The sequence below is a fragment of the Panthera tigris genome, chromosome B4 (assembly GCF_018350195.1).
Source record: "Panthera tigris isolate Pti1 chromosome B4, P.tigris_Pti1_mat1.1, whole genome shotgun sequence".
In the NCBI taxonomy this organism is placed as follows: domain Eukaryota; kingdom Metazoa; phylum Chordata; class Mammalia; order Carnivora; family Felidae; genus Panthera; species Panthera tigris.
In genome coordinates, this window is record NC_056666.1 from 91,788,939 (window position 1) to 91,861,027 (window position 72,089).

Below are 72,089 nucleotides of genomic sequence, written 5' to 3' on the forward strand. Positions count from 1 at the left end.
GCCCCAATCTACCTGCAGGGACCTGGGCCAGAAATATTCCTTCTTGGCCTTTAGATTTTATGGGACAACCTTTTTTTTTTCTTTTTTTCCCCCTTCTTAGTAACACAATGTGTTGGTGAGAATTATGGCAGTAAATGGCTGAGCTCTGTTTGGATATGACAGACTGGATCCCCCCATTAGACTGTGTATGATCCTTGCAGTTCTTAGATTTGAAAGGGAAGGAATAGCCTCAAAAGTAACAGACCAAACTTCCAATGTATCTGGCATTTGGGTGCTCAAGCTTATTTTAAAACTTAGAACATAAAACAAACGTGTGTATCCTTGCAGTAGACGAGATTGATTGGCTACCAGGCATGCCCTTAGCAGTGTGTGCAGATTAATTATAAGGAGATGCTCTTGGGGAAGCTTGAGGCCAAGTGGATGGTGGTCAGAAAGAGTCATGGTCTGTATATTACTTTTCAAAGGAATTGATGAAGAATTTCTTTCCCAAATGTGTAGCATACTGTTGAATATACAACTGAGATTGAAAATTGCAAACTCATTTCTGTATTTGATCTTTTGGGCAATGTTCTTTTAATTCGTCTCTCCAACTACCTTCACAGGTAAAATAAATGGGGGCGGGGGGACATGTTAAGATCTAGCTCTGCAAAGGAATAGAGCCTTAATTTGATTCTCTATTTGTGAATTTCTGGGACAAGGAAATAGCTGATGAGCACAAATGTAGACAAGACAGGTTGATGACCCAGCAGGTATAAAATCTAGATATTAATGGACCATATTAATGTACTTAATTACACTTTTAAAAATGAATATCAATTATGTTTTTTGGTATTAAATGATTTGAACTAGAATTAAATTTTTTCTCACTTTTATGAACACAGTAACACTTTCAGATTCTACATTTTCAAATGAAAAAGAGATTGGGTTTTAATCACAACTTCTATTAAGCTATCTTAGCATCTCTTTACTTTCCCTCATTCTACCTAAAAATCTCATCCCCACTCCCAACAATATAAAAAAGTTTTCCTATGGAATGCATCAGCATTCTGGTAATGTTCTTAAAAATTCAGTTAAAGAAAAGCATATATATTTGAATTATTATACTGTGAATGGATATTATTACACTATCCATGTATTATGCAAAACAAAGCCTAATTATATGGAAATCAATATTTAGGGAAACAGGGGCACCTGGGTGCTCAGTCGGTTAAGCGTCCGTCTTTGGCTCAGGTCATGATCTCACGGTTTGTGGGTTCGAGCCCCGCTCTGTGCTGACAGCTCAGAGCCTGGAGCCTGCTTCAGATTCTGTGTCTCCCTCTCTCTGTTCCTCCCCTGCTCTCACTCTGTCTCTCTGTCTCTGTCTCTCTCTCAAAAATAAATAAAGATTTAAAAAAATGTAAAAATATTTAGGGAAACAAAATAGTGAGTGATTGGTTGACTTTGAGATAGAAGTTTCGAGTTTCCACACTTGCAATAAAAGAAGGTGTGTAAAGAAAATATTCTCACACTTGCACCCTGAATGTTTGGCACAATCCATCTCATCCCGCAAATATGAAGGATATGTATAATTTATCTTGCCATGACAAAATCCAAAAAAAAAATTATCAAAACTATCAAGGGCTTGACTATTCACAAACATTTAAGGCATCTGTAGATCAGAAGGTTAATAATCCTCAGTCTGTCATTTCTATTCAAAAATAAACTCTGGATCTTGTCTAGGATTTATTAACTTGGCTATTTTGTCTTTTCTTGTGAAATGGTTCATGCCTACACAAAGAAATCTCAGCTCGTATCTGTGGTTTGCAAAGAAAATGGCAACACGGAGCTTGGCTGTGATAAGGTAGATGGCCTATTAAGGAATCAGCAAGGGAATCCTAAAACGATGAAACTTTATACTCGTTCTGAAATCCATATGTTTTCTAATATGATTCAGCCCTATTTTTGTGGCTGGTGATGTGTTTTGTAGTTGTAGATTTGGGCTCAATAACCGTATTTTAGTTCAGAAAGGCCAAGTGTATGTAGTTAATTGTTGGACTGTTTACGTTAGTCTCTTTTCTCACAGGAAAATGGCCCTGGAAAATGTTTTCAGCATCCAACAGAGGCAAATTTTAACGTGGAACATTTAAAATAGAACACCGCTTTCTAATCTATCAGTTGTTTTAAAATCTTTTTTATGCTGAAGTTTACTCGGTACTTCATCACTATTGATATCTTAAATCTCTCCATTAGATATTGGAAATTTCGGTGGTCCTTGATATATCATTATGTATTTTTGATAATTAGGCTGGAAGTTTACTCCAGGAGTTATATTTTGCACACATTTTGCATAGAACTGCTCTCTGATCAACTACGTTGTTACTGTTTCCTTGTCTGTCTCTCCCACCAGGTCTTGAGCCCCTTAAGACCAGAAACCGTGGCTTTTATCCTATATACTCTGCCTGAGACAATTCCATCATTACAGGCACCCATTTGCTTTTCTTTAAATGTCCATCGGATACTTGTAGGTGTGAGGCTCAGTGCCAGGCTTTTATTCTCAGAGCAACCTGATAGCATAGGCACGTGATGGCCCTCATTCTCCAGGGAGGAAAGGAAGGCATAGGGAAGATAGGCCATGACAGAGTAAGTGGCACAGCCAGGCTTCGAACCCAGGCAGCCTGATTCCAGAGCTCTGTTCTTGCTTCTAGGAGTGTTGCTCTTCAGGAATGATCTGGGATGAAGGCAGATGAGAGAGAACAGTGGTGAAGAAGGCTCTGAAAACACAGTCAGGTAAGATAATAAAATACAATTTCCCAACTCTTCAGGTCAGATCTTTCAAAGTTGTTGATTGATTGCTGAGCTCTAGTTTTCATTCCCTTAACCACTCTCTTATGTTGTCTGTCATTTACGGGAAATTCGTCTGTGTCCACATTGTGCATATAGCCAGACTTTTTAGAGGCAGTTAAATAAGATCGTAAGTGCCCCAATCAGAAATCCATACTCCAAGGGTGTTTAGTTACATTGGAAGGATCCAGATAAGGGGTCTACACTCCAGTGGCAAATACTTTAAATATTACTTTCTAAATACACCCCCAGAGGATTGATTATGTAGCTTAAAGGATATTAGAAGTTCCTTTTGATTGGTGAAATAAGTTATGGTTACGATAGATGGCTACATGGAAAGATCTGTATAGAAAACTGCCTCCGTTGCTTAAGTAGGATCCGAGAATCCAAGTAGCCCTGTAGTTGAAAGCCTTTAATACAGCGCGTTAGCTGGAACTCCAGTCGGTCCTATGCCTTGCGCCTCACAGAGGATTCTGTTGGCTGACCATCCTGGCCACAAATAGAATGTGGGTTCCATTTGTCTAAGGGAGCTACTTCTGTGCAAGGTGCCTGTCAGAACACCCAGAAGGGCAGGGAACCATGGTTTCACCAAGCTTGGTGGACCCCTAGCAGTAGAATGTTTCGTATACATGTCAGAATCTATATACAGACTTCTATACATGTCAGAATTCAAATAGACTACTGGAGAAATTGGTAATTTTTCTTTTGGTGGGGAAAGGTCTTAGGAGATATACAGGGCTGAATGTATTTGATCTTCACATCTAGGAACTCAGAGCTAGACAAGACGCTGAGACTCTCCTTTGTCTCTCTCTCTTTCTGAGTTAAAGTATAAAACATTTGAGAGCAATTGTGTTTGATACTGCCCTTAAGTATCTATAAAGTGGGAGATCCCACATCATCTTTTCATACCCATAGAGACCCCATATCATATCTCTATTTCTTAGCTTCACTGTACTCCATTCAATGTAGAAGTTTAAGCTATGTCTCCATAAACCTGTTCTTACCCTCTGGCTTAAGTTAAGTTGCATCAGGTGGAGTTTTCAAAGTATCCGGAGAAATGTATTACTTAGTATTTACCAAGTAAACTTAGGCATTGTATGATTGCGATAAGCTGTTTGATCCAACATGCACTTATCAAATGCTTGGTAATTGCCACTCTGCTACACGAGGATAAATTAAACGTGTCCCTGCCCTTCAAGAGAACACTCCAGTAAGGAATTAAAGGTTAAAGCCCGAAATAAGTGAATCCCACCAAAGGAAATGGAATGACTACATTTTAGCCAAAGAAATATCAAACAGGAGGTGTTCTATATACCAATGTTGCAACATACCCATGTTTCTTTGTAACTTTTTTTCTCTCTGTTTGAGAGGAGCAGGAAGATTATAGATATAGAGGTAACTAATTGAGAGCAGAGAATTTAGAGTAAGAAGAGTCTTTCCTTAAGTTCTTAATAGGCTCCAGGATAGAACACTTTCCTGGGGGAAATAAAGTTATAGAAATGAAACTTAGTGTCAGTATGCCTTCAAAAATGTGCCACAGTGTATGTGTGTTTAATATACAAGAAAAAAAGGATTCCTGGCTCTGTGTTTCAATCATGGTGTATTATTTATGTGAAAGAACAAGGTAAGTCTTTACACCCTTGGTTTCCTATATCACAGACACTAGCCACATGTGGCCATTTGATTTTAAAGTTAAATAAAATAAAAAATTCACCTCCTCTATACCACCCCCATTTCAAGTGCTCAATAGCCACATGGGGCTCGTGGCTACCATATTGGAGAATGCAGGTAATGGTAGATCTTTCTTATCATGAAGAGAGCTCTGTTGGATGACCCTGCTTTATGTCAATCACTTCCCAGATTTCTTGATTTGAAGAACACTGACCTCCTCATTGCTCATTTGTATGTATGAGTCTTGTACATGAGTGACTGGGACTAATATTTCCTCTTATTGTGGATTCCAGGTATTATCTATGAAAAGGTAAGCAGGCAAAACATCGCTGGAAGCATTAATGCTGTCATTATTTCCCCCATGCCATAGTTATTGAGGAGAAGACAATTTTATATCACAGTGGCCCCCATTATTACCTTTGTCTCCAAGCTCCCAGCCAGCAGAAATCTAGATTCCGAAGGCCACTCTTTATGTGTTAAGGTGGCTCACAGGTCCAGTCTGACGGTTGCTAAAGGTACTACTCTCAATGTTATTCCCAGTACTGCCCACCATCTGTTTCTACAGCTCCAGGTATTAGAAGAACCATCGATGATTCCTCTTTGATGTCAAAGATTTGAGAAACTACTCAATTATTAGAACTACTTGAAGGATGAATATTAAAGATGTCCATAAACCTGGGTGACTGGAATCAAGTCTGAAGACAATTTGTGGCACCTTTTGTTCTCAGTATGATACATCCCTTTGTTCCAATTCCCCGGTGACCCTGTCCAGCATCCTAGCAATACTATGCCTTGATCTATCTATGCAGTCAAACATCAGCATTTCTTCAGCAAGATCTACAAATATTCACACCAAGTACAATAGATAAAGATTACAAGTAACCTCATGTCCATTCAGATCAGGATTTTCCACTAAATGTGTCAAGATCAGGTCACGTTTTATTACCAAATAACTTTCAAAAAAAAAAAAAAACCCCAACAACAACAACTTGGTTTTTAGAGCTTATTGGATTTTGGAATTGCAGAGAAGAGATTGCAACCAGTAGCTCATTCTTATTTCTACTTAAATGTGTCATTCTCTAAGACATCTCTGAGCACCCAGAGTAGGTTAGAACTACATTTTAAAAGCTTCTCAAGGCACCCTGCACTTTTGTGGGTTATCACGGTGTAAATTCTCGGAAGGCAGGAAATGTGTCTCTTTTTTTCCCCCCTTCTCTATCCCCAGTACCAAGTTCAATGCTGGAAAATAGTAGGTACTCACTAAATACTTGGTTTATGGATGGAATGAGGGGGTTAAGGGGGGATAGATGATTCCTGCCCAGTCTCCTAGAAGTGGCCTTTTCTTCCAGGATCTTTCCACTCGAAGTTGTCTGTGGCAAGGACTGCTACATGCTTATTGATGTCTGTTAATTCCAACTCATAGACACTCAGCTGGCCTACATTCCCCAGCCTCTCCTGAAGTTAGGTTTGGCCATGGGACTGACTTCTTGCCAATGAAATGCCAAAAGACATGCACCTCCCCTCCATGCCCTGCCCGCATGGAATTCCTATGTGGCCCTCCATCTGTCCTCCTCCTTCTTCCGCTGGACAAACACCAAGGCCCCAGTAAACAACAGCCGAGGCTCTGGAGGACAGCAGAGCCATAAGGTAGGAAAATGGCCCTATGGGACCATGTATGGTTTGCTAGTGTTGCCACAGCAAAGTACCACAAACTGGGTGGCTTAAACAACAGAAACGTATCGTCTCACAGTTCTAGAGTTCAGAAGCCTGTGATCAGGGTTTCAGTAGGGTTAATACCTTTTGAGGGCTGTGAGGGAAGGCCTTGCTCTATGACTCTCTCTTGGCTTGTAGATGGCTGTCTCCACATTCGCGTTCTCCCCACATGTGTGCCTGAGTCCAACTTGATGAAGACACCAGTCCTATTGGATTGGAGCCCCACCCAGTCATCTTAACTAATCATATTGGCAACAGTCCTATTTCCAAATAAGGCCATGTTCTCAGGTACGGGGTTAGGCTTTCAACATATGAATCTTCTCAAACCATACCAGGGTACACGGAAGGCCACCTGCCAAAGAGGACCACCTGCGTTAGACTTTGTGGAAGACACTTCTGGGTTAGGCCACTGAGATTTTAGGGTATGTTGTCATAGCAGCTAGTGTCTCTTCTCGTAACTAACAATCCCACCATCACAATACCCTTGTGCTTGAGAATAACAAAGATAATTCTCTACATATGTACGCTTTTTGGAAACGTTAAAAAAAAAAAAAAAAGCTTCCAAGTTCTCCCTCAGCCTCCACACTTGTAATTCGGTCTGGACTTGTAATATTTGATTGCTCTGCTAGATGGGTCATTGTCTGGAGAGGGTCATTGTCAGTCATGTGGTGGTGGGAGAAGGGCCCTTGACCTCAGAGGACCTGGACCTCGGTTCTGGCTCCGTTCCTAACCAGCAGCGTGACCTTAAGGTAAATAATGTGTTTAAGCCACTGTTGATTCATTTGCAGAAAGAAAGCAACACTTCCCTCCTGGAATTGTTAGCAGGATTAATCAAATTACCTTAATCTTCACAATTAGCACAGTGTCTGGCATGGCGTTAGTGCATCATGTAGCTTTAAAAAAAAAAAAAAAAAAAGTTGAGGCAGATTTCTTATCCGGGAACTAAAATCTCACCCTGCCCCACTGGTATACAATGTCTGAGGGACAAAGGATTTGGCAGCTACACTAGGAAGATAAACCTAGAGGCACATATTTGAAGGAATGGCCTGGAGAAGAGGAATTATACTTTGAGGGGCATATAAGGATTTTACTTTAGTGAAAAGCTTCTATCACTCAAACCTATCCAAAGCTCGGCTACATTTTAAAGTAGTGAGTTTTCTCTCCCTGAATCTGTTCAAGCATACGTGATAGGACCACTTGGTGGAGGTGTTGTGGGGGCATCTAGTCATAGGGTGAGAAGTTGGAGTGGATTTGCAAGATACGTATTCCATGATTATAAGAATAACATGGTCTATTAGTATAGGATTAGACATACAACAGGTGTATTCTTATGGAGTACAGAGAGACAAAAAGTGTGCATGAAAATGTGCCCAGGGGAGAAATTCTAGCAGGCCATGGCAGCATAGATGGTGGCACCAAGGGAGAGAGTAGAAAGGAAGCCACCAAGGTGGAAGAAAGAGTAGTTTGGAAACCCAACATTTCATAGACTTGGTCCTCCCCTCCACCCGGAAAGGGCAGAATACTTCTCAAAGCTATCTTAGCTGTCAGACAGCTCATGAACCGAATGTTCTCCCCAGTAACCACCTCCATGAAAACCAAGCCCACGGCCCAATATTCCAGGGGATATCCTACTCATGCATCAACCCAGGCCGTGCTCACCACTCACTAGGACCTGGTAGAACCAATCTGCGTGCCTTGGGCCAGGCTTCTGGGCATAAGATTCCCTCTCAGGAAGCATGGTTCTGAGCAACTGGAAAGCAGGGTGCTGACTGCAGACTTTCCAGACACAGGGCAGGGATTGCTGGTTCAACACTTCCTGAGGGCTTAAGAGGGGGATCTTCAAAAACCTTGTGGTCAATTAAGCCCATCGTGCTTCGAATTCTTCCCTCAAATACCAGCCGAGAGGGCAGCCCGTCTGCTTTCCATGTTCACCCCATGGTACTTGGTTCTTTCCTCCATAACCCCCACTGCTCTTTTTCCCTCAGTAATTTTTCCTCTGAACCACATGGGACTTCTCTACCTTCTTACCTTCAGCTCCATACCCTAACTGAAACCTGGCTCTCTCCCTGGACCCAGCCTGTCTCTTGCAATTGTTCACTCTCACATACAACACACCCCCCACGCTGGGGATGGCGATCAGGCACCAAGGGCTCCCCCCGCACCACTTCCAGATCTTTGTTCCTCTACCTGAGTATAGGAAACCTTGCTTCTGGGAAGGCCTCCGCCATCTGGATCTGCTTTCCATTACATCCCTTAATTGCTCCACAAATGGTAGAAAGGACTAATTTTAGCATTTCTGCCATTTACCAAGTCATAAATGTTGCAGTGGGGATGAATCCCACTTAATCTGGCTGGAAATCCTTGTGCTCCCCACCTTCCTGGCTATTTGACCTTTGGAAAGTTCTTTAACCTTTCAGAGCTTCAATATCTCCATTTAGAAAATGGGGATAAAAATGTTTACCGAAGGCAATTGTTATGAATTGTACGACACAGTAGATGGGAGATCATCATAATAAGCATAAATTTTGAATTGAATCTAAATGAAAATACCTTCAACTGTGTGAATGTAATTCACCCCGAGGTAATTAAAGGTTAGTGATAGCTATTTTCTTAATGTTAGAAACTGGTAAAACTATTCTGTATGGCATGGTAATTTGTTAATTATGTATTTGTTAAAACCATAGAAGGTACAACACAATGAGTGAGCCCTTAAGTGAATTATGGACGTTAGTTAATAATAATGCATTAACAATGGCTCATCAATTGTTACAAATATACCGCGTTAATGCAAAAAGTTAGTAATAGGGGAAACCAGAGAGGAAAGAATATATGGGGACTCTGTACTTTCCACTTAATTTGTTTGTAACCCTAAAACCGCTCAAAAGCAATCTATTAATGACAACAAAACAAAACAAAACAAAAAAACAAAAAACCCTGCTTGTATGAAGCAGGTGTGTTCATGAGTTTATAATTATCAAAGCTGGTATGGGTACATGGGTCTGTCATACATCTTCTCTCTAAATTCTCTGTAGTGATAAAGTTTTCAAAAAAAAAAAAGGAAACAGTTTTGTTGAAACGGAGGCTCTTAATCAACCAGAGAAAGATATTTGACAGTATCTCCGAATATCAGGTATTTACTTTCATTCATCTCATATTTATTGATGACCTATCGATCGCCAGACGCAGTGTAGATGCAGTGAGGGGTTCAAGAAAGGCTTCAAGACATGATGGATTCCTTCCTCGGGAAGGTGAAATCTTGCACAGTTCAGAAAGCTGCGTGCCAGACGAGTGAGCAACACCGAGAACGACTCCGATCCATGCACAAAGTGTAAGTTCCAGAAGTCCGGAGGAGACCAAATACAAGTTCTGTCGCTACATCCCAAACCTTTGAAGCATCTGAATGCCAGGAGTTCTGCCAGGAGAACACTACAGGATTTGGACTGACGTTGAAGCACAGGTTGTCACATTCTGTTCCAGCGAGGGTCTTTTTTTTAATCACAAAGGACAGCTGATGCCGAAACCACTCAGTAAGACCGCGTTCTTGAAATGGAAAGTAAGAGAAAGATGAAAAAAATATAAAAGCATGGTTTATATTGGGTGCCCCAAATTGGGTGGGATGTTATTTTCTGAGCAGGGCACAATGCCAAGCTTTCAGTTGTTGAAATGATCATTCAGGTAATTGCTGGCATTAGCCTGTCAGTGTGGGCTCTGAGAAGAGTTCAGATGAGGGAAACAGTTTTGTTTTAGACCAGTGTAAAATAAAAGTGCGTCCGTGCGCACACGTGTTTTATAGATTTATTTTGGCCTTTGAGGCCAAAGAGGCCAACCACTGAGACCTGATGGAATACTTATAGTAAATTTTGCCTTATTAGAGAATTAAATGATGGCTCTGCATGAGATTCTAATGTTCTCGGAGAATGTATATATTCAGTGATTTACAAAAAAGAAAAAAAGAAAGAAAAGATCATATATTCAGATTTTCATAAAGAAGCTTGAAATTAAACTCTTTGGGAACCAGGAACATTTGGGACTCTGTGCAGGACTATTTGTTATTCTAAAATTAGATTTCGAAATCAAATTTCCTGAAACACAAAGCCAAGGGGGTTGTAAATTTCAAATGTTGGCAGTTTGTGCTGCACACAGGTATCTTCTGATGACTTTGAATTTAGATCTTGGAAAGGAGAGTAGGGATTTGGATCTAATTAATCTTTCTCTTCTTTAACCTGTGGAGTCTTTTGAATAGTAAATAAACGCTTGAGGATACAGAAGAAGAGTATCTCTACCATGGAACCGCGTTCTCTGACTTCTGAAGGGAGCCCGTAAATCGCTTCCTGTGTTCCTCACTGCTGCTAATTCCTAGAAATTTGTCTGGTTTCAAGAAACAAAGCCAATAAATCACAGCTTTTATCGGGAGAGGAGAAAGAGAGGTATGTGTGCTGAGCACACATTAAACATAGATGGAGTAGGAGTCAGGTGTAAAGCACAAAGTGCTAAGACTGATGCTTTACCTGTACCGACTCATTTAATCCCAGCAAGCCAAGGAGCTACCTCTGTTTTCAGAGGAAAAAAACTGAGGGTCAGTTTGTGATGTACCAAAGGACACACAGCTCATAGGTGTGTGAGTATCCAATACGAGATGTGTCTGACCCCCAAAGCCTGGGCTTCCTATTGTGACACTCTCATAGTTTGGGTTTGTTGACTCGGGGTCAACAATTCAAGCAGAGGAGAAAAAGTGAGTTCTTATCTCATTCCCTGAAGGCACTGAAATTATTATTAAAAGGATAATCGGGGCGCCTGGGTGGCTCAGTCGGTTAAGCGGCCGACTTCGGCTCAGGTCATGATCTCGCGGTCTGTGAGTTCGAGCCCGGCGTCGGGCTCTGTGCTGACGGCTCAGAGCCTGGAGCCTGTTTCAGATTCTGTGTCTCCCTCTCTCTGACCCTCCCCTGTTCATGCTCTGTCTCTCCCTGTCTCAAAAACAAATAAAACATTATACAAAAAAAAAAAGGATAATCTACGCAAAGCAAAGCAATGAGCCTCATGTGGGATAATTTGGGGGGTACCCTCTCCTGGCCTGACATACCCTTCTTTCCCCCAGTCTCCCAAAGTGCCATCCATGTACGTTATTGGAAATCCACCACGACACAGTCAATCCTTTGGGTTAAATATTTCTTTTTCTTGGTTCTTTTTTTTTTAAATTGTTTAATGTTCGTTTATTTTTGAAAGACAGAGCATGGGCAGGGGAGGGGCAGAGAGGGAGGGAGACACAGAATCTAAAGCAGGCTCCAGGCTCTGAGCTGTCAGCACAGAGCCCGATGCAGGGCTCGAACCCACGAACCATGAGACCATGACCCGAGTCAAAGTTGGTCGCTTAACCAACTGAGCCACCCAAGCGCCCCTCTTGGTTCTTCTTTGTTAAAGGAAAATACACCCAAGGAAAGATGGCATATTAGTCATTAAGACCACAGTCTTCATAGTCAATTAATTCCATGCCATTTCCTTTCTCAGAAAAGACTAGAGTATTCCAAGTTAGTAGGAAAGGAAAGATATGCTGTTTGCCTTCACAGCCTGGGACTGTGAATTTCTAAGGGTACCGGGATAAGACAGCTAGGAAATTGGTAACAGAGAAGAGGTTAGTAAACTAGTTCTGATATTAGAATAAAAATTGTACGTTCGTTGGCAAAGGCCTTCACAGTTTTAGAAAAAGCCCTTAGTTATTGCTTAGCCTTATGGCAACATTACAGTGTAATGAAATTTTGTCCGGGAATCCTGCTGGGTGACCACCAGGTACCGGCTCACACAGGTAAGCATATGTGGTGACTTGAGACTGCTCAGACCCCACGCTGGGTGCTTTATAGGTCTCTCAGCATTCTACTTTCACAGTGACACTGACAGGTTATTAGACCCTCTGTACAGATGTTATTAATAATAATCACAACCATCTCCAATTATAGGAAGAGACAGAAGCCAATTATTTTGTAAGTATAGCTCATTTTACAGACAGAAATAAAACCAGTGTTAGTTTAGGCATCATTGGCATATGGAAAAGTACTGAATTTTAAGCCAAAAACCTGTTTTCAAGTTCCAAGTTTACCTTAACAAGCTGTTTACCTCAACGCTGGCCATTTTACTTGAAGCCTCAGTTTCCTTATCTATAAAAATCTTCCTCCCAGAACTTTCAGATGAATTAGTTAGTCTGGTTTATTTGGGGCAACCGTTCAGCACAGGTACCCAGAAGAAGAGGCTAGGAAGGGAAAGGAAGATTGTTGATCCTCAGTAGAAACCCCTGGCTTATCTCACAACTTGGCTCAAGGCCAGTCCTCCCCTTAATATCTTCTTTATCTCATACACTTCATTATGTTTCCTTACCCAGCTCTGTCAGATTTCTATAAAACTGTCAAATAAAGGCTTAAAGGAAACTTACATTCTCGATATTACGATCTCTCAAGTGTATGTGGCACTTATAGATAAACAATATGAAAATGACAGTATCTCAGGATTAGTTGGAGGGAACATCAGGTAAACAAAAGCAGAACATCTGTAAATAAAAATCCAACTCATTCATTTCGGTAGGCTGAATGATGTAATTGCACTGCATATCTGGATTCCTCACCAAATAAAAAATGGACAAAGGCAGAGGAAATAACCCAAAGAGGCGTGCTGTAAGATTATCCAAACAGTAGATACTTTCCCAGCAAAGCACCCAACGTTGATGAACTTTACCGGTAATACTGAGGTAGCTCCTCTGGTCCTGAACTTTGAGGTCTAAAGCTCTAGTCCTCTCCACACCTTCCCTGTGGCTAAATGGAGCAGGGAATTTTCTGGGATAGTTCCACGATGGCTACCCACGGCAAGCTGTTCTCCACGGGAGGTCAAGATGGCAACTATAACATGAAGTTGCCTCCTTGAATCTAGACCTTGCAATTCTAAGAGGCAGCTTAGAATGTAAGCATGTCAGGGGCACCTGGGTGGCTCAGTCGGTTGAGCGTGTGACTTCAACTCAGGTCACGATCTTGTGGTTTGTTGGTTCGAGCCCCGCATCGGGCTCTGTGCCCACAGCTCAGAAGCTGGAGCCTGCTTCGGATTCTTTGTCTCCCTTTCCCTCTGCCTCTCCCTTGCTCATGCTCTTTCTTTCTCTATCAAAAATAAAATAAGCATTAAAAATCTTTTTTAAAAGAAAGTAAGCATGTCAGTAAGCAGCGGCGATCCTGCTGGGGTTAGCTTGGGCTGCCCTCATCTGAGGGCTTGACGGGGGCTGTGAGATCTGCTTCCAAACTCCCTCACAGGGAAACTGGCTCATATTCTAATAAGTTCATTATTGACTGACTCTCTTAAAAGAAATCTAGAAAGGTAAGTGATCTCCAGGCTAAGGAAGGAATTCAACAGAAAAATAGCGCTCTTGGGGCACCTGGGTGGCTCAGTCGGTTAAGCGTCTGACTTCAGTTCAGGTCACAATCTCGCGGTCCGTGAGTTCGAACCCCACGTCAGGCTCTGGGCTGAAGGCTCAGAGCCTGGAGCCTGCTTCCGATTCTGTGTCTCCCTCTCTCTCTGCCCCTCCCCCGTTCATGCTCTGTCTCTCTGTCTCAAAAATAAATAAACGTTAAAAAAAAATTTTTTTTTTTAAAAGAAATTGCCTTTCCAGAGAACTAAGCACAGAAATTCCTGCAAGTGTTAATATAGCTTTATTTCAGGAGACTCTTCAGAATCCCACCATTATAATCACCAGGCTTTGAATCTGGAGGGAAAATACACTCTCTAACCAGCTATTTGAATGCCCATGGACTCAGCTTGCTTTCCAGGGAGACTTAGGACAATCTGGCCCACCGCAGTGGGAATAATAAGCAAAGTGGGGAATGAGAACGACCAAGAGAAAGACCTCTGGGGAGCACTTTGAACTTTTTGAGCACACCTCACAATGAGATGAAGCTGTAACATGCTGATTTTCCAAAGTTCCTAGAGCGAAGATGTAATGGGGGGAGGGGGAGGGCAGGGAGAGGAATCACGTGTTCTTAAACGAATCAATACACATGTTTACTAGTAACAAAATGAAACACGCTTGCCTTTGAAAGGCTAAAAAGCCTTCTTCAGATAAAAAGAGAGGGTGTTGTTTCTTTATTTGTGTCAAGCCTGATATTACCGCAGAACATCGTGGGGGGGCACCTGGGTGGCTCAGTGGGTTGAGCATCCGACTCTTGATTTCAGCCCAGGTCATGATCCCAGGATCATGGATTGAGCCCCGAGGTGGGCTCTGAGCTGAGCATGGAGCTTGTTGGGATTCTCATTCTCTCTCTCTCTCTCCCCTTCTTTCGCTGCCCCTTCCCCCCTCCAAAAAAAGCACACACGCACAAACACACACAACGGCAGAATATCATTGAAAAAAATTGCCAGGAGAGTGGAATACCAAACTGGAAAACAATGGTGTTCTTCTTCCTGTGGTGCCTATGTGGAGGATTTTGAACAATTTCATCAAGAGTTGTGAATTACATCACTTCTCCACACTCACTAATAGGTATTTAGAGATCAGCTTCTTGCACACACATTCCTTTTCCTTGTTGATTTTTATGTGAAATATTTATCCTATGTATCTATTCCTTAATAACAGCACTTTCAAGTCTTGGACTGGGTTAAGGATCTCTAAAAAGTCACTTTCATTAATAATTTGGTTAATGTCCAAATACCCTACAGTTTACACCAATAATTTATCGTAAATTCCGTGTACAAAAATATAAGGCAAAATAAAACCCCTTGTGACATCACCATTCAAAGATAACCACTGTTAATAATTTAGTGTATTTCTACTCAGTTTCTATTTCTTTTTTTTTAAGTTTATTTATTTATTTTGCGAGAGAGAGAGAATGAGCAAGGAAGAGGTAGAGAGAGAGGGAGACAGAGAATCGCAAGCAGGCTCCGCACTATCAGTGAAAAGCCAGACATCACGGGCTCAAACCCACGAACCGTGAGACCACGATCTGGGCCAAAATCCAGAGTCCAGATGGTTAATTGATTGAGCCACCCAGGTGCCCCTAGTTTCTATTTCTATCACATATTTGTATATGCTGATGCCATGTGTCTGAAACTTGTTTCATTCTGCATCAAATTATCATTATAACATAGGTATCTTCCCATATCAATTTTTCATAAAATATTTAAAGTCCTATATTTCTTTTTTAATTTTAAGACAGTTTATTTTTTTTTATTTTTCTAAGTTTATTTATTTATTTTGAGAGAGAGAGAGAGAGCGAGCAGGGGAGGGGCAGAGAGAGAAGGGAGGAGAGAATCCCAAGCAGGCTCCACACTGTCAGCACCAAGCCCCACGCGGGGCTTGAACTCATGAACCTTGAGATGGTGACCTGAACTGAAGTCAGGGTCAGATGCTTAACTGACTGAGCCACCCAAGAGCCCCAAAAGTTGAATAATATTCCTTATTATGAATTTAAAATATTTTATTTAACCCACTTTTTATTGAAAAGTATATAATTTTTATCTAAAACTTTTGTTGCTGTTGTTGTGTTTTTTGTTTTTTGGGTTTTTTTTTGGTTTTTGTTTTTTTGCTGCATCATTTCCTAAAGAAATTTTCCTGGGAGTAAAAGCACAAAGCCCAATAATGTAATCTTTCTCCAGATTTATAACCCAGTACCACTCCCTGTCATCAGCAATGTGAGAAGGTGTCTGCTCTCACGCTCAAGCACTTAGAGAGTACCCTTCGCTGAATCCCTGTATTCCTGCCAAGTATTCTAATATTCTCCCTTTTTCCTTTTCCTTTTCCTTTTCTTTTCTCCTTGAAATTCATCTTAAGTTCTGCTTTACTGCTTTGCGTTTCTTTGTTCACTAGAGCAGTTAAACATTTTTTTTTTTTTTTGGTCAGATTTATTTCTCATTTACAGTCTTCTTATGTAAAACATTTTCTCTAGCTTACTCTGGAAATAGCCTTTATGTGGCTTTGCCTTTTGGCTGGTGTCAAAACATTTTTAGAACCCGTTCCAATAAATGTATACATTCTCTTTCAAAAGAGAATTCTCTGAAATTTAGTTATTGAGATTATCAATAATCATAAGAATTGACAAAAGTCCAGAACTGATTATTTCTCTAAAGTTGGTGTTGTAACAAAGGTCCACAGAGTGCATTGATTCAATGATATTATAACATTTTGCAGGATAATTGGCAGCTGGAATTATAAATTCCTGTAGCACTTCATGAATCTTGTGCCCCTTTTTGTAAGAACTCTTACCGCTACTTATTTTGAAATAATATTTTAAAATCAGAATTAAAATGACAGTTTTTTTTCTATATTGCATCTCAGGATAGTGTCCTAAAGATCAACTTGGCTGTGAGTTTTGGGAAAAGCCTAGCCCCAGGTCATGATATTCCTGCGTGCCAAAATAACTTGGCTGAGAAATGCTGGATAAGGGGCACCTAAGTGGCTCACTTGGTTAAGAGTCTGATTTTTGATAATGGCTCAGATCATGATCCCACAGCTCCTGAGTTCAAGCCCCCCGTCATGCTCTGCGCTGACAGTGTGGAGCCTGCTCGGGATTCTCTCTCTCCCTCTCTCTCTGCTCCTCCCCCGCTCACCTTCATTCTCCTTCTCTCTCTCTCAAAATAAATAAAAACAGAACCTTAAAAAAAAAGAAGGACTGGATAAGATTCACTCATATCGGATGAAACTCTGCCTCTGGCACACATCTGGCTGCATCAGAAAATGTTCAAAGAACATGAGAGAGGAAATTATCAATTAAGAAAGACCATTTTCGCGTTTACTAAAATAGAGCTTCTTCCCCAAATAGGGATCAGATCTTCAGAATGTAAGCCAGAACGTGCCGCTCCTCTCCCGGGCTCCTGCACTGGCTTTCCATTTCACTTGGAGTAGAACTGAGGCCCTACACCCGTTCCCTCCCTCAGCGTGTCTACCTCTGCGATCTCCTCCCTGCCTCCACCTCCCCTCTGTCCCCTGCGTTCACTCTGCTCCAACCACTCTGGCCTCTGGGCTGCTCCTGGAAGAAGCTAAGCAAACACTCACCTCAGACTGAGAACTGGTGTCACCTGTTCTCTGCCCGAACCTGCTTCCCCTGGACATTCCATGGGGCCAATGCTTGCCTACTCTTTCTGATACTTGCTCCAATGTCACTCTCTCGGTGAGTCCCACCTGGTTCCCTATTTAAAATTGCAACGTACCCTGTCCTCCCATTCTTCTGATTCCCCTTACCCTACTCTACTTTTTCCCCCCATAACAATTATCGTCTCACATCATATATAATTCTTTGTAGTGTTTATGGTCAGTCTTCTTCTTAGAATGGAAGTTCCAATCAGGCAGGATCTTTGTTTGGTTCGCCAGTAGGTATCTCAAAGACTTAGGATAGTGCCTGGTGAACAGTAGACACTCAATTTTTGTGGAATGAAAAGAAAACGTGTTGAAAGAGAAATACAAATAAAGAGCACGCTATGGATGGCATTTGACTGGGTAACTAGAGGAAGTATATGACCTGGTCTTACATCACCCTTTTGATAATACAAATGATATCGTTTATTCATTGATTGGATGACCATTTGCCAGTCATAGACTACGCATTGGCACTGTGCTAGACATCAGGGATACGAGAGAGAAAATATAATCCGTATCTTCAATGGATGTGTAGCCTAGCAGCACATAGGAGGACATCCAACCAAGTCTCGCTGTGGGGGGGGGGGGGCGTCAGGAAGGGCTGAGAGGGCCAACTTGAGAGCTGAGTGGAAGAGGCCAGAGGCAGGGTGCAGGGAGAGTGTGCAGAAGGCATTCCAGATGGAGTTAGCATATCCACAGTGCCATGTGCCACGATGTGGCTCCTGTTTAACCTTAAATTCTATGCTAAGAAAGTTGGACCTTATCCTAGAGCAGTAGGGAGCCATGGAAATTGAAGTAGAGTATAACACGGCCAGATGTACATCTTAGATCATTATGTCTTCTGATTCTCCAGGTGTGTTAGGCATTTAACGAGTACTTACTATAATCAAAATGTTCTTCCTTTGTGCTTTGGGGAAAATTACAATGATAGATCTAGGGGAAAAAAAATTAACTATGTTGATAAACTACGTGTTAAGCGTTAGAATGAGGGGTATTGAAAGGGTTTTATTTTTCCAAAGTCAATTGCAATGTGTTGATGCTGGGGAAGGCACAAAACTCTTTTAAAATTTAATTATTTCTTTTTTCTAAATTATTAAATTAAATAATTTAAAGAAATCCAATTTTCTTTAGTTCTTAAAGTTACAAGCTAAAAAACATGTTCAAAAAGCTGACCGAGAAGGTAAAGGAATACGGTTACAACTTTAACCATGTCAGGAGACCCGGCTGTTGCTTCAGAAACGTGCAGCAGAAGCAAGTCGATATGGATTCTGAAAGTACGTTTGATACGCGTGACTAGAATTTATAAAGAGGCAAGGCTGCGTTCCTTGCCAACTCCTGGCCTTTTCTGCCTGGGAAGGACAGCCATCCTGTCATCGGTGTCATATCGTGCCATGGGTGTAGCTGACGCGTGGAGAAGCTCCCGCATGTCCAAAGGCGTCATGAGAGTGCTGGTACCTGCCCCGATGAAAAAATCCTGCTCTGCCCTTACACCACCTTTCTGATGCTGCATGATATTTAGTCCCTTCTGGGATTTCCGATCAGAGTGTGGGGGTTTGTGGTGAGATGAAAGGCATTTCCACAAGTTTTTGTTGCTCGAGGTGAAATCTTTACATTCCTGGTTGGTTCTACCTGTTCAAAGATTGCCAAATTCAAAACAGCGCGACTGATTCCGCAAGAGAGAGATTTTTATCGGGTACCTACCCCAGAACTTCCTATCTTTGAAAAAGACTCTATAAATAACTTTATTATTTGAGCACTGTTTTTGTATCTCTGGCATGTTTCCCCAGCACCATCAAGTAAGTCATTGTCCAATTCTCAGCAGACACTTCCTGGAGGTCCTATGAATTTAACTTAATTCTTTCTAACAGTATCTACCTGGAGACTGTTGTCAGCTCCCGCAGGCTGAGAGCTTAATCTCCAGAACCTCCCACCCCCCAACACACACACTCCAGAGATTGGTAGGTGGGGCTGCAAGTTCCAGCCTTCTAATCACATAGTCTTTTGGGTGATCAGCCCCTTTTTGAGGCAATCCAGGAGCTTCCCCCCTCCACTCAAGTCACCTCAGGTGTGCTCTAAAGAAGAGCCTTATGAATAACGCAAGACACTCCTGCCTCTCAGGAAATTCCAAGGATTTTAGAAACTCTGCCAGGATCACAGGATAAAAATCAAATACATTTTTCATAGTAATCTCTCTTTTTTTTTTTTTTTTTATAGCACTGATTAGGAACTTGGACTCTAGAGCCAGGCTACCCGGGTCCAAATCAGGCACTGCAACTAACTAGATCTGTTACCTCAGGTCAATTACTGAACCTCCTTTGTCTTGGTTTCCTCATCAAAAATAGAGATAATAACCTCCGTGACCTTCGCCGCAGCAACTTCTCCCTCAACACGTCTCCGGAGGCAAGGGAAACAACAGCAAAAATGAACTACTGGGACCTCATCAAAATAAAAAGGTTCTGCACAGCAAAGAAAACAATCAGCAAAACTAAAAGGCAACTGATGGAATGGGAAAAGATAATTGCAAATGACATATCGGATAAAGGGTTAGTATCCAAAATCTATAAAGAACTTATCAAACTCAACACCCTAAAAATAAATAATCCAGTGAAGAAATGGACAAAAGATATGAATAGACGCTTCTCCAAAGAAGACATCCAAATGGCCAACCGACGCATGAAAAAATGCTCCACATCACTCATCATCAGGAAAATACAAATCAAAACCACAGTGAGATACCACCTCACACCTGTCAGAATAGCTAATATTAGCAACTCAGGCAACAACAGATGTTGGCGAGGATGCGGAGAAAGAGGATCTCTTTTGCACTGCTGGTGGGAATGCAAACTGGTGCAGCCACTCTGAAAAACTGTATGGAGGTTCCTCAAGAAATTAAAAATAGAACTACCCTACGACCCAGCAATTGCACGACTAGGTATTTACCCAAGGGATACAGGTATGCTGTTTTGAAGGGACACATGCACCCCAAGTCTACAGCAGCACTATTGACAATAGCCAAAGTATGGAAAGAGCCCAAGCGTCCATCGACGGATGAATGGATAAAGAAGATGTGGTATATATACATAATGGATTATTGCTGGGCAATCAAAAAGAATGAAATCTTGCCATTTGCAACTACCTGGATAGAACTAGAGGGTATCGTGCTATGCAAAATTAGTCAGAGAAAGATAAACTTCATATGACTTCACTCACATGAGGACTTTAAGATACAAAACAGATGAACAAAAGGGAAGGGAAGCAGAAATCATATAAAAACAGAGTGGGGGACAAAACATAAGAGACTCTTAAATATGGAGACCAAACAGAGGGTTACTGGAGGGGTTGTGGGAGGGGGGATGGGCTAAATGGGTAAGGGGCATTAAGGAATCTACTCCTGAAATCGTTGTTGCACTATATGATAACGAACTTGAATGTAAATTTTAAAAAATAAATTAAAAAAAATAGAAATAATAACAATGATGAGGTTCATTGATGGCACCTTGGTGTATTAAATATTGTAAACTGAAGTAATTCTTTTTTAATGACAGAAGTAGGAAGGTCACTCTGACCTCTTTTTGTCCTTCTTTGAAACAAGTGGTAAAACTCCCATGTAAAAGGTGCGTCCATGTACCAAGAGAAAGGAAGATATTGTTATCACCAGAGATGGGGATTTGGGACCAAGAAGTCTACACAAACTTTGTTAAACTCTCTCTTACCTTCCTGCTTACTTCTTCCCCCATTTACTACCCCTAGTCCAAACCCCTCTGTCTTATCAATTCTTCACAAATGTATTGTTTCTTTGTCTAAAAGGTATGAACGCTCTGGTCACTTCTTTGAGTCTTGATTTTCTTGTGAAGGCTCCCATGGACAAGTGAAAATTTAATCAGATGTGTATGTTTTTCTCCTGTTAGTCTGTCTTTGTCAGTTAAATTTTCTGACCCAGCCAGGGACTCTAAGACGGTTGAGGGAAACTTCCTCCCCTAAATAGCCTCCACATCATAGCATTGTAGTTAGTTAATATATATAAAGCCTTGGAACAGTTCCTGTACAGTGTGAGAGCTTTGTAAATATTAGCTATTATTATCTACCTAGTGCTTTGAATAAAAGTCTGCATTAAAAACTTCCCTGAAATAGGTGAATACCAACTCCAGAATTAATAATCACATTGGACAATTGACTGCATTCCACGAATTTACCTGACTTATTTGATGGCATGTACAGTGAACAATGATCACCCCCATGTCTAAATGAACCCTAACAAATGAACAGTTAGCAAAAACTTTAAGATGGTCAACATAGGGGCACTTGGGTAGTTCAGCTGGTTAAGCATCTGACTCTTGGTTTTGGCTCAAGTCATGATCTAACGGTTTTGTGAGTTTGAGCCCCTTGTTGGGCTCTCACTGACAATGCGGAGCCTGCTTGGGATTCTCTCTCTCTCTCTCTCTCTCTCTCTTTCTGCCCCTCCCCCACTCATGCTGTCTCTCTCTCTCAAAATAAATACACTTAAAAAACAACATTATCCTTGGAAAAAAAAAAAAAGATGGTCAGTGTAGTGTCCATTTTGTTATATTTTGTGATTGTTTCTACTAAAGTAGGAGACTTGTCTATTGTGTTTTGTTTTTTGCCTTTTTTCCTGCAGTTCTATTTTTTCAAGTTCGGAAGAAGCATGCCACATTGAAATAATAACACGTCTAGGCGTTGTAACGTCTTAACCCACATCAAGGTGTTAGAACTGTTAAAACAGTTCTAACTGTTTTAGTGAACTGAGGAATGTTAAACATTTTAAGAGTTTGAGCAAAAATCGATCTGAATCAGGCAATGCCAAAGAGAAATGGCTAGGAGCCCTCCACCGACAGGTGCCAGGGGAAAGATTTGCATAGAGGAGATTCAGAAGCAAAGCAAGGAAATTACTTGAAATTACTTGATTGGTTGATAGCTGAAACGTTTGCCTCATTTGGAAAACCCTAGTCGGCTGTTTCTGATTAGTTGTTCTTAGGTTTCGATTTCCTAAACCGGAGGGATTTACAGGCTAAGGATTTGGTTTACTTATGTATGCAGGCTACCAAGGCATTAGAGCCACCTCGGTCTAATGGCCTCCTTGTTTAATTAATTTAACACAACAAATGTAGCAGTCAACGATGACGAATTAATAGAGCGGAGCTCAGACCCAGAAACATGCCCCACAGACCGATGGCCTAAACATGCCTCCCCAAAGGGCCTTATTTAAGATACATTAGCATCCTCTGTGCGGTCAACAAATGCAAGGAGAGTCTCCATAATATCCACACTGAATCCTTTACCCCTCATTATTACAACTTGAAATGGCAAATTTTCCTTTATTTAGAAATTAGGGTTCCACCTGGTTGGAATTCAACAGTAGGGATTAGCTTTGAGAAACCAGGAATTTTGCTGGTCACGTCCAGAAAACCGAAGAAGTAAATCTTTTTAGTTGGGCTTCTATCCTTTTAAAGATAATACACATACGCTCATGATCGGAAGCATGATTCTTCCACTTTAATGTTGAAAATAGAAAAATTTAAATTGATGGCATTTCTACCCAATTCATGCATCAAAGTTTTATTGAGGACCTATTATGTCTCAGGCAATGTTCTAGGTACCGAAAAACAGCAGTGGAAAAAAGAGTGACGAGAGTCCCTGCCCTCATAGAGTATACATTGCGGAGTGTATACATTGTGGAGGGTGACGAAGCGAAAACAAGTAAGTAAAACCCACAATGGGACGAGAGAACTCTTTGAATAGAGTGGGCAGGGAAGGCCTTACCAGGAAGGCAATGTTTAGCAAAGACCTCAAGGGGATAGGGACTTTCTAGAGGAAGGACATTCCAGGCAAAGGACCCAAGAAACACAGAAGCGCCAAGGTAGGGCATGGCTGTGTCTGGGGGACAGCAACAGGACCAGTGTGGCTGGGCCAGATAGGGTGGAAGAGGACATAAGTGTATAGACCTAAAGATGAAGGGAGAGCATGGGAATCACACAGGAGCTTTTGGCGACTCTAAGGAATTTGGCTTTTACTCTGGCTAACGGAAGACTTGGGGCTTAGTGACATGATCTCACTTACCTTTTAAAGAGATCAGTACAGCTATTGTGTTCAGAAGAGACTAGAGGGGGCAACCACGGCCAAGTAAGAGACTATTTCGGTAATTCAGTTGAGAGATGACGCCCTTTGGTAACGCCGGTATCCGTGGCCGTAGTGAGAAGCGGGTGGATTCTGGACATTTGTGGATGTGGAAGCCACAGGATTTGCAGATGGATGGCACAGGCCGTGTGAGAGCCAGAGAGAAACAGAAAAATGACACTAAGGGTTTTGGCCTGAGCAACTGGGAGGCTGGAGTTGCCAGTTGCTGAGATAGGGAGCACACTGGGCTACACACAGGTTCGGGGAGGTGGAATCAGACCTGCGGTGTCTGATTTGCGTGCCAAGTTCGAGATACCTATGGATTAGCTAGCTAAGCAGCGGTGTGGAGTAAGCAGTTTGCTTCACGATTCTTCTGTGTCCTGAACATACGCCTTACAGCTTAGTGCTTCTGCGGTACTGACCCATATTTGAATTGCCCCTTGGCACAGAACATGCTTATGAACTTCTGTTAGAAGCTTAGAACCTCAACCCTGCTTTCAGAGAAAGTAACCTCCTTTCACAGGAAGACTGTAACTTGCGCGCTTACACCGGGTGGAGGGAATCCCAAAATAGAGCTGTCTACAAGCAGCTGCAACAGGTCACCAAAGGGCACCCCGGGGGCAGGCCTAACTACAGTTGGGTCTCAAGTAGGCGGTTTAGAGTCTCCGCGCTCTTTAGTACCACGGCTGAGTTAGCCGGATTCTCACGCACGCGGGAAAACCATGCGTCGTCCCGTGCCGGCTAAGTGTTTTTGCGCGAAACGAGTTTGAGAGGCCTCAGCACCAACACCTGAGTCGCAGTTGACCTCTGGCGGGCATGGCGGTGGCCCCGAGAAAGGGAAGGCAGGAGACGAGAAGGAAGAGGGAAGTGTAGGGATAAGTCTGGAACAACAGGGAAGGGCGGCGGGGGAAATTTCAGGAAATACAAAACTCAAGGTAGGGGGTGACAAACCTGAATGCCTGTTGCAGAAAGGCAGATCATGTCAATGGGTAAAGCCAGCCTGAAGCAATAAACAGGAAGTGGCAGGGCGGGACTGCGGTGACTGGCAGGGACAGGTTTCCTCTGAAAGAGAATGTTGTGGGGTGGGGTGGGGTGGGGTGGTGCGGGGGTCCTTCGGTGCCATGCAGGACCGGGAGCACCGTGCAGCCAGACCTTGCCTTATTTCCAGAAAAGCCAGAAATCGAGATCTTTTTCTGGAAGCTCCTGATTTTTAAATGTTGGTATTGAGTTCACATTTTCGAAAGGCACGGTGTGAATCCACCAAAATATATCCACAAGCTGCCTTCGTCTTTAGGCCACATGGCAACTTCTAACATGGCCGTTTGCATACAAATTGTTTTAATTATTGACTAAATTAAGCCAGTAAATTCCAACGTAGTTATAGCAGGTATTTCTTCTACATAGGAGAAACCATTTTTAATATAATATGACCTGAAGCTTCTGTTTCCATATGAAGTCCTAATAGTCAAATACGGAAGAGTGAAAACAACGTAATAATATATACAACGATCACTTGCCTTTTCAGATTTGTTCAAAAGGCAAGTTACTGATTTTTGGCACTCTTTGTGCACAAATCTTCTCAAGTGAAAGTTGTCTACTTATGATCAAGTTGTCTAAGTATGATGTTGAATAAGGCAGAGTCATGTTCCGCTACTTCCAAAATAGGTTGACATTTTACAAGATTCTCCTGGAATTTCTTTTTCAGGGTGTTCGGCTTCAGAAATTGTACAGGCTGACGGGAAAGAACTAGTTCTGGCTGGAATGAACAAGTGGAAGGAGAGATTTCCATTATGATTAAGGCTAGTCTTCACAGTTTTTCATAGTAACTCATTTTTCTCCATCATTCCATATAGACATTTTCACTGAAAAGCAAGAATACCGGATGATTGAATAGATTTGGGGGATGCTTGAACTCAAGTCGTTCGGATCCTGTGATAACCTCTAAGCCTAGGAGAGTCTAAGTAGGCTGCTGGCCCCTTGTTCAGGGGCTGTGATTTGAGCAGGGGTCTGGGAAGAGTTCTGTCTTCCCGGGAACTTTCCTAAGAGACTCTTGCCTTATAGTGGCTTCATTTCTACTCCTACAAATAGATTTGGTGGCAGGGGGTGAGGGGGTGGGCAGAGAAGGAAAGTTTCCATTTATTTCTTTTTCTTTTTTTCTTTTCTCTCTCTTTTTAACATTTCTTTATTACTGAGAGACAGAGAGACACAGAGCATGAGCAGGGAAGGGGCAGAGAGAGGGGGGAGACACAGAATCTGAAGCAGGCTCCGGGCTCCGAGCTGTCAGCACAGAGCCCGACGCGGGGCTTGAACTCACAAACCGCGAGATCGTGACCTGAGCTGAAGTCAGATGCTTAACCCACTGAGCCACCCAGGCTCCCCTCATTTTTTTTTTCTAAAATAATCAAGAGAGTGGATATCCCCAGAGTGGGGTAATATCTCAAAACACTTACCAGCTAACACCTTAGGTAGGAGAGTGTCTTCTTCCCTCCTACTCCCCTAACAGAGGCAGCGAGCTAGGAAAGCAAGACCATAAGTAATGGCAGAGCTCCAGAAGTCTTGAAGGAGGAGGACGTGGAGGCATGAGGGTATCAGTAAGTTCTGCCTGGTGTTAGCTCCTGTTCCTAGGAGAGCAAGAGTGCAGCTGGAGTCTTCAAATCACTTTTCACCAGCAACAAATCAAAATGTCCTCAGGTTTTTGTTAGGGGATTAAGATAAAATCATCTATTGCTTGAGATGAAAGGGAAAAGCGACTTAGACTTCAGACAGAGGCATGACCATTTCAGTTAATTTCACCTACGCCCCCATTTTCTACATAATCCCCTATCCTTTCAGGAAAACTTTTCGTGACCAGGGACAAGATGCGTGGAAAGCCCTGGAAACAAAAAAGAGACTGGAAGAACTGGGCTCAAGGGGAAGCTGACAGACCGACGTATCTTGGTCACTCACCCGTAAACCCAGATCCTACTTTGCGAACTGCGGAGCGATTTGCTGACATAGGTTAGGAGGGGTAAGCCCGAGGTCGGAAGCTGCTGTTGAAAAATGGGTGCCTTTGCACAAATAAGGAAGTTCTTAGTCTCGCTCTGGATCCTGGCGCAAGTGTCAGCTAGCCACGTGTCTGCTCAGTGACTTCTTTGGCACTTTGTAAGACCTTGTCGCGTGTCAGGATAGTAGTGTTCCCCCTGACTTACTCTTTGCGAACAGTCCCTTTAAGCACCCTTTGCTACCAGTTAGTTCCATACGAGACTCCTTTTACTGAAAAAAAAAAAAAAAAAAAAAAGGGTGGGAAGAGGTGTCCTTCTCCTTTCCTTTGCCTTCTCGAAGTAAAGAATATTATCTCCTTCTAGAGGGTCATTGAATCCTTTTATTCTGGCCACATTTCATTCAGTCAGTTAATGAGATCTGTGCTCACAACATACAACCCCTTGTTGCCTTCGTCAAAAAAGTATGTTGATTTTTCATTTCTCAAGGACGAAAAACTCAGCAAATACCGCGTCACAGACACTTCGGATTTTTTCAAAGATCTGAAATAGACAGGAATTTCTTGCTGTTGGATAACCTTTCTCTACCAACTTAGATGATTAGTCAACATTCCCACTTACAAATATGTTGGTACTTGACTGAATCACATCAAGAACGTGGAATCCTGTCCTGGTTCACATACTTCAGAGATCATTTCTTTGCATACATTCCCTGGATCTTGCTTTCCCCCCACCCCCTCCCCGCCCCAGATGCTGTCTTAATAGCACAGTAGTTAGAGGAAGCAATTCTGTTCAACACAGATAGGCACATACAGAAAGGCAACATACGGGCTGAGCTGGAAAACAGCACCATGGAAACAGTACAGCAAATGAGGAAGAGACCCTAGATTTTGCTTGGGTTGAGCATGCTGATGTCAGGACTTCTGTGGAGGAGATTTCCCTTCCTTTCCACTCCCCAGCCATTGAGGAGAATGCAGAAGTACCACTCTAGAAGCAGAAGACGGGGGCGCCTGGATGGTTCAGTCGATTAAGTGTCCGACTCTTGATCTCGGCTCAGGTCGCGATCTCACAGTCTGTGGGATCGAGCCCCACATCGGGCTCCGTGCTGACAGGGCAGAGCCTGCTTGAGATTCTCTCTCTCCCCCTCTCTCTGCCCATACCCCACTTGTGCTCTCACTCTCTCTCAAAAATAGATAAATAAACATTAAAAAAAGAAGAAGAAGCAGAAGATGCCACTGTCGGGTCAGATGGAATTGTGTGGGCATTCTTCATGCCCCAGAGCAGTCTGCAGATCGTTCTGGGTGGGTAAGAGTGAGCTTCGGCACCAGATTTCCCTGAATTCCCATCTGATTACGGCCCATCACTAACAAGTCACCGAACCATTTGCAGTCTCCGTCTTCTCTAAAATCAGAAAATAACATACCTGCCTCATTTGAGTGAGGTTTCAAGGACCCGGCGCAGGCAAAACAGCACAGAGCTTGACACGTAGCTCAAGGACAAAACTGTCACAAAATCGTTTTCTCTGAAGTCCGCGTTGTAGGAAATGTTTGTCAGGTTCCTCACTCGCCGTGGGTTAGGCAGAGAGGAAAGGAGAACAGAACACAAGTATGGTGTGAGAGAGGGAGAGCACACACAGGGCTCTCAGTGGAAAGAGGCTGACAAAGAAGCGGTGAGCTCACTTAGAAAGGTAAGCCATAACCATGTGTCTCCTGAGAACATCATCTGACTGAGCATTCTGGTCCTACTCCTATTTTGTTTTCTCCCCTGCACCCCACGTGCAACCTCGCCTCAAACATTTCCTCCTGGTCCTTATAAAAATGTCTTCTTTTAAATATTTACAAGTGTTTATTTATTTTTGAAAGAGAGAGAGAGAGAGAGAGTGAGCACGAGTGGGGGAGGGGCAGAGAGACAGGGAGACAGAGAATCCCAAGCAGGCTCCTTGCTGTCAGCACAGAGGCCAGCGCGGGGCTCGAACTCACGAGCCATGAGATCATGACCCGAGCCGAAATCAAGAGTTGGACACTCAACCGACTGAGCCACCCGGGCTCCCTCCTCACAAAAATTTCTGTAGAGTTCTTCCCACCTCTCTGCCTCTTGGTCTCTCCCCACCCCCATTTCCTTTCTCCTCTTTCTTACCGGTACCTCCACTATGACTGATCACTCTTCTGCTGTCGTGTTCAAGTGTTGCTGTCTGTAGCCTTTCAGCTGCTTTATTTCTGTTGTCCCTTCCCAGTCATGAGAAAACTGTTCCTTTCCCAAAAAGCGATCCTCTTTTTACCGACAACTCCTTCTTAATCTCTTCTTTATATATTTACATGTAAGTTGTTCATTACTTCCTGGGCCATTTTTATTTTTTGTGCCCTTTGGAAATGCCGATCGGGGGCCATTCACCTGCACCTGTGCTAAATGCACACCTTTGCCTATGGGCCTTTAGATTTTTTGTTTTTTGTTTTTTGTATTTCAAACCTTCACTAGAGAACATTGCTGTGTAAACAGTGGACTTGTCCAGCACCATCTGATGAGAAGTAACCAACAAGTACAATGCATTGTCTATAATGAAATTTCAAGTAGCTTTTCTTCAGTCAAAGCTATTTTTGACTACAAAAGTGTTCAAACTATCCAGGACTATTTAACAGTTACTCAGATTCATCGATCACCAAAAGTAATTTCTCTTACTTGTGCAGAGCTAATTGAAAACAAACAAACAAACAAAAAAACTGAGTTTGGGGCTTAGATTATCCAGGGAGTATTTATACTATCTTCGTGAGCAAGCACACTGTCAACCCCTTTAACCTGAATAAGAGTGTGGCTATTTGTTTTTTTTTTTTTTTTAATTTTTTTTTTTTAACGTTTATTTATTTTTGAGACAGAGAGAGCCAGAGCATGAATGGGGGAGGGTCAGAGAGAGGGAGACACAGAATCTGAAACAGGCTCCGGGCTCTGAGCTGTCAGCACAGGGGCCCGATGCGGGGCTCAAACTCAAGGACCGCGAGATCGTGACCTGAGCCGAAGTCGGCGCTCAACCGACTGAGCCACCCAGGCGCCCCAGAGCGTGGCTATTTGTAAAAGCATAATGTAACGAGCCATTCCCCCAGAGATCCGGGGTGGTCTAGATGGAGTGGCCAGCTTGGTAGAGAGGACTCCCTTCTACTGCCAAAGACTCCTTGTCTTTTCCATTTGCTCACGGCAAAGGGGCCGATTTGCTACAATGGGTTAAACAGGAAATCATTCACTCGTGTTTGGACTTCTTGTGAATCCAGTAAAGTTAATTCTTTAAGCTGGGTGTTAGTAAAGACCAGACTCAAATCATTCCTGGAAATGTCAAAACAGGAATTTGCCCCCGAAGTCCTGAGAGATCAAAACTTGTCCGTTTTGTGGTACCTGCTTTTAGGGAATCCCCGTCCCTTCATCTCTGAAATTAAGGGAATTTTATAATAATTTGGTTTGGAAAAGAGAGAAAAAATGGTTAGCAGTCAACAAACCTGGGCTCTGACCCTAATGCCTCCTCTGGCTCCACCTGTGGCTCCGGGGGTGCTACTCTGGGCTTCCTGTCTCACTGTTCCCATCTGTGAAGCACTTTGCCATGAGTAATGGGTTACTGAGAATGACCACAGCTGAAGGACCATATAAACCTCAAAGCCTTCTCTGAAAAGTTTATTTTGTGACATGAAATGTTATTGATGGTGACAATGAGATTGAGGCAATCGTGGTGGTGAGCTGGTAAAATCTCCACTTAGCGCTGAAAGCAGTCACCACACAGATTCTACAGCCAGAATATCTGCCTTGTCACGTCTTAGCTGTGTGACCTTGGGCAAGTCATTTAACCTCTCGGTGCTTCAGTCTCCTCACCTTTAAAATGGAACTAATAATAGCATCTGCCAGGCAGATGGTTGTGGAAATTATATTAGTTCACACGGGTAAAGTTCTTGGAATACTACCTGGACGTGTGAACGTCTCATACAACTATTAGCTATTATTTCGAGGCTACTTAGGTAGCTAAGGTGTTGCCAATGGCGCCATTATTCTTGGGGAAGTTCCCTTAGCCTTAGACCCAGTGCTGCATTCTTTCCAGCTAACTGAGGTCTTAGAAGCCCTCAGAACTGGAGTCAGTTTAGCATCTTTGGGTTTCTCTGATGAGCAGGAATATACTGAACCAAGCTCTTCTGAACTTACCCTATAACAAACCTACATCTGAGGGGGCCAAAAGTTGTGTCCCCAGACTTGGTCTGCGGAGGCCTGGAGCTAGAAGGTCCAAAGATGCAGGAATGGCTCATGCTTGCAAGGTGTAGGAGGCCTTCACGCTGAGGGCTACCCAGCAAACTGGAGCATGGCTGATTCCAGATCCTCTCCTCTCCTTCACCTCTTTATAATACCTCTTTAAAAGCAAGATAATGAAAGGAAGAGGGGAGCGTCTTCAGATTTTTGCATTTTCTTTTAGTGGCAGGTACCCCTTAGTCCGAATGTGTTAAACAATCTGTACCCAACGTCGGTCAGAAGCCAGTGCATCAGTCCTCACAATAGACGGGACTCCGGCCAACGAAACTGGGCTCTGGAACACACTATTTGCTCCTCATTTATGATAACTCATTCTCCCTGAGCGATCAACAAATCCTGTCTCCAGATTACTGGGGGGGGAGATGTGATGGGGGAATCTTTCTGGATTCCAGGTTTCCCTGACTTGTTACCTCCTAATTATGTCTCACTTTAGCTGATCATTTTTTTTTTTTTAACGTTTATTTATTTTTGGGACAGAGAGAGACAGAGCATGAACGGGGGAGGGGCAGAGAGAGAGAGGGAGACACAGAATCGGAAGCAGCCTCCAGGTTCCGATTCATCAGCCCAGGGCCTGACGCGGGGCTCGAACTCACAGAACGTGAGATCATGACCTGGGCCGAAGTTGGACGCCCAACCGACTGAGCCACCCAGGCGCCCCTAGCTGATCATTTCAATAGGCTTCATTGCGAAATTCCTTGATAAGCAGCTTTAAGAATTCTGTATGCTTCTGAGACCCAAAGGTAGCAAGGAAAGCATGTGGTGCTTCCATTATTTCTGGCTTCCCCTTACTTTCAAGGCCCCTCTCCTGGGCTCTGGAGAGAGCATCCAAATAACCAGTATCTGCCCCAGGCTCCTTGTGCCACCCCCCTCAGCTATTTCCAGAAACCACCTCCCAACTGGTCTCTTCTGTTTCTACTCCCTCCCCCACTCATGACTCTCTAACACACTGCAGCCAGATTGATCTACATTCCTTGCTAAGCACTTTCTCCAGGTCAACTCACTGCTCAGAAATCTCCAGTGGCCTTTGTTTCCATCCACGCCATGTGGAAACTCCTTTCTCTGGATTTTGTGGCCATCAGTGACCTGGATGTGCCCCCCACCCTACGACCCTGCTGTTCCCTAGGCCTCCTCAGCAACCCTCTCTGCTCCAGAGGCTGCCGCTGCGCACGGTTCCATCGGGCCTGGGAAGCTTTTTCTTCTGCTTAAGACAAGTCTGCTCATTTTCTGAGGCCCAGATCAAATTCTGCCTTCACCTGGAGTTCCCCTCTGATTCCTCTAAGCCCTGATTCTCCTAGCCCTCTGGGGTTCTATGGCATTTAGATTCCATAACCTATACTCTATAGGATATACAATATATGTAAGTCCGTGTAAGTCTGTATACGTCAGGATCTGGCAGAAAAAAAACATGGCACAAAGAGTTTAATTAAAGGACCACCTTAAATGGGATAAAGGGAAATAAGCGAGGGAAAAATCAAGCCCATAGAACTAGCAACAGCCGGAAACCTTTACCGCCCGTAGGTTTGAAGGGGCAAGGGGTGTGAACAGGGTCCAGAACTCTAAGGGAGTAGCTACGGCTGTAGGAAAGGGCTGCCGGACATGAGTGGAGGTCTTTGGTCACGGGCCATAGCCAATCTGTGGTGAGCTGGTGTGGGGAGAACCAGGGAGATAGTCCGACCTCACTGTCCTCAAAACATACCCAAGACACACCTTGGGTGTCTTGCCAAGACCTTCCAATGGTTAAACCGAACTAGACGCTAATGGGCAGGGAAGACCACCAATGCCTTCCGTAAAGCTTCCTGTGGCACCAAGCAGGGTGGAAGAATGGATCCAAAGAAGAAACAGGAAAATATAAAGTAGCTGCTCTTTACTGTGTTGCTGAATGTTTCCTGGAACGTGAGTCTTCTCCCAGGCTAGACTGAAAGTTCCTTGAAAAGAAGGCGTGTTTGTGTTTTGCCTTCCACAGTGCCTAGTACGGTATGAATTAGAAGAGCGGTAGAAATTCACATCCATTGAAGCAGGCTCCAAGCTCAGGGCAGAGTCCCGCCCAGGGCTCAGTCCCACGAACTGCAAGATCATGACCTGAGCCAAAATCAAGAGTCGGGTGCTCAACCGACGGAGCCACCCAGGTGCCCCGAGTCCTGACAGTATGAACAGTGGATGGTTTTCCTTATCCGTGGCTAAAATAAATTCATTTCCATTCAGTGAAGCACACCAGCGGCAATACCCAGTGTAACCCTCACGGTGCTCATGAAACGGTCTTCTCCTTCCCACTTGCCCCTTCCTAGCTACTAGACGACACTACATGTGGTTCCAGTGACACCAAAGATCCCACGACCTGGAATGTCACTGACCCTCCTGCTCTTGTCTGGGTTGCAGAATCACGCCGCTCTTTCTCTTCTCCCAGAGCCCCTCGTAGAGTTGCTGTCAGAGTTTCTGTTGCCACTTTTTTGCTGGAGCGGGGCCCAGCGTGATTCCAGGGCACCTGCTCCTGGCTGGTTGCTCCCAGCACAGCCTTCTCAGCCTGTCTCCAGAGGGCTGAGAAACACTGGCCTGCTCTGTGAGTTGTGCCAATAGCGTGGCCAGCTGGTGGGGACTCTATCTGGTCGTGGCACTCCTATCCTCTCGAAGCTCCTGGACACACTGGCCACCACTCTGCTTGCATTTGTCCTGTTGGTGCCGAAGACGGAGTTACTCCCCACTCCCAGGATGTAGCTTTCTCTTTCCTTTGCTTACTGGTTTTCACATTAACTCGGTCCTTAGGGTATAGTTGGGAAAAGCAGATGAACTATCCCCAAGAAATGCTGAGCAATATCCTCAGCCTTTCTAGATACCTAGCTTGCTTTTGGGGCTCTCTCCCCAACTTAGGGTTAAGGAAATTGGCTCTGTAAGGACACTAAACAAAACATGACCAGCCTGCCCGGACACTTTGGATCACCAACTTTCCACTGGTGTGGAAATCTCTTCTTGTTTCCACACTGGCCATGGCCACAGAGTTGAGTGGAAATACCCAGTGACCATTCGCTTATGACATCCATGCCTCCTACATCTGAGGACGTTACATCATGGACTTTGGGTGATAAAGGTCATGCTTTTCTCTGAATGGTCCTGGACCTTGGTGATGGGCATGTGGAAGGTAACCATCAGCAAAAAGCGTTCTACTGAGGGGAGTTAAGCCTGACTAACCCGCAAGCCTATCTTCTCCAAAATGAGTCAGTTCCTTGGTGATTTACCTAATTGCTTTAAAAGACCTTGTACCTTGTTTTCACATTTCCACAGCTGGTAAAACTTCAGATGATTCTTAACCTGCCTCTACCATCTATAACCCTGACCTCACGAAGGTGACGGTACCAACCCTTTCCCTGCCACTCCAGACTTCCTCTATTTTGAATTGCTGACCCTTCTCCCAGAATATGCTATGCTTTCTTATACCTTGGTACCTATGCACACCCTATTCCTTCTGCCTAGAATGTCCTAGCCCGGTTTGACTGGCAAACTCCCAAGCATCTTTAAAGCCTGGATGACGGGGCGCCTAGCTGACTCAGTCTGTTAGGCCTCTGACTCTTGGTTTTGGCTCAGGTCATGATCTCATGGTTCATGAGTTCGAGCCCCTCATTGGGCTCTGTGCTGACAGCGAGAAGCTTGCCTGGGATTCTCGCTCTCCCTCTCTCTCTGTCCCTTCCCTTCTCATGCTTTTTTTTTTTGTCTCTCTTTCTCTCTCTCAAAATAAATAAACAGCAAAAACATTTTAAGCCTTCACTGAAGCACAGACTCTTTGATTCCAGTCACCACTTAGGTACAGTTCATCATTCCCTCCATGTGCCGCCATTGTACCTCCTACCCGCCTCGATTTCTGCCCCATCACGTCATTAAATGTCTTGTCGCCTCTCCTGGGCTGGGAGCTTCTTAATAACAATGACCAGAATCAGAAACTATTTATTTAACTTTGTGACCCCAGAACTAATAGTGTCAAAAATATGTTAGGTGCTTACTGTTTCTTGCTTAATTAGATAAAAGAATGAGATCCTAATAGATTGCCAGACCGAAGCCCAGCGCACCCCATCTGATGATTCATCATATCCTGTAGGCCTTACACACACTAAATTCTTTGTAAATGTTTCTGGGATAAAGGGATTCAATGAGGGAATGTGTTTCAGAAACCAGCAATTTTCTTGTTCGTTTCCAATTTCTCTGTGATCCATCACTATTTTTCCCACTGAAAACAACTTCCTTCCACAAGGCTCCATTCTGAGTTCCCCAAAGTTTCCTTCTTTCTAATCCAGCCCCATCCTGCCTACCTACTTGTTATTTGAATCTGGATTTGACAAACATACAAAACAGATGGAGTTTTTCCAACAGACAAGAATCAAAGAGCAGACACACTTAACGAAGGGACTTGAGCCCCCGGAGGAGATTACTATTAATTAACTGAGGGACTTGAGCCCCCGGAGGAGATTACTGTTAACATCAACACAACTCTGGTCAGGTTGTGAGTTGTGAAGATGAAACACGAGGATATTTGTGAAAGAATTTTATAAAGAGGTAAATATTCAGGATAATTAATAAGCTTGAGGGTAATAACTCCTAGCATTAACCCAGTTCATTCTTCTTGAAAGCTCAAGGAGTTTGTCAAATACGTTTGCACATGTATTTGACGTTAATTCAGGCTGAACTCATCAATATTTAACATAATGAGAGAAATCCAAGAAATTGCAAATACTCATTTTGAGCTAAGAATATAAGTTTGAAAGGTGTGCCATTTATAATTAAAACAGCCAATGATTAGACTAATTGCAAATTTTCCCTAAGACAAGAAACAACAAAAATATAAAATTGAAATTATACCTGATCTGTCATAAAACAATTTACTAGGAAAAGTTCCCCAAACATGTATCTTTTTCTTTCTTTGACTAAAGTTAATGATTCTTTGTGTCCTTCTATTAAAAAAAAAAAAATCCTCCCTTTCCTCATGTTTAATGTGTAGATTAATATTACTAACTTGGATTTTACAAACCATGACTTCGAGTACTTAGCATTTTCCTTCTTCATGAAAAAGCAGTGCCTATTTCCTATTCAAGTATTGCAAGAATGATTTAAGTGAAAGGGTGTCAGGTTATATTAAAATTGATTTTTTGCTTCAAATTTTTTATTTGAATATGAGTTATATGGAGTACTCATTTACAGAAAAAAAGGAATACCGTATGAAAATAATCGTTTTGAAGTGGAAAGAAGGAAGGAGGTGTGAGTTTCTTAAAAATCCATGGCGGTAATAGAAAGCATAGAGAAATTAGACCAGGAGCCTGGGAATGGGTTCTGGCTTCCTCTCTGCTACTAAGTAGCCCCTTTTCTTTCAGTTAATTCTTTTTTTAAATGTTTATTTCTTTTTGAGAGAGAGAGAGACAGAGTGTGAGCAGAAGAGGAGCAAGAGAGAGGGAGACACAGAATCCAAAGTGGGCTCCAGGCTCCGAGCGGGCAGCCCGGAGCCCGTCTGGGGGCTCGAACCCTAGAGCCAGCCAGCCGTGAGATCATGACCCCAGCGAAGTCAGAGGCCCAACCGACTGAGCCACCCAGGCGCCCCTCTTTTAGTTAATTCTGAACACTACATGTTTCCCCAAGTGAATCTGAATGGGAAGGTAGGCAAAAGGGAACAGTTCTTGATGGGGTCAGATTAAGCATATTATTAAATTGATTATTTCACTGTGATTCTACTTGATTAGGCAAAGGCACCAAGATTTTTTTTTTTTTTTTTTTTTTTTTGGAGGGACACACCATTAGGCAAAATTCCACTCTGCCACCTGTTCCCTCTGCCAATGCTCCCTATCTTTAATGCCCTGGAGACTCTTACAGGGTCACATTCTATCTTTGAAACACTCCATGTTTTTGGCATTTGTATAAAGTGAGTGTGATCTCTCTGGGAGGTTGCTATGACAATTTGCAAACAGTAGGGGCGATGGGACTCCGCAGGAGGTGGCCTCTTTCCGATTTGAGTCTGCGCTAGTTCAGGCCTGCAAACTTGGTCCAGACAGAGGCCCTGCAGGATACTGGAGGCAGAACATAATGGACCCAGGTCTCCCCGAACTTCAGAGACTGGGTACTACTCCGTAAGGAAATGCCCTCCCCCCGCCCCCAAAGCTTTCTGGCCTGTCGTCCGAGATTGCCTGGCTCTTTCCTCCTTCCTAACTGTTGAGGTGACAAAACCTGTGACCTCTGTACAAAGGATGTTCCACACACTACAGGACGCAGGTGTGTGACGGGCAAGCAGTTTTTCAGTCTGCAAGGGAATGAGAGGCTGTAGGTGGCAAGTGAAAAGGGCAGGGAAATTCTCCACGTGTCTTGAAAGGGAAGCGGAGAGAGACTCGGCCCTGGGAATGAGAAGAATTAAAGGTGTCCCTCCGGACGGCGGAGAGCAGAAAGGAAGGTGTGTCTCTCCCAGTGGCCGCGCCGGGAAAAGGCTCGGAGTTGTAAGGAAATGGGAGGTGTCTCTGATGTTTATTTTTGCCTAGCAACCTACAGACAACTGCTTCCCCAGCAGCCATCCACGAGCGCCTCTCTGCCTCCCCTGTCCTAGAGACTGGCAAGCGGTCACTTGGTGTCAGTAAATCGGGGAGGGTGTGTGTCGTGGAGGTGAAGGTGGGAGGGCAGCCCCCTCCCTCGCCCACGCTCGGGGGTTCACCAAGCTAAGCTGCGGCCCTCCTTCGGGCTTGACTTACCGAGGTGACCCTCGCACAACTAAGTTTTTTACATGACAAAATGGGGAGACGGGGTGGTTAAGCCACTGGGACCAGGAAGGGGGGGACAGTATTGTCTGTGAGCAGCCATTGGGTTCAGAAAGCTGCAAATGCATGTGTTTCGGGGCGCTCGTGGAAGGGGAGGGGTCTCTGCAGAGATTTCGGTGGAGGGAAGCAGTGGTAGGTTGCGCTGGGGGGAAAAAGGCGGGGTGCTACAGGGGCTGGAGGCCGCGGAGGGGAAAAGGTCGTTGGGAGGGGAGCCGAGCGGGGCCGAGGGGAGCCGAGGGGAGCCGCGCAGATGGCCGGAGGGGGAGGCGGAGGCCGAGCGGAGACTGCAGACTTTTCCGGGGAGTGGAGGGGTGGCTATGCAGATGACTGGGTGGGGTAGGGACTCCGGAGGGTGGCTGGGTGGGGGTGGGGTGTACGTGAGCGTGTGTGGCTAAGCCGGGGGGGAGCCCGGGGGCGGGGCCTGCACCCGTGGCGGAGGGGAGCGGGGGCGGGGCTGCCCTCCCGGGCCGCGCCGCGCGCGGGCGCCAGTGCGAGTGTGCGCGGGGGCGCGCGCGCGCGAGCCCGGGAGGAGGCTCCCGAGCGAGTCGGTCCTGGCGGCGCAGCCCGCTCCCCCGCGCCCTATGTGAGGGACTCGGGGAGGCCAGCGGCGCGCAGGGGAGGGCGAGGCATGTGCACGGGCCGGGGGGTGCTGCAGCCGCCCGAGGAAGAGGAGGACGGCGGCGGCGGCGAGGAGGAGAGCGGGGGACTCGCGGCGGCGGGCCCGGGCCGCGGGGATGCAGCGGACTGTGTGTGTCTGGCTGTAGCTGACGCGAGGCGGCGAGGAAGCGCCGGAGACCCGCGAGAGGGGCGACCCGGAGGCGGCGGCGGCCGCGAGAAGTAACAGCAGGACGGGCGGCGGCGGCGGAGACGGCAGCCCTGAAATGCATTTTCTTCTCCAGCGGCCATGTTAACCAGGAAACCTTCGGCCGCCGCTCCCGCCGCCTACCCGACCGGTAAGGAGGGCCTGGCCGCCACGCCGCCCCCGGCGCCCGCCCCCGGCGGCACCCCGCGCGCCCCGGGTCCAGCCCTCGTGGCGCGGGCGCCCGCTGCCTGCGGGACCTCGAACAAAGTCTGCGCGGTGGCGGGGCCCCGGGGCGGACGGCGCGCCCTCGCCTCGGCTCCGCTCATTGTTGCACCCTGGCCCCGGGGCCCCTCCGAGTGGAGCCCTCCGACCCGGCCGGCGAGGGCTGTCCCGGGCCTGCCCCCGCCCGGGGCCCGGCGAGGCCGTCGCGCCCTTGTCGGCGGTCCAACCCCTTTCCCGGCCTGTGGCCGCTTGCAACGTGGGCCGCCCGGCCCCGGCCCAGCCCGGCCCCGCCGTGGGGTCGCGAACTCGAGCGCCGGCGCCCGACTTAACTTTGCAGCTGCCCGAGCCCCGCCCGGGGGTGCGCGCCGGGGATCCGTGACCCGGGCGCCCTTTCATTTCCCCGGACGCCCGTTTTTACCGTCCCGTCTCTCAGGGAGAGCGGGGCTCGCTACCCAGAGGGGTGGGGCGGGGCGACGGGTTCTGGGTGACTTTCTCCCCCCTGACCCTCTTTTGTCTCCTCCCGTGCGTGGCTCCCAGGCAGAGGAGGGGACAGCGCCGTTCGTCAGCTTCAGGCTTCCCCGGGGCTTGGTGCGGGGGCTCCCCGGAGCGGAGTGGGGACCGGCCCGCCCTCCCCGATCGCCCTGCCGCCTCTCCGGGCCAGCAACGCGGCCGCCGCAGCCCACACGGTGAGACCCAGCCCCGCGGGAGGCCGCGGGGGGGGGGGGGCAGGGGTGCGGGAGGGGCCCGGGGCATAAACACCCGGACTTGTGGGGTTCTGACGCCGGGAGAAGAGAGGTCGAAGTGCGAGTATCTCCACGCCCCTGGCTAGTGGCCTCTTCTGGACGCCACCCTATGCAACTTGGGCGAACCGAGAGCTGCAGCCACAAAGGAAGATTCGTGGCGTGGGCCCCTCACTTCCCCTCCGAAGCCCGCCCACCCCTGCGCTCCTCTTCCTCGGAACTTCCTCCTTGGTGCTTTCTTTCCTTCTTTTTTCCCTCCTTTTTCGTCGTTGCTTTCCAGAGCTCCTTTCCCTGACCGGGTAAACATCCCCCAGCCCCTCCCCTCCCCCCAACCACTGGGTAGTGGGTATTTATAGAACAGATATGTGTTAGGGGACAGTCAGGCTGTCCTGCCCGGAAAATCGATCCCCCAAAGAGCCTCCCAGGCCTGGCTCCAGCCAGCAGGGAGCACCGCCAATTGTCCCCCGCGTGTGGAAGCATGTTTTATGAGTGCTACAGGTTTGAGCACAACAGAAATTGTAATTAACATTAACAAAAATAAGAGCCACAGCAGCAGTCAAAACAACCAGCCACCCCTGTAGGATTCTGCATTTGGATATTATTCAAAAGGAAAGAGCTGGCTTTGCTTTGGAAGTGAGAAGGGAAGGGCACCCGGCAGGTGCTGAGGTCCCTCTGTGGGTGGAGAGGGAGGGGACAGCCCATCTTGGGACTAGTGGCTGCAGATTGGCAAACTGGATTTGACTTCAGCATGTACCTTTTCTCAGCTCCCAGAGATCGCCCTTGGAAGGTGACTGCCAGCTTAGAGAAGGTGTGCGCTTCTGGAGGAGCTGACGGTTTCCCAGGTCTTATTTCCGATTGGATCCTCCATAGGAATGGCCTAAGGTGGTTCAATGTGAGGGATGCTTGGTAGGGATATGGCTTCATTTGCCTAGCGAAAGTTGAGTTCTTATAGGAAAAGGCCATTTCCAGCCTACAGAGATGCAGCTCTGAGGGTCATGTGTTATGGGGAAACTTCTTTATTAGAGGAGACTTTGTGAGAGGATAGCTCCAGTGGGGTATCTCCCCTTAGACCTGGACAGATGGGTACAAGTTTTATAGGAAACCGTTCTGTTAGATATTCATTCTCTCCCTCCCTCCCTTCTCTCTCTTCCTTCTCCCTCCCCTCCCCCCGCCAAACATGTGACCAGGTGCTGAGAATTCATTACACAGAAGTTAACTGATCTGTGTTGCACTGTTGATGGTGGAAGAGAATTTGTCAGTAGGCTGGTTGATACCTTATGGTTGAACGTTCCTGTTATGGTGACGTTTTAGTTGAGAATTGCCATTAGTTTTAGGGGTTTGGGTTTGTTTGTTTGTTTGGTTTGGAATCATCTGAGAATTTTAAAATACAGCATCCACTTTTTTCCATGGGTGGGTGTAATCACGTGACCTGATGTGACCTGGGAAGGAAGTACTAGGTTTTCATCTGGATTCCAAGAGTGGGCTTTCTTAGATCAGAGCCTTTTTCCAATAGAAATATGTAATCAGATTAGAGAAAACAAAAGGTGTCCACTGCAGGAACAGGCCGTGGTGCACCAGAGATGAAAAAATGTGAGGTTCCTTCTCAGGACTCCCAGTAATGGATGCTTGTGTTTTGCTGTGGTATCTGGCTGATTTACCTGTTTTAAACTTCCAGTTAAAATTCCCGTGCTATTATTGATTGTTGGAAACTTGGTTTTGAAAGTGTAAAGTTAGATTTTGATTGTGGTTTAGTTTTGATTTTATTTGCACAACATTGCAGATTTTGTAGAAAAGGAAAGTTTTTTAAAAAAACAACACAGTATTTTTCTGGTTCTACTCCTTCATTTTACAGATGAGGAAACAGTCTGACAGGTTAACTGGTTTGGTCAAGATTCCCTAGGCAGTTCCTATCAAGGCTGGAGCTAAAGCCAGGCCTTCCTGAGCCTAGCTTCTACCTCTTGCTTGACATCACTTCTCCTAGGAAGTTGTGTTCATTTCACTACAAATGCAGGAACTTTTGCAGAGCCATAGTCCCATGTGTCTTTCAGGTGCTTGTAAGTTTTTAGTTGTTTCTTCCACAGCAATTACACTTGGGTTTAGAATAAGGGGGAAAAGGGTATTAAGGAGAGAAAAATGATCTTGTCACAGGAGCTTGTCCATATTTCCGCTTGTAAAGTGTATACAGGAGGGTAAATATATGATTATAAAGAGTATGAACTTTGGAATTTATTTAGTCCACTGCCCTTTTGTTCCCTGTCTCCATGGATATATTATTGTATATGTAGTTGTTCTGTTTATTTCTGTTTGTCTGAATAGTGTACCCAGTCACTGTGTGGATTCCTATTAAGTTTTTTTTCTTTTGATGTTGTATTGGAAATAATGATATACTTTTCTTAATTCCCAAATATTAGTATTATATCACTTTCATAACTGTTCTAATGTTTACAGCAGTCTCTAGTTACCAGCTTTACCTTTATAAAATAATTGGGATTAAAAAAAGAAGAATGAGTATTCTCACTTAAAAAAATAGTAATATTTTGAAGAAGAAAAAGTAGATATTTGACTCAGAGCCACACAGGCTCTCTGTGTTTGAGGAGGAGCCAAAATTCCAACCTTTTTGCACTCAATTCTGTTCCCATAACACTGTACAGCATTTCTAAGATGACCTCAGGGAAGTTTTCAAATGCTCCAAAATGTTAACACAGTCTCCTATTTTCTACTTTATTATTGGAAGAGATTAAGCTGGTTAGACTATTGTTCTTATATAATTTTTAATACTGAACTATTTCATGGTCAGAGAAGGCTTTTGTAGGTCTCTGTTTTAACCCCTACGTTGTACATATCTAACAATTGCATTCGCTCTGTGTATATTTTTAAATGTGACAACCATGCTAGATGAGCAGTGGCAAACAGAAATAAGCCACGTTCTCAGACCTCAAGAGGCTGAGAGTAAGGGGGTTTTAATATTCTTACGGTTATGTAGGCCTGGCATATGTGTTCTGGAAATACCGTGGCTCCTCTAAAGCTCCCCCCACCTTTTGTTTTTAATAAATCAGTTAATTGCGCTTCTGAGTTTCATTGTGATTTTCGAGTCCTACAGTATTTGAGATCAAAGACCTTCTTTTCTATAGCCTCTCAACAGAATCTCCTTAACGCTGGAAAGTTGTTAAGATTCCACACATTGCTTTTAGGCGTTTAACTGACCTGCTACAGGTACCTTTTAACTGGCTATCATTTGCCTTTAAGTCTCTGCTGATGCACTGTGAGCCTAACCTAATGTCTTGTGACTTGGATCGCTAGGGACATCCCTAATTCCCTGGGCATTAACTTCCTGTGTTCTTATGAAGGTACAAGAGTAGTTCCCAAATACAATTCAGAGAGGTATCAGTTAACAAGGATTTATTGACCTGTGTTCTTCCATTCAACAGATACTTACCGAGTGCTTACTGTATGTCTGGGTTTATGTTAATAGGGACTTACAAAGATAAGAGGTGACCCTGCCCTGGAATTGCTCACAGCCAGGTGGGTACATTAGGTGTTAAAACACTTACAATAAGATGAAATAGGTGTTAACAGTGGTCTGAAAGAGAGCAAGGAAAGGGGAAGTTTCACAGAAGAGGTGAGAGTTTAACTGGACCCTGAAGGCTGAGTGGGAGTTTGCCATGGAGACATAGTGAGGAAGGAGATTCCAAGCAGCCTTTGGGAAGGATGATAACAGCTCTTCTTTACTAAGCACTTTATACATTTTATTTAACGTATTTAATCCTATAGCTCTGATGAGGAGCTCTGTTGCCTTTTTACAGACAAGCCTACTGAGGTTCCGAGAGATGAATTGCCCAAGGTCGCACTTCTAGTAAGTGACAGAGCTAGGCTTCATCCCCCGTGTGTTTAATTGAATAGGCCTCGACTTGTAACCATTGTGAAACATGCCCTCACCAAAAGCAGAGGAGCATAAGAGGACATGGTGTTTCCACAGGTCTTGGGGAACCCAGCTTTGTTACTCTCAGAATTGTCACAGTGGTAGATGACATTGGAAGGAAGGACTGAGGACATTTATGTGCTACATTTTAGAACCTGGTGTCCTGGCCTGTAAATTCTTGGGTTAACTGTGGAAATGGGGTGCAGATGTGGGCCTTGAGCAAAAGGGAGGTCAGTGTCAGATTGACACTTTACAATGACAACTCTCTACTTTGGAGAAGGTGATTTGAGGAATTCTAGACTGAGAAGCACAGGGCCATGTGAGGAGTCTGCTTGGGTTGTCCCAGTGAAAGACCTCAGGAGTGGGCGGGCGGTCAGGCCCGGTCAGCGGAGAGGGAGTAGGATAGAGAGACAGCAGCGCTTATTGGGGACTCAGAAGGTGAGGGAGACACTCAGAAGGATTTCCAGATGTTCAAGCTTGAGTGACTATGTGGAAGAGAAGCCTTTTGTTTATCAGAAATTGAGGGTATGGGAGGAGGAAACGGTTTTGGAAGGAAAATCATGAGTTCAGTTTGAACTGCCTGTGGGGAAGGCGGCTGATCTGTCCTTGGACACAAGGGTCCTGGGCTCAGGAGACCAGATCAGGCAGGCCTGAGCTGGAAGTGGAGCTGTGAACTCGTCAGTCCTTGGGTGCTTGCTGAAGCCCTGGCTGTGGTCAGGATCAACTAGGGAGAATTAGGGGAATTAAGAGGCCAGGGGAGTTGAGGCTTGAATGCTGAGGAACCCCTGAACCCATCCAAGGGTAAGTGAGCTAATAGTTGAGACAGCTGAGAAGACCGAGAGAAAGGCAGTCGGAGAGACAGGAGTTGATAGTTAATTGTCGAGCCCTCTTTGGCTCTAGTAATTAAATTTGTGTGATTGTATTTTAATTGTGCAAAACATTAAGATTGCTTTTGGAAAAATTGGAGTGAATTTCTGATGCTCAAAATGCTTTGCGTTGCTATCTTGTAGGAGTTCCTAAAGCCTCAAGGTTAATTTTGTCCCTAGTGAAGCCTCATGCTTTTTGTAGCGGGGTTTTTCTTCTGAATCACTCTTTCCCGCCCTGAAGAGAATGGTTCTCTAGAAGAGAGGTATTTCAAATTTCAGATCTTTCTATTTCCTGGTGCTTGAAAGATCACAGTGGGGAGGAGGGGTGCAGAGAGTAGGACTTGGGAACGAAAGCTGTGGACAGGCCTGTACTACTTTTCTATATACTCATGAGTTCCTAATTCATTTTTATGGACTGTTCTGCTTTTGGCATAGAATGGGCGTAAAATAACCTGTCCAGCTACCCGACGAAAGATCACTTAGCATGAAATATCATCAATGACTTTAATAAAAGGGTTTGATCAGAAGTCTTCAAAAAATTGGCCTGAGTAGGAAAATCTCTCAATCTAGGAAATCACACTTCAGACAGGCCCAGGTACTATACAGTATTCTACTCTGTTTTATTAGAAGCAAGCAGAGAGAAAGCCCACTCCTTATATAGTCACTGTGCAGGCTACATGTCAGTTAAAGAAAATTCAAAGGTCTTGGTCGGCTGCTAAGAAGGACTTGAAATTTCAAGTTTATAATCCGGGTGATTCCGAGCCATTTTTTGAATTGCTGTGTTACCTATACAGACTGTTTTTATTCTTTGGTAGTATATAGAGCCCAAAAGGTAGGATTCAGAAAGAAACTAACAGAAAAAATACTGTTGGCAAGTGATTTCAGCTAATGGATTATAAGCTCCTAAAGGGCAGGGACTCTGCCACTTCTGTGCCTAGACCTTAGCTAATACCGGTTGAGTGAATGAGATGGGTTGTGAATGACAAATTGATCTTTAAGATTTACCCAAAAATCACCAAGCAGGATGCATTAAGACTTCTGGGTGGTTGCCTGAGGCTGGGAAGAATTCCTAACCGAGGGGATCCTGGCTGCTAGTGCTCTCCCACCCCTCACATCTTTGCAATAATAATACTTGAAGGAAGTCCCAAGCAGATTCTTGGTAGAAGACTGGGGGCCCCTTGGCTTGCACCATCAGTTTTGTTTAGACAAGAATGTTCAGGGATGGTATGTGTGCCTGAAATAGAAGTCGCTACTTTGTGTTCCTTGTTGGAAAGCTGAGTATCCCAGCAGCCCACAGAAATACACTATTAAGAGAGTGGAGCCATTGACCAAAGGAAGGCCCCAAACTGTGGTGGTTGGTTTGTTGGGCCGAATGGCCTTAAATGGTCATCACAGTCTATGAAGCCCAGAAGTTTTTTAAAAATAGATTAGGAGTTTACAAGATTCTACAATGCATATCCACATGGGAATCTTTAAGCCTAAAAGTGCACATTTTTTTGTCAGTGGATCATACATCTTCCTAGGTGTAGTCGGTTTTCCAAGTAGTGGAGAAGACCAAGAATGGAAGACACTAGTGTTTTCAGAATGGAACTAGCTAGACATTGGGGAGAGAGTAGTGAACAAGACAGCCATGATCTCTGCCCTCGTGGTAATAGAGAATAAATGAAGTGTGAAAGGGGCTGTGATCTGGAGGAGGTGGAGCCAGCACAAAGATGACATGTTCCAGCTTTTTCTGTATCCCGTTTCATTTTACCTACGGGTTGAGTGGAACACCTGGGGTGTGCCGGGCCCTGTGCTAAGTGTTAGGTGTAGACCAATGAACAAGACAGATGCCTCTGCCTCCACAGGGAACCTACTGTAAAGATCCGGGGTGTGGTAGGTGTGGCATTTATGGGGTCCCTTTTTTCAGGATCCCAAGTTTCGTAGCCTTCCCAAGTCTACTAGTCTTTTTCCTTTATTTAATCAGAGACTGTCAGCACCATATCCACTCTCCCTGTCGGGGTGTTCATGAGGTCCCTCCTGGGCGTACAGCTCTTTCCATTTAGCAAACCTGATTTGGACTGTAAAGGTGGGGTGGGGGCTGACTTAAAAAATACACCATTCGAACAGAGAGACCTCTTCCGTTGTATTCACGTTTGCTTTCTGAATTCCAGATTGGCGGCAGTAAGCACACAATGAACGATCACTTACATGTCGGCAGCCACAGCCACGGACAGATCCAGGTTCAGCAGCTGTTTGAGGATAATAGTAACAAGCGGACAGTGCTCACGACACAACCAAACGGGCTTACGACAGTGGGTAAGACGGGCTTGCCGGTAGTGCCGGAGCGGCAGCTGGAGAGCATCCATAGGCGGCAGGGGAGCTCCACCTCTCTGAAGTCTATGGAAGGCATGGGGAAGGTGAAAGCCACCCCCATGACACCCGAACAAGCAATGAAGCAATACATGCAAAAACTAACCACCTTTGAACACCACGAGATTTTCAGCTACCCTGAAATATACTTCTTGGGTCCAAACGCAAAGAAGCGCCAGGGCATGACAGGTGGGCCCAACAATGGTGGCTATGATGATGACCAGGGATCATACGTGCAGGTGCCCCACGATCACGTGGCTTACAGGTACGAGGTCCTCAAGGTCATTGGGAAGGGAAGCTTTGGGCAGGTGGTCAAGGCCTATGACCACAAAGTCCACCAGCACGTGGCCCTGAAGATGGTGCGGAACGAGAAGCGTTTCCACCGGCAGGCAGCAGAGGAGATTCGGATCCTGGAACACCTGCGGAAGCAGGACAAGGACAACACCATGAATGTCATCCACATGCTGGAGAATTTCACCTTCCGAAACCACATCTGCATGACGTTCGAGCTGCTGAGCATGAACCTCTATGAGCTCATCAAGAAGAATAAGTTCCAGGGCTTCAGCCTGCCTTTGGTTCGCAAGTTTGCCCACTCGATTCTGCAGTGCTTGGATGCTTTGCACAAAAACAGAATAATTCACTGTGACCTTAAGCCCGAGAACATTTTATTAAAGCAGCAGGGTAGAAGTGGTATTAAAGTGATCGATTTTGGCTCCAGTTGTTATGAGCATCAGCGCGTCTACACGTACATTCAGTCCCGTTTTTACCGGGCTCCGGAAGTGATCCTTGGCGCCAGATACGGCATGCCCATCGATATGTGGAGCCTGGGTTGCATTTTAGCAGAGCTCCTGACCGGTTACCCCCTCTTGCCTGGGGAAGATGAAGGGGACCAGCTGGCTTGTATGATTGAACTGTTGGGCATGCCCTCCCAGAAACTGCTGGATGCGTCCAAACGAGCCAAAAATTTTGTGAGCTCCAAGGGTTATCCCCGTTACTGCACTGTCACGACACTCTCAGATGGCTCTGTGGTTCTCAATGGAGGCCGTTCCAGGAGGGGGAAACTGAGGGGCCCACCGGAGAGCAGAGAGTGGGGGAATGCACTGAAGGGGTGTGACGATCCCCTTTTCCTTGACTTCTTGAAACAGTGTTTAGAATGGGATCCTGCGGTTCGCATGACCCCTGGCCAGGCTTTACGGCATCCCTGGCTGAGGCGGCGGTTGCCAAAGCCTCCCACCGGGGAGAAGACGTCAGTGAAAAGGATAACCGAGAGCACTGGTGCTATCACATCCATTTCCAAGTTACCTCCACCTTCCAGCTCAGCTTCCAAACTGAGGACTAATTTGGCACAGATGACAGATGCCAATGGGAATATTCAGCAGAGGACAGTGTTGCCAAAACTGGTTAGCTGAGCTGAGTCCCCTGATGCTGGGTAATCTGAAAGATACGACGTTGCTGAGCCTTACTGGGTTGAAAAGGAGTAGCTCAGACCTGTTTTTATTTGCTCAATAACTCAACTCATTTGTATCTTTTCAGCACTTATTTTAACGTAAGAAAGTTGTTCATTTTGTTTTTATAAAATACATGGGGACAATGCTTTAAGTTTTTATACTTCCTGAAACTGTTTTTGTGTTCTAAAAGTATGATGAGCCTTACTGTATTTAGTGTGGCAGAGTAATAAACATCAGTGGCAGGCCATTGATTACTTCGTGACTGCTGCGCATTTACAGATTGGTGTCAAAGACATTCACTGTTTCTATGGTTCATAGTATATTCTCCCCCAGGCAGTTGCCCCCCGGAAGGCCCCCCTTCCCTCGCCATGCTCCTGGTTCACGCACAGGTGTAGCACGTCCTGCTTCCGTTTCCCATAAGTGACGTGGGTGGTAGTGAGGGTGGGAGAAGAACGGCCAGGACAAAAATGATTAATGAGCAGAACTGACCTCAGAGAATTTTTTCCTAAACTAGTGGTCAGACAAACACAAAGTCCCCAAGTTGACATGCCCACTTAGCATTCTGACTTTCTAAAAGCTGGCCAAGCAGACCTGGGTGGATAAATGGAAACGTGTGTGTTCCTCCAAATTTTCTAATATGATCAGCGACCTGTTTGTAAAGAAGCCTCATAGTACGGAATTGGTTTTGCACCTAAATACAAAAGTGTATTCCATAAACTGTTCCTCCTCTTTGCTTTTCTCCTCTCTGTTCCTCTTTCACTACACATCTGTTGCTTGCATTTAGTTTTTTTTTTTCCTTCCTTCACATATATATCCCAGACTGTTAATACAGAAGAGAGACATTTCAGCTGTGATTATGACCATTGTTTTCATATCCCAGTTTAAAAAAGAACAGCAGCCTAGCTACTTAAGGTGGGGATTTCCATAGTTCCAAAGAAGGTTTAGCAAGTTAGAGTGAGTTCACACTTTTCAGGTGCCACTGTAAGGTTCTCTTCGCCTGGGAAAGCATCAACTCTTTCTTTAAAAAGAAAGATGCTTGAAAATCCTCTTGCTGAACAGAAGTCATTGTGACTTTTAGTGAGGTCAATTTAAACAACGTAGTTAAAGGAGGAAAAGTTCAATCTCAAGTTAAATGGTTTGACTTACTTGCATCATTAGGAAAATCACAGATCGCATTCCTCTATTTTACTTTCTTTTGGATTGCACTGACTGTATTTGTGGGAATGACACTTTACCTGGAAAAGTTAACTGAGAGGTAAAAGAATATTTTCGTCTCTGAATAATAATTATTTTCAAAGTGAAAAATTAAGTATTTTATCACTAATGTATGAGCAGTGATATTTATCAATTTCAAGGCACGTGGAAGAAATTTTTTAGTATGTGCAATTTAATATAGAAAGATTTTTTTTGCCTGTTTGGACAATAGGTTTTGGGTAGTATAAATTAGGATAAATACTCTTTTATATGCACAGATATTATTGTATTGCCTGTAAATTGATTTACAAGTACTTAAAGCATGGTCCCCAGCGAGGCCAGGAAAGTTTCCGGTTAAGTTCTTTTAATATTAGTCCTACAGTTTCTCTTACTTAGGAAAAAAGAAAAAAGAAAGTAGTTTTGAACGAAACTCTTATCTTGAGGCTTTGTCGTTTGATGGAGAAAACGCTCAGGAAATATTACAGATATTTGCCAAAAAACAGTAATAAGATTAGCTTATTAATAAGATAGTGATGTTGATATTTGCTTTACTATTTAAGGGTGTCACTGATAAATTAATTTGTACTTCTGTACTTAGAAATTATAGCTTCTTTCCCCTAGTCAGATTCTTTAGCCTGTTGTACACATTTCTGTGTAATCTGTGGAAGTGCAATAATATGTTAGTAAGTTGCTTTTTAAATGATGCTCATGTGACGATACCCCCAATCAGTGGCTTATAGAATTTAAAGATTGTGTATTTATTATTAAAATTTTGACTTAAAAGGCATAAGAAGTGTAAGACTTGGTATGGTGGCTTTGTAAGACCATAAGCCTCTGAATGATGGTTAGCTTCTTTAAAACAAAAACATCAAGGCTGTTTTTCCCTTGCAGTTCCTCCTCTTCCATATCCACCCTCATTTTCACATTTAGGTTTACGTGAACCTGAGCCTGCCATTAATAGGAATTTCCCTATAAAGTACATGTGAAAATTTATAAATGGACTAGTACTGCTTGTCTTTTCCCCACCACATAAAACTGGTACTTAAGATGCCAACAGTGCATTTGTGATGATATTCACAAATGCAACCGGAAACTTTGAAGCCAAACTATAATGGGCAGTGCTATGCCCCCGCCCTCCAAATACGGTGAGATTTACTTCATTCATAAGAGCCGCTAGGTTCAGTGTTCAGTGGTAGGGCTGCTTTTAAAAAATTCTGGCTTATTTATATCAAAAAAAAAAGAAAAACGTCGCATCTCTGTGATTTTAAAACAAATGAAGGGCTCTAATAGGCTACTAGGAGTTGGCTTGGAAACAGTCCTCGGTCTCACAGGTTACCAGTGTCTAGGGATGTCTGAGCTGTTTTCAGATTTCAGACTAGCACAGTGTCTTGTCTTTGGTTGCAGTCTCATCTGGCTCCGTTTCTGGCACCTCCACAGTGCGCATCACCTCTTAAGTGCGTTGCTACGACAGGGGAACAGCACCGTGATGCAGGGCAGTGCAGATCAACAGTAGAGGAGAAGTTGTGCCCTTAGTGTTAACAATGTGCCTTTTGTTCTGAATGCCATGTTGTAGGGCATGCATTTTTTGGCCTCTTTAACTCTTTGAATACCCGGCAGTAAGGATGGAACCCAGCTCTGCAAAGATACATCTGTCTTAAATATCCAGTTACTTACAGGCCTTAATAGAAACCATAAGGCGTGAATCATCATCAGGCATTGAAAAAGGTAACCATTTGGTTAGTTACACAGGAAATTCCTATGTTTAAGGGGTTAAAGATGGTCTTTGTTGTATCTTAACATCAGACTGATTTTTTAAATGATATTTTTTTGTTATGGTAACACTAGACAAAAATCAACTGTATTTGTAAAAATTTACCTCAAACCATTTAATTTTATAGTGTGATTAATCCCAGGGCATTTGGTATGAACCAAAGTGCATTCCTTTTATATGTGCCTGGCTCTAGTACGGATGGCCAGGGATTTTTACAATTTGGGTGCAAGGCACTTAAGCCACTTTTAAACTTAATGGGTGGTTTGGAGTCGTGTTAAAGGACTCCATCAGGAGGTTAGGCAACACTTTAGGCATCAGTAGCATTGGGCCATATTGGAATCTTCAAAGTGTGAATTATTTTAAAGAGAGCATTCATTTTTGTAATTTTTCTCATCAAGAATATTTCTGGTAAGCAGAAGACTTAAAAAAAAAAAACTGATTTGGTTGGTAAAGGTTTTAATATCGCCCAACATAATGCTGTGGTAGCATTTAAAAAAAAAGTATTTGTCAACTCTGTTTCTTAGGGGCTTGTACATCTCTCTGCTATGGACATATATAAAATTAATTGTAATTATACTCAGCTCAACTGCTACAGTTCTGTCTAGGCAGTGGCTTGGGTTTTTATCGAGCAACATCTTAGACACGTGACTGAAATATGCTGCAACTGTGTGTACTGAAAATATGTGAAAATGGTTGAATGTGGACTGTGTACATATGTATGTAAACATTTCTGTGAGATGCTGCTGTCGCCACTTAACATGAAATATGTTCTGGTGGATTTTAATCCTAGTGGCCAGTTCTATGATACTGTATGTATTGTACAGCTGAAGACAGGAGTAAGACTGTTCAGTGAATATTTGTTACATTTTATTGTCGTGGCCAGAGATAATTTCAGAATAAAAATTTAATGTCCTACCTTACTTTTCTCCCCTTTTCTAACTATAATTTAACTCCTGATTTTTTCTGGTGATATTCTTGGTCTGGTGGCCTGGAGAGAGTTTAGAAGGCAAACGTTGTCAGCTACAGTTGGCTTTTTTTGTTAGTTCAATATAAATTTGCAAATCTTAAGTAAGAATAAAGTTTTAGCAGGCAACTCTTGCTTTTCTCAGGATACCCTATTCCTTCACCTGTAATGTTTCTATGTTAATTTTCCTTTATATGGCCTCTGCGGCCAGGTTCTGTATCCTGCTAGAATTTCAAATTTTTTTTTTTTTTTTTAAATCTTCAAGGTAACAAGTTGTGGGAGCAGAGTCTGTAAATTATTCCCCACTGGTCTTTATTCTTTTCTGTGTGCAAGTTCTGGCAAATTCTTCATATGTGCTCTCACCAGCTCCCCCACGTGCTTCTTAATGCTTATGCTTTTGTAGTTATTTTGCTTGGTGGTCTCTATGGTTCATGTATTTTGGGTGTTAGTGTCTTCGTTCTTCCATGGCTTGATCGGAAACAGCACCTAGCTCATGATTTGTCAGGTTTGGTTAATACCAAGCCAAGAGTTTGCTTCCAGAAGACAGCGAGCAGATGCCCTAGTAATTTGTCAGACGTAGGGATATTATATAGACAAAGATTTCCCTCTTGTGGAAAGAACTACCGCACATTTTTATTTACACCCCTCCTGCCACCAGCAGCCAAAAAATTACTCAGTGTGGCTTCCTTCAAAAGTGGGATTTGCTAAAACAAGGGGACACTATTCCCAAATCCAGACTCAGGCTTACCATATCCTATCCCATAATTGCCCATTACTGCTTCTCTTGCTAATCAGAGTCCTTACCAATTGAAAAAAATACCAACTGACCAAGAAACTCAGTATCTATAGAAAAAAAAATTTAAGACATGTGCACTACGTATAAAATTGAAGGTTGATGCTAAAGCAGCAATTTAAATTTAAAATTGTCCAGATCTGACTTAGAGCAGATTATAATTCCCACTCATTCTCTTTTATCAGGTCTTTTTAAAGCTCTTTCTTAAACTGAGTAATACTATATTCTGTTTGAATTTCTGCAATCTTTCTGCTTTGGGAATCAACACCTGTCTATACAAGTAACTATTTTGGGAACTTCAAAGTTGCCTTTAAACTAGCACTAGAGAATGCTCTTAGCTGCATTGGTATTGGCCTTTTAAAGAAAGGGAAATTCGTTTATTTTCTTTTGGAAAGAGAGCATTAAGAGATTTGAAGAAAGGGTATTTGTGACTTTGTTTCGTTGTTTTTTAAAAGTTTGAATTACATTGCTTCTTTTTTAGTCATTAGGCAAATAAACACTTGTCATTAGTGATGCTTAACACTGCCCAAAATGGAAAGCGACTGCCAGTGTGATACACATACAGAAGAAAATTGCATCTTACTGCAAAACTTTTGGTTTACTTGGTTTGACTTTGACTTACTGTTGTGCTGTGGTCACATCCTTAATATCTGTGCTACAGTTCGTATGTATTGGGGAGGGCATAAACTGCCATTTCTTTGCTTCTCAAGGAAGTTTAATGAGCAAACTAATGAATTAATATTTACTCCTCCAAAGAAAGCTGACATTTTAGGAGCATTAACTAGTCATCTATAATAAGGAGCAGCAGGGTATAACTACGATAATGTTATAGAGCATTGTTCCCTACAAAGACTTAGCAGGTCTCGTGGCGTTGTAGGAACATCGGTGCAGCCTTATACGTTCCTGTAAGCTATAATTATCCCTCACCTGATATTTGAGGAAACTGAAGTGACTTGTTCCAAAGTGACTTTGCAAAAACAGTTTGGGCCTCAGGTTGCAATCCAATAAGGAATTTTGGTCTCGGACAGTAAAGGAAAATCCCTAACTATACACCACACAGAAAAATTTAGAAGCGGGGGTGAGGGGAGGGCTCTGAGCAGTGAGCATGTCTAATACTTGAATAAATTGTGTATCAGTTCCCAGGAATATTTTTTAAAAGGGGAGAAACTGCAAAAAACTGAGGACTAGAGCATCTTTGTCTCATTGGTGCATCTGATAACTAAAAGGCACTGTGCACACACCTCTCAGTTAACTGGTGAAAGAGGGACTCCTTATATTGCCATATTCAGGGAGTATGATTAATTATAGTAGCTTTATTATTTTCTGTTCTTAAAATACGCTTTTTACATTTGAATGTATGAAAATATTTCTGACTCTACTAATTCTCAGGGATTAAAAGTTAAAATTTACTGACTGAAGCAACAGGTAAACCTCTTAAATTCAAACTTACTCAGGTTTCCTATTTCTTTGACTCCATATTTAAGAAAACATAGGATGCCTACCGGGCAAATATATAAAAATTAAAATTCCAAATACAATTTAAAAATACCAAATTGTAAATAAACCAATTTTACAAACTAAAATATTGTGTCTTTCCTTGCTTTTTATCCCAAATTATTTCCCCTCCTAAGTTTGAGGAGTTTTAAATATCCAGACTATTTCTTAAGTGGTAAAAATAGTGTTTATTTACAAAACAAAAACCCATGAACAGGCCCAGATCATTTAAATAAGAGCTTATGGAGTTGCTTTAAGCTGTTTGTGGGATAATGTGATTAGTGTACCAGTAATTTGTGTATACATAGGAAATAAGGGTATGGGTAAGTTTGAGTTAATTTGTCAACCTTTTGTCCTAACAGGAATACCCAACCTATTTTCCCTTTCCCTAGAATTCAAGCCACTGGAATTGTGGCTTAGATAGGTTTAAATTAGAAAGAAAAGAAAGAAAGGAAGGAAAGAAGGAAGGGAAGGAGGGAGGGAAAGGAAGGGAAAAGAGAGAAAGAAAGGAAGAGAAGGAAGGAAGGAAAAGAAGGAAAAAAAGACAAAAAGAGACAGACTCCATCTTAATAACATCTATTGCAGATGGCATTCATTTGTCAAATATTTATTAAATGCCTACTATCTGCCAGGTACCATTTATGTACTACAGATATAGAATAGTGAACAAAACAGATGTAGTTCCTATCCTTACCGAGTTTTTAGACTAGCTGGGAACACAAGGTGTTATGTAAGTCATCATATGAACAAATCATAATTGGAAATGTGATAAGTTCTATGAAGTAAAAAAAAGCATGTGGTGCTGAGTGTGTGTGTATATAATGGAAGAGTACAGGTTGTGTTGTCTTGTATGAATTAAGAATGCCTTCCTTAGGAAAGAAATAGCTTGAGCTGAGGAAGGAGAGTATGGACCGAAATCCTGGAGCTGGAAGAAGCAAGGTGTCCACGAGCAATTAAAGGAAGGTCCTTGTGGCTGGAGCCCACTAGAACCACAAGAATGAGAGAACTTGGTGTGAAATGAAGCTGGCAAAGTGGTTTGGCCCCAGACTGTGCCAAGTCTTGTAGATGCTGTTAAAGATTCTGGTCTTTATCCTGTTTGCAAGGGCAGCAACCAAGGGGTTTTAGGGAAATGCTGTGAACAGCCTGGCTCTCCCTGAATGTCTTCAGTAGAATGTATTTAGAAGGGCAAGAATAGACGAAGGAAGACAAATCGGAAGTGTTTGCAAAAGATGGCAGAATAGAGCAGACCAGAGAACAGGGATGGAGATTTACACAAGATGGGTTGAAAGGCTCTTTAAGAGGCAGAAATATTAAGGTAGAAACAACAGTGGTGTTTCTTTGTATATGAAAAGTAGCTAGTGCTATTTTAGTGTCTGATTTGCTACACTGCATCAAAGGGAATTATAGTATCTCATTTGTTCTAGAAAAGAGAAGGTGAAAATTAATGCCTTTGGTTACAGAATGTGACATCTTAGTAAGCTATTTATCTTTTGCTGAAATTTGAAGCCTTGGAGTAAAATCTCATTTGTGAAGTCAGGGAATTATTTAGATTTAAAAGAGATTATAAAATAAATAAGTAATGAGGGAGAAGGGGGACTGTAGAGGTCATGACTGAGCCAAATACTCCATGAGGACAGCTACTCTCTTGGGCTCTGCTCCCTCTTTCCTTCCATAGAAAGCAAACATGTGCTCTGTAGGGCATTTGGGTATGCCAAAGCAAAAACCAAAACAAAATGACTTTTTTTTTTTTCTTTTTTTTTTTTTCAAAAAAAGAGGGAGAAGGAGAAGGAGATGAGTCTCTACTTTGAGGACTTTATGTTTCACTGGGAAGATGAGATTAGCAGGAAACATTAATGTGAGAACGGTAAAAGACAAAATTCAGAGCAAGTAAAGGTCACTGTGGATAAGAAAAGCTTCAGGGAGGTATGTCTCTAGCCAGATCTTGATGGAATTCAGACTGGTAGAGAGAAAAAGAGCATTCTATGAGAAGGGAATTTCCCTAATCAAGACAACTCGTATCATTCATTCATCTGGTCATCTAATATTTACTGAGCACTTATGTATATGATTTTTGGCATAAGGCAAAGAGACAGGCTTTTGCAGAGTAAAGAACTGGAGACAATTCCTTTGAAAGGTAAAGGCTTTTGTCTTACGGTTTCCTCAAATGTGCCGTGTTCTCACCATGTTCTCACAGCACACGTGCTTTGTCAAGAATGCCCTTTCCAATCTCCGCCTCTTCATGTGGGACTCGACTCAGACCAGACGTCACTTCCTCTACAAAGCCATCCTTTACCTGAGGTTGGGCAAAGTGGCCCTTACCAAAAGCTGACCCTGGCAAGCTTTTCTTCGCATCTGGAAGGAATTCCAATGAGAAGGTGAGTGGAACTGAATTGAGGAAAGCAGTGGGATCCTTTCCCCTGTTTCCCTCCATCTTTCGCTTTGGACATATACTGCGAATGAAACAGAGTGGTGTCCAGAGATAGCACATTAGTAGGGGAGATAGATATTAAGCAGATAACCACAAAAATGTTAGTTTTAAATTATGAGAAGTGTCAGGAAGGAAAGGTAGCTAGATTTTGTGAGAAAGAACAACAGACTGGGTGGTCAGCAAATACCTCATCTGGTACAGTGCCATTTATGTGGTGTTTGTAAGGACGAGGGCAGCTCAAAAGCCCCGGGAAGAACAACCCAGAGCATAAGTTCGAGGACAGAGAGAAGGCCTGTGTGTCTGGAATTTGGTGAGCCAGGGAAAGGATGGCACAAGATGAGGAGGGAGAAGAAAGCAAGACCAGCCCAGGAGAAGGCAGCACAGACCATGTTGAGGGGTTGGAAACTTGTTCTGATTACACCAGGAAGCCGCTGAAGCATTTAAAGTAGATTTTGAAACAGTCATTCTGGTTTCCTGTGGAGAAAAACTGAGGGGACCAAGCGGAAATGGTGAGATTTCATGAGACAGAGAAGCCCTAACTGGCTCCAAGAAGTTAGGGAGAGATCATGTGATAGGATTAATAATGGTCCCAGACCATGTGTTCTGTTTCAGGCGAGGTGAGGTGGGGATAAGACCACGCATGATTCTGAAGACTCCATTTGCATTGTTATAAAACTCAAGTAGAATAGGCTGAAAAAATGTGTGTTTTAAATGTGACCATATAAAAATTACAAATGGGGAACCTGGGTGGCTCAGTTGGTTAAGCGTCTGACTTGATTTTGGCTCAGGTCATGCTCTCACAGTTGTGAGACTGGGCCTGGCATTGGGCTCCGCACTGGGCATGGAGCCTGCTTAAGATTCTCTCTCTCCCGTTGCCCCTCCCCCAGGCTCGCTCACTCTTTCTCTCTCAAAAAAAAAAAAAAAAAAAAAAAAAAATTAACAACTATTAAAATTTTTTACCTGACAAATTGAGAGGACTATTTCCCTACAAAATCTTAAGATTTCTGGATTCATTTAATAAATCTATTACGGACTTTTTAAATCAGTAAGAAAAGCACTAAGAAGTCAGTGAAATAAATGGGTAAATAACATGTTTAAAAAATTTATATGAGAGGGACATCTGGGTGGCTCAGTCGGTTAAGCGTCTGACTCTTGGTTTCGTCTCAGGTCATGATCTCACAGTTTGTGAGTTCGAGCCCCACATTGGGCTCCATGCTGACAGTGCAGAGCCTGCTTGGGATTCTCTCTCTTCCTCTCTCTCTGCCCCTCTCCCACTCATGCTCGCTCTCTCTTTCTTTCTCTCTCTCTCTCAAAAGTAAATAAACTTAAAAAAATTTTTTTAAAAACTTAAAAAAAGTTTTATATGAGAACCATAAATTGACTCCAAAAAACAATTTAAAAATGTGAATCAAAGTAATGTAAATCCAAGCAATGAGTTTATTTTTAACCCAAGGGGTATCAACAATGAATAAAACAATGATGTGCCATGATAGCAAGGGTGTGTGGTGGCACAAAACGCTCATTCACTGCAAGTGGGGTGTAATTAATGGAGGGTAACTTGGCAATCAGCACTAAGAGCTTCAGAAATGCTCATTTGCTTTTACCTGACAAATCTACCTCCAGGAATCTATCTCACAATAATCCAGGATGTAAACAAAGATTTATGTACAAGGATAATCATATCTAGTATCACAAACACAGGGAAAAAAAAAACAACTTGTATCCCTCAACAGAGGATTACTTAATAGCTTATGATAAATTTATGTTTTCATGGACAAAATGTTCACAGTGTAATAGTAAGCAAAAAGCTCTTCCTCAAAAGAAAAGAGGACATACAACTGAATTCTGTCCCCTTCAAAAGAGGCGGAGACAGAGAGACGGCACAGGATAAACTACTAGGAGGAAATAGACCAATATGTTAAGAGGGAGTTGATTTTCATTTTCATTTTCTTTAGCTATTTTTCATCAATTTTCGTGAGCACTTACATTTTAATATTAAAAAAAAACAATATGTCATTAAGCAGAAAAATATTTGGAAGGGATAAAACTAAAAGAAGACGCCTATGGACTAGGTGAGCAGAACACTTTAATAATGAGGAAAGTGACTTCCTGTATTCATTACCTATTGCTGAACCATTTCCACTCCTACTAGTTGCTGAGCTCTTTCTTATCTCCAGTTTTCACTGCTGGAATGTGTTCTCTTCTTGGCCTGGCTAATTCCCACTGTGCTTCCTCTGTCCTCCCTGTCCCCCACCTCAGTCACCCTTCCTTGGACTAGTGGAGATGCCCCTGTTGTGGTCTCCCATAATGACCGCAAAGCCTGCCTTCATAGACCTTAAACTTCATTGTTAGAACTGGTTTAATTGTTAACCTCTGTGTACCATGAGGGCAGTGGACTGTCTTTCTCGCTTGCTATGGTATCCCCAGTGACTAGTATAGAGTTTGGGACAAAACGGAGCCTCAATAAAGACTTCTGACTGAGTATGTGGAAAGGGTCAGAAAAAGATGTGCACAAAAGAGGCCATCAGTGTCCTTTCAGAAAGAGGCTTCAAGAGAGTAAAGGAAATGGAACGGATCATTAAGTGGCTAAGGAGGCTGGCAGTGAGGAAATGTGGGTGCAGACCCACTCACAGCTCACACAGCACTTCCCTCCTGGTGTTTTTCTCCACTCCCCGTCTCTCTCCATCACATCACCCTGTTTTATTCCTTTAAAGTACTTATCAGCATCTGAACTATCCTGTTTATTTCTTTAATGATTACTTATTGTCTGTGTCCCCCAGTAAGTATAACCTCCATTAGAACAGGGATCATGTAAATTCTTGTTACCGCTGTATTTCCTATTGCCTTAAACAGCACTTGGCACATAGTATTTGTTTGGCATGCAAATATTTGCTGTTGAGAGTAAGGCCTATGTATATTTGGAGGAAGTGAGGAAGAAACTAGTAGGGAGGAGGACATTAGAAATGTTATATGCCAGAAGGCAAATAGGTATCAACCCTGAATGCTTTAGAGTGACTAACTAGAACCCTGTCCTGGGATTATGAAGTTTCCTCTGGGTTCCGTAGGAAATAATGCTATCATTGATTAGCAATGTCTGCCATGGGTATAAGAAGGGGCAGTTCAGTGGTTTAATAGACTTTTCTGTATTCCAGTGTGTACCGCTTCAATTCTAGTCTTCACACATGGACACTGTGCTCAGGATATGGCTGAGAGTTAATATACAGGGGTTTGGGTTTGGGTGTGTACGTGTGTGGCTTCAGGAACCAATATAACACGAAGAGCATAAATGCTTTTTATATCTTAGAGTTTTTCATATCTTACTTGCCGCTTATTAATTTATTCCTTAATTTATTTTTAATGTTCATTTATTTTCGAGAGAGAGAGGATGAACAGGTGAGGGTCAGAGAGAGAGGGAGACACAGAATCAGAAGCAGGCTCCAGGCTCTGAGCTGTCAGCAGAGAGCCCGATGCGGGGCTTGAACCCACGAACCGCAAGATCATGACCTGAACCGAAGTCAGGTGCTTAACCAACTGAGCCGCCCAGGCATCCCTAATTTGTTCTTTACTAAGACATTTGGATGTATGTGTGTGTTCAGTAGATGAGAGAAGGACAAGAAAGTATTTCCTTGTTACCATAATCTCCTTTCTTGCAACTTGCATTGCTCGATCTTTTGGTTGATGTCAGAATGGTAACTAATTCTGAGTAAAAATTCATTGGCAAGCTCAGGCCAGCAGAAAGTAGAGACGATAACAGTACCAGATGAAAGTAGAGGGGAAGCTGCAGGTGAGTTGTTTTTGTTCTGATACTTGCCGTCTCCTTTTAGGCTTGGAATCTGCAAATCTCTTACTCCCTGGGCTAATTATTTCCTCTTGAGAACGTAAGGCCTTTTATCAAGATGGCCACAACCCTGTGTGTCCTGGCACACAAATGATGAATAATGGGGCTGATTAACCCAGTGACCTTCATGAATGATAAAAGGAGAATATAAAGACGTGAGGTTTTGCCTGCTCTCTGAGAATCAGCTTCTCTCTGGACTTTCCAGAGGCATACTCCTTTATGACAACTCGTGCTCTGCACTTATTTCTTGTCTCTTTCATGCATCATGCTATCTTGAAATGTGATTTTAAAACCCAGTACGGAGTGCTTGACCCACAGGCTCTACACCAGGATCTGATCAGCGCAGGCCATTTAATAGTGTTCAGATTAACCTCTGGGCATCGTGAGTGGCCACTGTGTTGCAAGTGTCCTAGCCCCTAGGTTTAGAGGGCCTGCCACTCCTGCCACTTCCACCTTTTACTCTGAGTAAGTGCTCGCATTGATCTTCCCCTGAACCAGTGCCAGAGAAGAAGGAAGACTGGTTCTCTGTTTGGAAGTGGCTCAGGCAGCAATTACAACCACTTTAGGAAAAACGGCCCCAAATCCACTGTGCGATGCAGTATCTTTCCTCCTTCTTCCTGGCCCTATCTGGGATCAGGCTCACTGTCGATCCCTCATTTGACCTCAGGAGCATATCACCACAGTGGGTCTACAGTTCAAAGTGCAGCACTGTGTCTTGAAAAACAAATAATCCAGTGAAGAAATGGGCGGAAGACATGAATAGACACTTTTCCAAAGAAGACATCCAGATGGCCAACAGACACATGAAAAGATGCTCAACATCACTCGTCATCAGGGAAATACAAATCAAAAAGCACACTGAGATACCACCTCACACCGGTCAGAGTGGCTAAAATTAACAACTCATTAAACAACAGATGTTGACAAGGATGTGGAGAAACGGGAACCCTCTTGCACTGTTGGTGGGAATGCAAACTGATGCAGCCACTCTGGAAAACTGTGGAGGTTCCTCAAAAAATTAAAAATAGAACTACCCTACAACCCAGCAATAGCACTACTAGGAATTTACCGAAAGGATATAGGAGTGCTGATTTGTAGGGGCACATGTACCCCAATGTTTATAGCAGCACTATCAACAATAGCCAAATATGGAAAGAGCCCAAATGTCCATCAACTGATGAATGGATAAAGAAGATGTGGTTTATATATACAATGGAATACTACTTGGCAATGAGAAAGAATGAAATCCTGCCATTTGCAACAATGTGGATGGAACTGGAGGTTATTATGCTAAGTGAAATAAGTCAGTCAGAGAAAGACAGATATCAATACGTTTTTACTCATATGTGGAATTTGAGAAACTTAACAGAAGACCATGCGGGAAGGATGGGGAAATAATAGTTTCAAACAGAGAGGGAGGGAAACCATAAAAGACTCTTAAATACAGACAACAAACTGAGGGTTGATGGGGGGAGGGGGCGCAAGGAGAGGGGGAAATGGGTGACGGGCATTGAGGAGGGCGCTTGTTGGGATGAGCACTGGGTGTTGTATGTAAGAGATGAATCATGGGAATCTACTCTTGAAGCCAGGAGCACACTGTATACACGGCATATTAGCTAACTTGACAATAAATTATATGAAAAAAAAGCATCAGATAAAGAAAAAAATTAGAGTATAGCACAGAATGTCCTTTTTTAGCCAATCTGAACAATCTTTCAACAGGAAACAAAACAAAAAATAAAAACAAAAAAACAACAAAGTGCAGCACTGTGGCAGGCAGAATAAAAGCTCTATCAAAGATATCCACATCCTAATTGCCAGAACCTGTGAATACAGTAGATTATATGATGTTATAGACTGAAATGTGTGCCCACCAAAATAAATTCCTATGTAGAAGCTTGTGATATAATAAGAAATATATAGTTGGTCTTTGTCCCTAGTTCCTGACACAGAACTCCTAAAACTGTTGTAATTTCCCAAGTGATAAGGGCGATAGCAACATCTTTTGTTATAACATTTGGTCTTAGTCCCCAGTGCCTGAGAACAAGAGCTACTAAGACCCTAGAGTCCTCACACAGGTAAGAACGTCTTTTGGTATGCTAATGAGATGTCTGGTGCCTGGGGGCCCATAGATAGTGTCAGGATGGGGGCTGGTCCCCAGGGAGACCAAGCCATGAACTTGCAGCCCCTCTCCCCACCATCACCCACACGCTGACCTCTGGGAAAGGAAGAGTGGCCGGAAACTGAGTTAGTAATCAATCATGCCTACATGATGGAGCCTCCATTAGAAGTTCCTAAAGTGCAGGGTTCAGAGTTTCCAGGTTGGCGAAGGTATCCATGTGCAGGCAGGTTAGTGCATCCCCACTCCACAGGAACGGAAGCTTGTACACTTGGGACACTTCTGGAGCTTACCCTATGTACTTCTTCAGCTGGCTGTTCATTAGTATCCTTTATAATAAATTGGTAAATGTAAGGGAAGTGTTTCCCTGACTTTTGTGCATGTTTACAGCAAAGTATTGAACCTGAAGAGGGTGTTGTGGGAAACCCTTACAGCTGCTTGGTCAGAAGCATAGGTGACAATCTGGGACATGTGACTGACATCGGAAATGGGAACAGTCTTGTGGGATTGAGCTCTTAACCTATGTTGTTAATTAGTCTGCACTAATACTAACAGTTAGTGTCAGAATTGAATTAAATTCTAGGACACCTCACTGGTATGTGGAGAGTTTGGAGAATTGGTTTTTGCTAAGGGAAACCCCCATGCTTTTGGTGTCAGAAGTATTATAAGTGGAGAAACAGTTTTCTTTAGCAAGCCCTAACTTTCAATGTGACTGATTTTGGAGACAGGGCCTTCAAAAAAGTCATTAAGACTAAATGAGGTCATAAGGGTGGGGCCCTACTCCCATAGGACCAGTGTCCTTATAAGAAGGGACACCAGTGTTCTGTCTGCCCACAGACTCAGAGGAGAGGTTGGGAGAGGAGACAGTGAGAAGGTGGCAGGTCATCTGCAAACCAAGGAGAGAAACCTCACAGGACACCAACCCTGCCGGCACTTGGATCTTACACTTTAAGCTTTGAACTTCCAGAACTATTTGAAAATACATTTCTGTTGTTTAGGCTACCCAGTCTATAGTATTTTGTTAAGGCAGCCAGAGCAGACTAATACACATGATAAAGATGAATTAAAACTAGAGATGGAATTAAGTGTTACTCGACAGACCTTTCGATGGGGAGAGTATTTTGGCCTATCCAGGTAGGCCCAGTGTGATCACAAGGGTCCTTGGAAGTGGAAGAAAAAAGCAGGAGGAGTCAGAAGGAGATATAATGATTATTTATGAATTTAGAGAGAGGCAGGCTGGGTTTAAAGATGGAGGAAGGGGCCATGCGCCAAGGAATACAGGTGAGATCTAGAAGCTGGAAAGGGTAAAAAAATGTATTCTCCCCTAAAACCTCCCAACAAGTAACACAGTCCTGCTGACATGATTTTAGTACAGTGAGACCTGTACTTCTAACAGAACTGTAAGATAACAAATCTGTATTATTTTAGGCCATGAAGTTTGCGGTATTTGGCCACCAAGAGAAAAATCAATATTATCATGTTAAGGCATAATATCTATTAACACTTTCAAAATAGTATTTTGGATATGCACATATCTTTGGGATTCATTTCCTCGTGAAAGAAAAATTGATGTAGAGAACAATAAGGTGACAAATTATATTCCATCTATAACCCGAATATACTGCTGCTAGAACACTAGAACCAAAGAGCATATAACTTGCACTTCCACGTTCTTTTGTTTTCTTTGCCACAACCGAACCAACTCACCAGAGGCAAAAATATGAAAGGACTCCGTATGTAAATGCAATTCACTATCTGAACCAAGCAAAATTTAAGGCAACATAATACCTGCCTGCAAAGGAACTTCTGAATAACAGATAATTTCCTCCTTTATCAATCATTACTTTGGAGTGTGTGTGTGTGTGTGTGTGTGTGTGTGTGTGTGTGTGAGAGAGAGAGAGAGAGAGAGAGAGAGAGAGAACGAGAACGAATCTGGGATCATTTGTGGTTTCAGGATGCCCAGCTACTGAAGGCAGCTTCCCATTACTGTATATTGAAGAATGGCTCCACCCTTCTTTCTGGCTTTTCTAGTCTCTCTTGTCAGTACTCTGTTTTCAATCATTGTTAAAACAACCGTTAAATCTGTGCCTACCTCTGAAAAGGCCTTTCTTAGAACTGATCAACTTTCTGAGTTCTCCTGGATCCTAATACTTCATTATCTCTGGGAAAATAATAAATGAGAGTGTTTCTGGTCATGTGTACACATTCTCCTTTTTGCAATTGGAAGGAGGTGAATCTCTTCCTCAGGCCCTTTCTGTTCTCTGGTCCTCTATGCCATTTTAGATTTGTATCAATTGCTTCCATTTACTCTTTCAACACCTTCCTTAACAGCTCCTGCTCTTTCTTGCAGCTTTAGACATTAATGCTTTTTAAAGTTGCCTTTTCACAGAACATACGTTTTGAAAGACTCTAAAAGAAAATATCAGTCTTTAAAATCAAGACTTAAGATGATTATGTGCATGTAGGCAGATGTAAATATTGTAGTTCTTCTCTCCTGAGTATTTCCAAGCAGTGCTAGAAGTTTTAGCAGTGGTTAGAAGGGGCTTATGCTGCAAATGGTTTTAATGGTATCCTGAAGTGCCTTTACTCTGGACATAATTATTATATGTAAAGGGTAGCAAAAAAGCAATGATCCAATTGAGAATATGTCTTCCTCTAATTTTTACATCTTACTTATTTCAATTTTAAGACACAATTTGGTTGAGGTATTTAAGATTTTCTTATGGTTTTGAGTTGTTTAAATATTGATACATATATTTCCAAACGTGACCTCACTGGAGAGCCAGTGTTTTTGGCTAACAATTAAACAAGGTTTACAAGCTCATTTAAAAAAAAAAAAAAAAAAAAAAAAAAAAAAAAAAAAAAAAGATTCCTACCACAGCCAAATTAAAAAAGAATACTGTGCACAGAGCTACTTGGCTTACTGTCATTGGTTTGCCTGTTGTGACATCGGGTGATAATTTCATTATATCTTTTTATTTCTGCCACTGGGCAAATGAGCATGTTGTTGAGACTTAATCATGCATGTTTACATTTTTGTCCTCTGACGTCAGCCATTCATGGAAACCACCTAGGTATCCAAAAATCTGTATTTATGGCTTCATTCTATTATCGCTGTACATTATTCATCCACTAAATATTTATTGAGTGCCTTTGTTCACCATTGCATCTCAGTCCCTAGGATAGGCCTAAAAGTTAACACTAATAGTTCCAAATCATTAGGAACATTAAGTATGTGCCGGGCCCCGCTCCATATAGTCCTATGATGTAGTTACTATTGTTATCACCGTTTTATAGCTGGGGAAGCTAAACCACAGGAGGAGGAAGTTACTCACCCAAGGCCTCATAGCTATAGGTGGTAAGAGCTGGAATCTGAACCCAGACAACTCACTCCAGATTCTGTGCTTTTAACCACTATGTTTATAAACAGTTGCTGAGTGAGTGACTGAGCAAGGCAAATTTTTCAAATTTTGCCAAATTTTTCAAAACAGAGGGAGAACTAGACCCCAAAATGAAACTCTGTGGCCTATTTAGGACTACTCCATCTTCTCTGCCACTCTGCTCCACTGATGTGGAAGGGCATCTGCACACAGCCTCGGACACTGGGACAACCGAGTGATTCCAGCACCACTGAGCTGCCACAGAGGATGTTGTGAGAGGTAATGAACATGTGTAGAATGTTCGAGGCATGGGTGAAAGACTCAGAAGAAATGGAAATTCTTATTAAATTATTGCTTTTATAACATTATTGTATTTTTTGAGATCTTTGCTATGGATTTACTGTGCTCCTCGCCTAAGTCTGAGTTTGTAAAATAGTTACAGGAGCAGATGTGGTTGCTAAGAATCTAGCATTGACCTCTATGTAAAATTTATAGGCCTGGAACACACAGTGCTGAGGCTTTTGATCAGAATCTTTCAAAGTTATTGCACACATGCACTTCAAGTAGAAGATCATTCTAAGTACTTTATAGTCATTCTTCACACAAAGCATCTTTGTAAGTAATTGGGAATTCTTTAATAAGCTTTGATTTCTAATGCTGTTTTTAACTTGAAACTATATATTATTGTAATCCTATTGATTTTTGTAAGGACCATGAGTGATCTAAGCATACTTAAGTCCATGACAACTCCAAGATGTGACTAGACAGAAAGGGATGGAAAGCAGCATTTATTGAGTGCTGTATGCCAAGCTCTCTGGTTAGGGACTTGACCTTTACCATTTTACTTAATCCTCAAAACAGCCCTGGAAGGCAAATATCTGTATTTTATACATGGGAAAAAGTAAGATTCAGAATGTTTACATAACTCCACATCTGGTAAAGGCTAGAATCAAGATCTATTCCCTGGTCTTTTTTCACAGTTGTTGCTACAACCTCACAAGTGGACTAACCAGCCCGGGGGTCAGTGAGGGCTTCCCAGAGGAAGCAGAGTTTGAGCAGAGCCTTGCAACCTGAGGAGGAAGACTCCAGCTGAACGAGGAGAGCAAGGGCATTTCAGGCAAAGGAAAGGAAGTGTGAAAGAGCATGGTGTGCGTGGAGAACTAAAAATAGCTCTGCAGGCAAGAGCACTGTGTGTTTTATGAGGCTTGCAGGAGGTTCAGTTGTAAAGGTAGGAGATCCCAAAGGCCCACCAATACCAGGTACAGCTGGTGCAGAAACACCTGTAGAAACTGCAATGCCCTCTCTCCAAGTTCCCACTGATCAGAGGAAATAACCAATTGATCGCATTGATCGGGTGGAATAACCAATGGATGTTTTCTGAGATGGCGTCTTAATTTCCAGCTAACTTTTCAGCTTTGATTTCTCATAGTCAGCATTCCGTGTCACTGACAGGGTCCACTTGGCTCAGACAATGGGAAAGATGCTAGGCTTCTTGCTTTCTAGAGGCTGTGGCATCATTTCACGTACAACTGAATCTATCCTCCATCACCAAAGTTGTAGAAAGAAGGTGTTTTAACAAATTTGAGCATCTTTCACTCAACTAAGCTCCATGAAAATAGAGACTGTAGATTTGTAGTGTATTATTGAACCACTACTGCCTAGCACACAGAAGTTTCTTAAATAATTCTAGATTTTGAAAACTTCTATAACGTTCCTATAAGATTTTTGTTCATTTAATACATCTAATTTATAAATCTTTCCTTATATATTAATATATAGTCAGAAACATTTTTTTTTCTTTTACAGTTTTTAAATATGCTCTTCAAGGAACCAGAGGCAGGAAATATTCAAGCAAGTTGCACATATCAGAAAAACCTTTGTGTTAGCTGAGAACTATACCGTGTAATTTCATCAGACAACATTGTATTTAAATTTTAAAACTGTCTGCTATAAGGTGATGTCACCATAGCTGTGATGTTTTAGATGGTATAATGCTTGCCTTTATCTTCTTTTTATTGATTTTTAAGTGTTGTACATATTTTAACTAGTAGTGGTTTTACCACAGTCTGAGGCTCTTAGAAAAAATGTTCACTTTTGCTAATGAGAAATGGGAAATGTGTTGGAGTTCTGAAGTTGCATTCCACATACTTGAAAAAAAATGTGTGTGTATATATATATATATGTATATATGTATGTATATGTGTGTGTGTGTATATGTATATATATATATATATATATATATATATATATATATATATAGTGAGTTCAGTTGTGTGATTCAGTCAGTTTAGGTACAATTTATCCCAAATGTCTTCTTCAGTACATAGTACTATTCTTTACAAAATGACTAAAATTAAGAGCCTTTAAATAACCTTTATTTAAGTGATAAAGTAATTGTGTATCAGTTGGAAGCTGTGGTAGACAGCCTGGAAATTCTTGGATAGAAATTCCTCCGGCTATCTTCCCCAAATTTTATGGCTTTTAAATAATATCGCTATTGTGTAGAGTGCTTCCCAGCAGGTGTCGGGGCAGAGAAGAAAGAAAAACTGGACAATGTGGATGTGTGATATGGTAGGGAAGATTAGATCACTGTGAAATAGCTTCCAGCATTAGTACCCTAGGCATTGCACTGGGTTAGTTTAGAGATGGAGGAAGTTCAGAAGAAAATGATGAGAATGATAGGAGGAGTAAAAATTCAATGAGGCATGGCTAATGGAACTAGAAATATTTGGCCTGGAGAGGATAGGAGGATACAAAATGAGCTTCAAGTATCTGGACAGCTGACAAGTAGAAGGGAAATTTGCCTTGCTTGTATGGTCCTATGGCCCTATGTGGAAGCTATATGGAGTCTTGTGCCCCCAAATAAAGAAGAAATCACAAAAATGTCCAAAGATGCAATAGGGATTCTGGTTCAAGATGGCAGACAGAGCACATGCATATATCTCTTTTCTGCTCTAAAACCCATAGAAATGTCAGTAAAGAGGAACAGAGAATAATAAATTAAAGACAGCCCTCAGAGCCGGAGAAGAGGCATCTGGAAACTAGAGATACAGACAAATTTCTTGAAAGTAAAAAATACTTGGAATTATATTAACAGATTAAATCATATTCACAGGAGAAGGCTGAAGTAGGGGCTGGAGCTATTTTTCCTGGCAGCAGACCCACAGAGGCTCTGTGGAGTGTGAGAGGGAAGTTGGAAGGAAATCAACTGTGGAATAACTGTGAGTCACAGCCCACATTCCCCTTCCCTGTGTCACATGCTCAGGCTAAAACCAGAGGACTAATCTTTAAAATAATTGAGACTAGCCTGCACGAGAAGGAGCCCTAAAAGGGGTGATGCCCACTCTAAATAAAATTCTCCTCATTTGGGCTGGCAAATGGGGGAGGCAGGAAGGGGGGCATCCTGCTTCCTCCTCTTTCACCTCAAGGTCTAAGGTAAAGCCTGCTAGTCAAAAGGCCCACCCATGTGGATAGAAGATGGGACCTAGGCAAGGAGTGCTCTCTGTATTAAACAAGCTGGTCTGCCTCAGTCATAAGTATGAACTGATGCCAAGGATCATAAAAATCTGGGGAAAAGTAAGGACAAAAAGGAAGGTTGAAATAAACTGACCCTGGAAGAAATGGAAATTCAGGAAGTAGAAATTACCCTTAAAGTTATTCTATTTAGTTTCTTCACAGAATAAAATTTTAAGAAAAAGCATTCGTAGAGCAAAAATAGGTTGCTAAGAAAAAAAACAATCAAAGCCAAAAGAACAATCAAAACCAAAATTAAAAAAAAAATTATCAAAGTTAAAAATTCAATGGAAAAAAGATGGAAGTTCTCTCAATATAGAGCAGAACGTTTTTTTAAAGGGATGGAAAATATGGGAAACGAATTAAAAGATTAGAGAATGGTCCAAAAGATCTAATACCTGAAAGGATGTTTAGAATAAGTAAACAGACAAAAAAGAGAACAAGAGAGAATTTTCTAGATATGAAGAAACAGGACTTCAGTTTGTAAGGGCCTAGAAAATGCAGAACGGGATGAGTAAACAAACCTACCCCAAGACATGTTCTTTTAGACACCGACAAGAGAGGGAAGATTTTAAAAGCTAAAAGAGTACGTCACTCAAAAATAAATGAGAGTCCAACTGACATTAGATAGATCATCAGCAATCCTAGACATTAGTCAAAAAAATTACGAAGCATGACTGAAAATGTTGAGGGGAAAAATGTTTTTGAACCTACAATTCTCTACCTGGCCAAACTATCAATCAAGACCGAAGCATTTTCAAACAAGCAAGACCTCGAACCATTTACCACCCATAGACTATTTCTGAAAGAATTACTCAAGCAAAACAAAACCCAGGATTGTACTGAAAAGTAATTCCGGGATGAGAACTTTGATGCTGGCCTAGACAGCCATGAGTACTAATTAGAAGTCAGAAGCTCTGGGGCACCTGGGTGGCTCAGTCGGTTAAGCGGCCGACTTTGGCTCAGGTCATGATCTCGCGGTCCGTGAGTTTGAGCCCTGCGTCAGGCTCTGCGCTGACAGCTCGGAGCCTGGAGCCTGTTTCAGATTCTGTGTCTCCCTCTCTCTCTGCCCCTCCCCTGTTCATACTCTGTCTCAAAAATAAATAGTAAAACGTTAAAAAAATTAAAAAAAAGAAGTCAGAAGCTCTGTGAAGAATGTTTCTCGGGAGAATACGGATTTCTTCTAACAAACAGAGTGGTTAAGAAGCCGAGTAATCTCGTGACAAGGCAAAAGCATACTGGGTCATTATGATATGGTGCCACCCTAACCCTCTCCCAACTTTAAAGTTCCTTTCTACTTCTAATAGCAAAGGTTTATTGATAAGAGTTACATCTCCTCTATAGGTTTAATGGTACTACTTGGTTCTGCAGTGGATATTTCCATAGAAATATTATTGTGAATACTACCTTTTAGTTTTCAATTAAAAGAATCAATTTATAGACGATGCATCAAAATTTAATTGTAGTTGCCGAACAAATGTAAAAACAATAGTATGCTAGAATGGAGGTTTAGAGAGGGAGTACAGAGGTGGAGGAAAATGTAGTGATTTTGGATTTCTTCATCAAACATAAAGTGAACTAAGAGATATCGTATCTATGGGAAGTCATAGTTTTACACATATTGTTTCAATTTGTTTATTATATTGACATCACATGCATGCAGGATAGCATAGCTGTTAAGAGCACAGACCCTGGAGCTAAAACACCTGGGCTTGTAAGTTCCTCCATACTTCAGTTGGGAAATTGCTGATACATGCTATCAATTATCTATCTGTCTATCTATCTGCTGCTTATATTAGTCTGGCACATTAAATCAATCAGTCTATCTATCTATCTACCTATCTGGTGTTTATATTAGTCTGGCACATCGAAAGTGAAAGTTTTCAATGAGATGATAATGATGAAGAAAAAACAACAAAGAACTAAAAGTTAACATTTCAATGGGCAGAGACTGAAAGGAGAAGATGCGGTCTGAGAAAGTTTATTTTCTCATATTTTTAAAATGAGATATATTAAAAAAAATAGATATGTTAAGTTGACAAATCTAGAAAGAGGCATACCCATAATCAGAGTTATGGAGGCAATCCTCAGAAGAACTACAAAAGAGATCTAGTTAAAGCAGTTATCACTGGTGAGTGGAATTCTGCAGGAAGGGCAGGGAGAGTGACTTTTCTTTCTGTTTTGTCCTATTTAGGTTTTTTTTTCTACCATATGCATATACTAATTTTATTTCGTTTTTTACCTTCATTGAGGTATAATTGACATAAAATCAGCTACACATATTTAAAGGGTATAACTAGGTAATTTTGGACATATGTGCATGCTCTTGGAACTATCACTGTAATCAAGACAAGGAACATATTCATCATGCCTATGAGTGGCCTCATGCCCCTTGGGAATCCCCTCTTCCCATTTCTCCCCACTCCTCTGATCTCAGGCAACTGCTGTCCTACTCTCTGTGAGAATAATGTAGTTTGCACTTTTTAGAATTTTATATAAATGAAATCATATACTATGTACTCATTTGTCCAACTTCTTTAATTCAGCATAATTATTTGGAGATTCACCCACATTAAAGTGTGTATCAACAGTTCATTCCCTGTGTAGATAAACCACAATGAACAAACTTACTGTTGATGGAGATGTGTTGATTTCCCCCCTAATTTTCAACTATTACAAATAGAGCTGCTGTGAATATTCACATACAAGTCTTTGTATGGATACAGGCTTTCATTTCTCTTGGATAGATAATAAATGTGGAATGGCTAGATCACATGGCAGGCATAAGT

At 42.9% G+C, this 72,089-nt stretch overlaps 1 protein-coding gene across 2 annotated transcripts; it reads left to right on the forward strand.

The window, feature by feature from the left end:
- Positions 1-38,138: 38,138 nt before the first annotated feature.
- Positions 38,139-49,972, forward strand: DYRK2 (dual specificity tyrosine phosphorylation regulated kinase 2). Of its 2 annotated transcripts, none has more exons than XM_042992707.1 (3): positions 38,139-38,410; positions 39,019-39,167; positions 46,160-49,972. In XM_042992707.1, exons 1-3 carry the CDS (start codon positions 38,362-38,364, stop codon positions 47,765-47,767), a joined length of 1,806 nt encoding a protein of 601 aa, XP_042848641.1. In that variant the 5' UTR covers positions 38,139-38,361; the 3' UTR covers positions 47,768-49,972. The 2 variants fall into 2 exon arrangements, with proteins under 2 accessions (XP_042848641.1, XP_042848642.1); XM_042992708.1 differs by lacking the exon at positions 38,139-38,410 and adding an exon at positions 42,694-42,743 and having other exon boundaries at positions 39,124-39,167.
- Positions 49,973-72,089: the final 22,117 nt, after the last annotated feature.

Excerpts from the sequence above, each read along its gene's own strand:
- DYRK2 (XM_042992707.1), top strand. The coding sequence starts at position 38,362 with ATGTTAACCAGGAAACCTTCGGCCGCCGCTCCCGCCGCCTACCCGACC. Across the intron at positions 38,411-39,018 it reads TCCCGCCGCCTACCCGACCG|GCAGAGGAGGGGACAGCGCC; the intron begins GTAAGGAGGGCC and ends CGTGGCTCCCAG. Across the intron at positions 39,168-46,159 it reads CGGCCGCCGCAGCCCACACG|ATTGGCGGCAGTAAGCACAC; the intron begins GTGAGACCCAGC and ends TCTGAATTCCAG.